Below are 71276 nucleotides of genomic sequence, written 5' to 3'. Positions count from 1 at the left end.
TGGCTGGGACTTGGTGTGACTGGTAAATTCACGGTGTTGTAGTGGGAAGGAAGGGAGACATGGAAGGCTCTTATGTTCAGGATGAAGCCCCGGGCCTGCCGGGGCTCCACTGCCTGGCTGGGCAGTGTGCCTGCCTCTATTTACCCCGTGGCCTCCGCATGGCCCAGGGTCCCCTCCCATCCCCCATTTCTGTGGGGGCTTTTGCAGCGATTCAGCAAGTCTTTAGGGCTAGCCAGGAGACTCTTGATTTTTAAGGATCAACTTCCTTAGAAGGGACAAAAACCAGAAAAGCTGTTTCAAGAAATATTCCTCCCTTCTGTGAGGGCAGAGTAGGGCCACTTCTTTTCAGAGTGTTAGATGGGACTTATGACATATAATCGGAAGAGCAGAGAAAGATCCCGTAGCCCCTAACACCTGTCCTGCCAACCCAGAAGCTCACGACCTGGCTGGACAAGCTTGCGTTTCCTTTGTCAGCAGAGTCCCCACTATCAATCCATTGACCAGATAAGTTCCTCCTCACCACGGGCCTCACAAGGGATGTGACGCGGGCCCAATGGGACCCAAAGGATGTGGGAGTTTGGGGGGAGGCCTGGGTGCAGGGCCAGCTTGGGGGTGCTGAGACCGGAGAGGCCAGGCTAGAAAGCTGTCATGCTGGGAAGGATCCTGAGGCAGCTTCACAGGACCAGCCTTCACCTGCCAGGTTCACTGTGTTTTCTGGATCTGCCACTTACATCATCTGAACCCGGTCCCCTGTCTCCCACATGGATGTTGGTTTCTATGTGTAATGCAGCATATGCCAATATTTTATGGGATCCCTGTTAATAGTGAGTAACCGTGTTTATGCTTAAACTAACTTGGGCTTGTAGTTTTTGACAGATTAAAAGTGGATAATAGATAAGGCCATTGAAAAGACAGAGACATACAAGGTCGTGAATTAACCTTATTACTTTCTTCAAAATACTGGCATTTTTTTATCAAGGCCATTTATGGGTTGGATGATAATTTAGATACTTTAGTGAAAAGGTTATAAATCATCTCATAATAACCAATTATTGTCAAAATGGCCAGTATATGGATTAGTATAAAATAACTCAAGCTGTTTCTTGTGAGGGAAATTTCAGTTGCAGACACTTACATATTATGTATAAAGGATATCTGTGCTTGATTCCAAGACACAAAGGCAGGGAAGTAGATAGGACCGCTAAGAGGTACCTGAGTGCCATTGGTTTAAAGGTGAAGTAATCTAGCAGGAAAACACTCTCATAAATATGTTCTCTCTAATTCCAAATGTAGGTGTTTCAGTTTGACAAAGTTGGAGCCCAGAAGACCCCAGGGACCCTGGAGAACCTCACAGGTTGTGAACTCATGCAGCAGATCCGGAAGGGCACTTATCCTGAGGCTATTTTGCAGGTATCTGACTCATTGGTTCATCATTTCTTTTGCATTTTATTTCTAGAATCTTCTTGTCTTAAAGTCACAATAGTAGACAGGGAAGGAACCTAGTACAACTTCCCTCATTCATAGAAAGAAAACTAAGACTCAGAGCCCTTAAATAAATATCCTATGGGCACACAGATAAATATGGGCAGGGCCAGAATAGAATCTAGACTTCAGGACTTTTAGGTCAAAAACTGTTTCTAGATTTAATCATACCGCTCTGTCATTAGTTGGGCATGTATAATTTATTCTGAAATCATGGTAGCAACTCCTAGAATACACATGCATGGATGCAGATTTCTAGGTGGAAGAAGGTAAAGAGTGACAAGCAATTGAGGAATGGGGTAGGTCAGGCCCAATGACTTCATGAGAGACCACTGACCCTTAGATATCCCTCTCAACCCCTCTATTTATCTATTTATCACCTGTCCATGTATGTATGTATGTATGTACATATCTATTCATCATCTATCTATCTCAGGTACTAATTAATATCTTTTCTCAATATTTCCTTAAACATCAGCTCTCCAGCTAACTTATCGGATCTGGACATAGATGTAATCCTATTGATGAGCAACTTCCATAATACGCTCGTGGGTTAGGTAGGGGGAGATCTCCCATAGCTTCCTTCTTAGAATGCAGCTCCATCTGCCCGTTGCCCAGGGAATTATGGGCTGGAGGAGGTGCAGAGGGCCCCATCAAGGTGGCGATCCAGCCAGGTCTCCTGTGACACCTGGAAGTCCATCTGCAGGGCTCTGTCCTCGGCTTCACCCGCTGCTGGCTGTTGCGTGACCGAGCCCTGTGTCTGTCATCATGCTTACAAACTCCGGGCTGAGGACTGGAATTCACCTACATTTTTCATGGCTTTCTAAAACCCAGATTTCCCACCGTACAGACTACCCTTTAATGGGCACTTTCAGACATATGTTAACTTTTTCTAGAATATTTCTTTGGTAACGTTTTAATATAATAAAATCCCTTAGAGACCTTGAAGTTTAGGAAATTACAAAAGAAGCCTCACTTTCTTCTAGGACATTGGTTACTTCAAGGTTAAATACAATCTGTAGGTAAGCAAAATTTGAAACAAGTAAAACATTACCTTATGAGTTTAATGCACTGTATCAAAAGTATTTCCTCAGAGATTCCTCTAAAGTGTCAGAAAATTCTACGTGTGCATTAATACAGCATTTTATTGTTGCCCTGAAAAAAATACATTTACTCACGAAGTATGTTGTTTAGCCGTCCTGTTGCATAAAGAGATCCCTCCTTTCTGTTTAAGGCACAAGCTGGAGCTGCAATCCATTCATCCTTCCGCTCTCTCAGCTCTGCGATCAATGCATCCACAGGGGAGTATTTATTGGAGAGCGTCAATAAGCTGTTTGGAGAGAAGTCTTCGAGATTCAAGGAAGTAAGTGAAACCTGCAATTGAAATGGCAGGGCCCCCAGTGTGCAATGAGGTCACCTTCAAAGCTTCTGTCTGTGATTCACAAGGAGAGTCAGAATTCCACACCAGCTCCCTGAGGCTCCAAACGCCCTGGGTCACAGCTGCTGTTGCGCATGATCCTGTGGTTGGGAGCTCCCTCCACGGCTGCAAAGGCCCCGTGTGCAGAGTGACTGCTAAAGCTGGGGGAACAGTGATTTCCAGAAACGCTACCCACGAGCCAGCTTTCACCCCCTACTCAGCGTCTATAATGCACAGTGCAGGAGGGCAAATGAGTGTGGGCAAGGGGATCAACGGAGCACTTTTAATCCACACTATTTCCTCTTTCAGCCTCCCAGCCCCCCATAGCCACCCTCCACCCCTTCCCCTACCTCAGCCCCTTAACCCCCGCACCCCAAGTCTTGACAAGAAGCCCATGATTTACAATTACACCAAGTCTTTTTCAGTATGTATTCTGTGTCACCTTTGGCCCGTTTCTTGCTTTAAAGGAATATATGCAACTCTCCAAGAAATACTACTCTACTGAACCCCAGGCCGTCGACTTCCTAGAATGTGCTGAAGAAACCAGAAAAAAGATTAATTCCTGGGTCAAGACTCAAACCAAAGGTAAAACGAAAGCAATATTTCCTGTTCTTTTCAGTTAGGAACATTTGATCTATTTTTTCAAAAAATCATTCCTGCACTTGGCCCTAACTCCCTTAAAATTCACCTCACCTTAATTCTTTTGGTTAATGTAACCTGATTCTCGTTTAGCTGAGTGGTGTTTTAAGTGAGAAAAAATAGGTCTACTATAGGAAGACATGTGTTCAGTACTTAAATAATCTGATTTTGGATATTACCTTAGGATGGAAATATGAAAGCAGGCAGACCCGTCTTCCAATGTAGGAAATACCAGTATTGAAATAATTGTGCTCTGTATCCGCTGTGGACAAAAACAAAGAAAAAAGTCATGACCCTCCACTGAGTAACTGGTGTGAGACCCTTGGCAACAGAGAAGGAGGGATCAGAAACTTATTTTACCTGTTTTTCACCATTCTGAGCCTATCTGCTGTGAGGGTGTTTTGGTCCCTGCTAAACCACTTTCTACTATTGCAGCTCATGTCCCTAAATCTTTCACGGGCTCCTGCCTCACTTTTGTTTTTTACCAGGACTCATACTTAACTAAATCATCCATTCATTGTTGTTGAATTCAGTCCTTCAGTGAACAGTGGTTAATCCACCGTATATTTTGCGCCAGGCACTGTACACGTTCTGTAAATGAAACAGAACCGGACCCTGCCACCCTAGAACTTACAGTATAGGGGAGGCGTTCAGTTCAGTCGGCGATGGCTGTCAGGTGGTCACAGGTGCTTTTATGGGGACATACAGGACACTGCATGGGAGCACGTGAGGAAGGCGCTTGCCTCTGGTGTCAGGACGGGAGGAGTCTCCCTGAAATAAGAAGTGTTTGCATCATCATTAGGAGGATGGGCTGCAGCTGGGCAGGCTAAGGGCATGGTGCCTGGGGAGAGAGTTCTAGACACAGTGCACAGATGTGCCAAGATGCAGAGGTGAGAGAGCTTGGCCCCCTGGGGCAGGGAGTGCCGATTGGCTGGACTCGAGTGTAGAGCACAGGAGAGGGGATGAGACTGCAGAGGTGACTGACCTCACACACTTGTCCTGCTGTCCCCATGTCCCCACGTCCCCACGTCCCCACACAGAAAGAGTGTCACTGCCCTCCAGCTGGCCTCTGCAGAAGATCTTACTCTTCGCTTTGACTTTTGAATTCTTAATAATCCAACAGACCGTGCTGGACGACTGCTGGCCCCTGAGCTCTCGGTTGCTACCTCCATCATTGCTTCTTATGCATTCCTTAATGTCAGAGTTTAATTTAAGGGGCAAACCGAGGTCCTAGCCTTTCCTCAAGGTATCTCCCAGCCACTCGTCTCTTCTCCACCCCTTTGGTGCTTTGTTAGCTTCATGACTCCTGTTAACGTTCACCTTATGCAGCCTTCCACTGTGACTGAACTGATTTTATTTTGTTTGCTTTGCCATCCCATATAGACTAAAATTATTTGAGGATAGGGCCAATATGTCACCCTTCTCCTGGGTCCCCACAAAAATTAGCACAGTCTTTGGCTGATAATGAAAATCCTTCATTCTCCCAAATCTCCAGGTAGAATTATAGGTTGTAAATTGCTGGCTAGCAACATATAGATGGATTTCTAGGAAGAAAAACACAGAGATTATTACGAAGGTGAATTGTCCTGGTATTTCATAGATTTATGAGCTGTTAGGACCAGAAAGGTCCTTGGAGATAATTTATCCAAATTTGCCCCTTTATGGTTGTGGACTCGTGGTCCCTGAGGGGTTAATGACTTGTTCAAGATTGCACTACCATTTAGTGGTGAAACTGGGGGTTCCTCTTCTTTGATCCTTAGTCTAATTCTGAATTCCTTATTTGGGTGTTTAAAGAGTTTGTTTGATAATGTAGGCAAAAAGTAAATGCTCCTCTAACTCCAATGTTTAAAACCTTGTTTCAAGGAATAGTTTGGTGTCTTAGTTTCTTAGCTCCCATACTGGGAAAAAGCACACGAACCAAGTTCTGTAGAACTTATAAAATATTTTTGTTTCTCTGAAAATAGTTGTTCTACTTTTGTTCTTCATTTCTATAACCGATTTCGAAATTACTGTTCTAAAATACTGACAAGCCGCTGACACAGGAATCAGGGAAAGTGAAGTTTAACAGAAGTGAAAGTAAAAACTGACTGCAGAATTCAAGAGACATGTAGAAGTTCTGCTTTTCTGAGAACAGCACAAATTCGTTTTCTCTCTAAGCATTGTCTTCAGTGGCCGTGAATCAAGCAGTTGTGTTGCCAAAATCCCTTGTCATCCTTTGGGCTGACTGCTTTACCAAATTTTGTAATAATTTGAGGGAATTGTCTGTTTTATTTATTATGATCACGTGAATTCTGTCATTTACATCACAAAGTTAAGTAAAGCCATAGCAATTTTCAATAGTAACCAGGAGTTTTAATTGCCTGGGGGATATATTGAATGGATATATGGAAGCTGGTCAGATTACACTGACCTTTATATTAGTCCTGTGTCTGTCAGTAGGATACGGAGGTGGTGGAGGTCGACACAGAATCCTGACCATTTTACCACTTTGTGACTTTGAGGAGACTGCTAACCTTTCTCAGCGGGGGATCTTTTGGTGTAAAATGACACTAGGGATACCCCAATAGAATAGTTGTCAGGATTAAGAAAAATAATGTATTTGAGCAGTTGAAAAATTATAGAGCGGGTAGTAACTGTAAATGGGCTATTTCTTAAGCCATTTTTTTGTTAACTACCACATTTGGATGTTATAATTCCTGAGACCCTTCTTTCTCTGCACTGCCACAGTACTTTGCATTCTGCTACAGGATTTCTGACACATTGTTTCACTGCTGATTTTGAATACCTCTTCCAATATTCTCAGCCCCTCCAAGGCAATTCTTCCTTTCTCCTACTGTAGGTCTAGCACGACTTAAAAAAAAAAGTTTTTGAATGAATCAGTGGGTCAGACCCATATATTGTCTGGATCAGATCTAGAGGGAGCGCAAAACTTTGAGAAAACAACACAAAAGGAGGTGAAAATCTTTCCATGTTTGATAGTCATTCTAAATTTTAAATGCATTACTTCTTCATTTTCTCTTGGACTTTGCAAACCTTCTGAGAAAGGTGGTCTGCTTTATTTATGCTTTAAATAAATTGTGAGAAGAACTCGAGCTTGAGATCATCACCTCTGCAGAATCTGACAAATGTAGATGCTGAGTTTGATGGTGACTCAAGAGATTCAAATCATAATAACATCACAGTTCTTGGTCACAAACCCTAAACATATGTCATGTTTTCTGTAGGCAAAATCCCAGACTTGTTACCTGAAGGTTCTGTAGATGGGGACACCAAGATGGTCCTGGTGAATGCTGTCTACTTCAAAGGAAAGTGGAAAACTCCATTTGCGAAGAAATTAAATGGACTTTATCCTTTCCGTGTGAACGCGGTATGAGACAACAAGATGGATTTTCCTAGCATGTATTTTAGGACCTTGGCCAAGACAGAAAAAGAAAAGTTAGAGGCCACTCATGTTCCTGCATGACTTGTTAGTCATAAATTATGCACATTGGACAGTTGGTTGACTCCTTCAAGCTACTGAGTATCGCTCAGTAATTTTCTGAGAGGCCATATGAGTGATGGTGAAGACCATGGACTTTGTAATTACATAATTCTGGATGCAGTTGTAGGTTCTACCACTAAGGTTCTACTAGTAACCATCTATGACCTTATTTATCTTCTGGGAATTCCATTTTTTAGTCAGTAAAACTTGGCTATTGTAAGGATTCAGTGAGATTTCACAGAGTTCTTGGCCCATGGCAGGTGCTGAACAAATATTTTTGTATTATTAAAATTATAATTGTTGTCCATCTTAATAATAGATGGAATCATGATAAGGCTAATAAGAGCAACTGTAAGGTATAAATAATTTATTTTGTTGATTTTTAAGAACGTATTTCTTCAACACTAAAGCAGAATCTATTTCTCTTTTATGTCTAATTGTAAATCTCCTGACATCTTAGTATCAACTTTCATATTTTACTTCTTAATAATTTTAGACTCAGCGCAAACCTGTACAAATGATGTACTTGCATAAAGAGCTGAACATTGGGTACATAGATGCCCTGAAGACTCAGATTCTGGAACTCCCGTACGCTGGAGGCGTCAGCATGTTCCTGTTGCTTCCAGATGAAATTGGTGATGTGTCCACTGGCTTGGAGTTGGTAAGCCATTCCAGCTTGGATTGTTTGAAACCTCTGGAGCTAAACTCACCTTTCATGATAAACATGTCTACAGGTCTAGAAAATGGTATGCAGCTCCTCACAGAAACATGTGAATTGGTTGAGAATAAACGTTCATGTCTCACCCTTTCAGAGCGTGAAAATATGTCACACATGCTACGTTCTTGCAAATATTTTACCAGCGTATTACATTTTTATATCACCCACAATATGGCAAAGTTACAATCATTGATTGTTAACATGAGACTTACATGTTATTTGCCTTCTTTTCTGAGTACTTACGGGCTTTTTTTTTTTTTTTTTAAATTTTGGATTTGTAGTTGGAAAGTGAAATAACCTACGATAAATTCATTAAGTGGACCAGTGAAGACGTGCTAGCTGAAGATGATGTGGAGGTGTACCTCCCCCAGTTCAAATTAGAAGAGCGCTATGAACTCAGATCCATCCTCAGGAGCATGGGCATGGAGGAAGCCTTCAGCCCGAGCCAGGCTAACTTCTCAGGAATGTCTGACACCAATGACCTGTTTCTGTCCCAAGTGTTCCATCAAGCCACCGTGGACGTGAACGAGGAGGGCACGGAAGCAGCTGCCGGCACCGGGGCAGTTCTGTCGGGGAGGACTGGCCACGGAGGTCCACAGTTTGTGGCAGACCATCCTTTCCTCTTCTTTATCGTGCACAAAATCACCAAGAACATCCTCTTTTTTGGCCGGTTTACCTCACCCGAAAATTGACAAGTTCTGTTTCTGCACAGGATTTCATAGTATGAGCTGTAAGCCTCCGTGAATTGCAATAAATGCCAAAAATTTAGAGGCTTTTCCTACACATTTCTGCTTTTTTCTGAACAACTCCTACTACATACTAATGATAAGTACAGAAATCACTAGACAGCTGTCCGCCATAACGTTGCAAGCCTATTAATCATTTGGTCTCCTAAGCGGAATGGTGCTCCAGTTAGGTCTTCTTTACTATCTGTTTATTGTATAGCATTTACTTTTACCGTATTATTTATTATTTTATAGAATGGCCTTAATTATTGTTCACTGTCAGTTTTATATAGCTGATAGTTACAGAAGCAGATGATCAGTTATTTTTCTATCTAAAAAAGGGCATTTACTTGTTTGTATAATGAGGGATGAGTGGTTGTCCTTTCCATGCCCTTTTATAATAAATACCTAGAAGAAAGCATTGAACAACAGGAAAATATGTTATGTGCATTTCTAGCATTATGTATCACATAGATGTGTCTATAACTTATAAAATTACAACTACATAAAAAAAATAAACGTGTTTGCACACAACCATTTGTTTGTTGTCATTCCATTGGGTCATTAGCTCATAAGCCTTGTCATACCTTGATTCCCAGGGATCAGGCATCATGCCTCATTTTGTGGGGACCAAGAAAAAACAGAATAACGGAGATAAGAAGATATCTGCCCCTACAGGGATCCCCAGTGTTGGGAGTGGGATGGGGTTGTGTATAAAATGGTTTAGAGTTGCCTTCTCATAGCAGGAAAAGGCATAGCAATTCAGAAAAGCTTGAGTCAAAGTCCTTTGGGGATCCTCATGGCTAAACCTCAAGGATATCAGGAATAAACACCAGGTCCAGTGGTTCAGACATAGAATCATGGTCAAGGTCATTGAGCTGAGGGTTCAGAAAGGGGAAGATGGGCTGGGTGTAAGAGTAAGAGGGGAAACACAAATGTCTTCTTTCAGGGGTGTTTGCTTCAGATAGTGCTGAAAGCTTTGAGTGGGTCAGAGACAGAGCAGAACATGACTTAAGTCCTGAGAACTGAGGTGGGTCTGGTTTGGGGAGTCCGAGCTGGCTGCAGAGTCTGGCTGCAGGGGTGTGGCTGGACTCTGAGAATGTCTCCCAGGCAGCAGCCTCCCCTTGATGGAAGGCAGGGACAGATGACCCACTGGAATACGGTGGCTAAGCAGGTAATATCAGGCCCTTGAGCCCCTACAGCTCAGTTTTAGTCCTTATGAGTTGTCTAACCATGGGCCAGGAAGGGTGCTTCTTTATGCTTCGGTTTTCAGTCTAGAAAAAGTAATGCTTTTCTCATAAGGTTGCCATGATGGTTATGTATGTATGATGTATGATGAATTCATACATCATAAACAATTCAAAGAATGCTGAGCATGTACAGAGTTTAATAAGTACTAGTGCTGGTGTTTATTATCTTTGTCAGAAATAAAACTGTCTCACTGTCAGCTGGTCAAATGTAGAATCCTGGAAAATTACAAAAAAAAATAGGTGTGTAAAGCTTGAATTGTGGTTTGTTTCCTCTACATCAGACATTCTTGAAAATTAAGTGTTCTTCTTGCATTCTCTTATGTTTAGATTCATTTTTCTATGAACTTCAATAATTTAGCAATTCGATAAGTAGCAGTGTTGGGAACAATTGAGTCTTTAGATATCCATATTTCTCACTCTCATTATTGAGTTAGAGGATGGGCATGGAATTCGAGGCTCAAAGCACTCTGCAAGACTTTAGTGGTATGATTTTATGGTCTTCTAGCACCAAAAATTGCTGATGGGAAAGTTGATGTCAGGATAATTCTTTCTCCTTGTAGTTTTCATAATTTTCTTTGTGTTCCTAATGATGTTTTTGATATTTCCTTGCATTAAGACTATTTTTTAGAAGTGTTCTGAAAAATTTGTCTTGCTCATCAGCAGATTTTTTCCATCTGGAAACTTGTATCTTGCTTCAGTTCTGGGAAACTCTCAGCCATTGCTGTGGACTGAATGTTTGTGTTCTTCTGCCCCATATGTATGTGAAAGCCCTCATTTCTTTTTTTTTTTTTTTTTAGCATTTTATTTATTTAGTTAGTTGTTTTTTATTATTATGTTATGTTAATTACCACACATCATTAGTTTTTGATGTACTGTTCCATGATTCATTGTTTGCGTATAACACCCAGTGCTCCATGCAGAACGTGCCCTCTTTAATACCCACCACCAGGCTAACCCATCCTCCCACCCCCCTCCCCTCTAGAACCCTCAGTTTTTCAGAGTCCATCGTCTCTCATGGTTCATCTCCCCCTCCGATTTCTCCCCCTTCATTCTTCCCCTCCTGCTATCTCCTTTTTTTGTTTTAACATATAATGTATTATTTGTTTCAGAGGTACAGATCTGTGATTCAACAGTCTTGCACAATTCACAGCGCTCACCATAGCACTACTGGGTATTTACCCCAAAGATACAAATGTAGGGATCCGAAGGGGTACGTGCACCCCGATATTTATAGCAGCAATGTCCACAATAGCCAAACTGTGGAAAGAGCCAAGATGTCCATCGACAGATGAATGGATAAAGAATATGTGGATACACACACACACACACACACACACACACACACACACACACACACACACAATGGAATATTATGCAGCCATCAAAAGGAATGAAATCTTGCCATTTGCAATGACGTGGATAGAACTGGAGGGTGTCATGCTGAGCAAAATAAGTCAATCAGAGAAAGACATGTATCATATGACCTCACTGATATGAGGAATTCTTAATCTCAGGAAACAAACTAAGGGTTGCTGGAGTGGTGGGGGGTGGGAGGGACGGGGTGGCTGGGTATGTGCTATGGAAAGCCCTCATTTCTAATGTGATGGTATTTGGAAATGGGGCCTTTGGGCAGTGGTTAGGGTTAGATTAAGTCATGAGCGTGGAATCTTCATGATGTAATTGGTGCCCTGAGGAGGAGATAAGGAATCAGAGCTTCCTCTCTCCACCATATGAGGACACAGAGAGTAGGCAGCCTACTGTGAACCACGAAGAAAGCCCTCACCCAAAACCCAACCAGCCTGGCACCCTGATCTCAGATTTCCAGCCTCTAGAACCGTGAAAAAAATGTTTGTTGTTTAAACCACCCAGTCTCTGGTATTCTCTTATAGCAACCCATAGGAATAGGGCAACCATTATCCGCTCATTGTCTCTTCCCACTCAATTTATACTCTTCTTCTGAATTCCTATGAGAATATTATTGATGCATCTAGAGTTCTGTCTTGGAAATTTTTGGAATACCTAATAAATTCATGTGGTCTAAACATCAATATCATAAAAGAGGCCAGAGCAAAAACTATCCCTCCCACCCCTGTTCCCCATTCATATAGTTCCTATCCCTATAGCCCTATTAGTAATGTCTGTACATATTGCCACATACACATAGGGCAGGCCATAAATGATGACAACAAACAAAACTGTGTTGATAAAATTATGTTGTTAACTTAGGATACTAATACCTCTTTTTCTTTCCCTGCCCACCCCCAAACAGGCATCAAAATAATGCACAACCATGATTTTATCAACATAGGTAGTATATCTATAAGGATTTTAATCAAGAGGTAAGTGGGAAAGGAATCTGGAGAAGGTTCAGGGGAAACCAATGGGTAAAACTTAGTTTGTGACTTTAGAGAAGATGAAACCATTTCTTGGCCGGTTTGGCAGTTTCTCCATTGATGCATTTAATGCAACATAAATAACTGGAGCGTCTCCATGCTGTGCATTGATGTAGCCCAGGTCACTTTCTGGTGAACTACTGCCAGTCAAGATGAACAGTCCCTCTATCTACAGCCTCCACGTGATACTTTCAGCTAATAACAGTCTGAAGGCACCAGTAGGTACTTCTAGCTGCTCAGCACACGGCAGGCAGGAGCAGTAGAATTTCTTACACAAGTCACATTCCCTAGTGAAATCCAGAGAAACACTCTGCTCTGGGTTCCGCACTAACCTTCAAATGTTAAACTCTGAGCCAGTTTACCAGAAGACAAGTGTGCCCCATGAAGAGAAAAATGCAAAGTGCATGAAGAACATTTCAAATCCGTTATAAGTAGAGAGGCTCCTTCTCTCCCTCAGTCTCTCTGGAATGTTCTCAATTCCATCCCTCTCCCCCCACTCCCCTCACCACCCCACCACGCACAGGCACTCAGCTGTAGAAAATAAAACAATAACTATGGTTTTTCCTGTTGAAGAAGTCTGGGGGAGTGAGGGAACATTCGTAGGAAGAAATAAAAGGAAATTTAAAAATGATGAACTGGCATCTGACTCAGCAACTGTGTCTAAAACATTGGTCCAGACCCCTTGTTCCTGGGGTGGGAGAATGGACATGGGACTGGATGGAGTGGTTTCCTGGGTTCCATACCAACCCATCAAGGGAGAAGAGCACCAACATTTGTTGGATGCCTCTAGCACACGGCACCTTAAGAGCGGCTTTAACAATTTAACAGCAAATATTTCACCCATAATATTTTCTATTTTACTGCCCATTATTATTCCACTAATTTAGAGCTTTCTATTTTTTTTTTCTTTTTAAGAAATACTACTGGGGAAAACTACTAGAATTGCTTCCGATTGGCAGACTACAGAAAAGTAAGCAAGGAAAGTGTGAGTTGTTAGAATGTGTCAGAGCTCAGGTTTCTACCTGTAGACAGACATGGAAAGTGTGGGTAATTAAGTCATTCAGGCAAAACCTTCATTGTTGATCTCTGTCTTTTGATTTGAGCTCCTGGCCAAGAGGAACATGAAAGGAAGAGTGCACGGGCTTGTAAAAGTGAATCAGAGGGTGGGGCCGAGAAAAGGGAGGTGCTAGAATTTTTAAAGATGATTCCTACAGTTAAAAGTTACTTAACTCAGCCACAATCTCTTATTAAAGGAACCGGTTGCCGATTCTGCTCCAGCAGAAGAAAATAAGGTATCGTAAACATTTTTTTGTTTAAAAATGTTTATTTATGCTTTCCTTCTTTATTGAAGTGTCTAGCTGAATAACAAATGATCAAGAGCTCCCAAAGACAGAAATAATGGGTAAAGCTTCATCTCCCCAAGAATTCTGTACAAGTCAGACAGATTTAACCCCAAGCTGGTTCAAAGTTCGTATGGGAAAGAGGGCAAAGGGGGAGAGAGAGCATTCATTTAAAAGGAGCTAGAGAAATGGTTTTACCAGGAATTGTGAAGTTGTGAATGGTATCTCCTCCAGCCACATTTCTAGATTGGCCACCTCTGTATCTGTCAACATAGGCAAAGAGAAATAGAATATTCTCTGAATAATTGAGGCCACCCCCTTCTAACCCTTCAGAAGAGCGGGCTTGGTAATATGAATTTGATCCCCATCATTAATGTGTGGAATTAATGGTTCGGCTCTCTTTCGCTGTCCCCACCCAACGTGGCCACCACTCCATGGGCTGTTAGGTTTCTTCTCTTCCATCGAGTAGCCTAAGCCCCAGCCTTCCACTATGTGCTCATTGTAAAACACCCCAAACTATTGCTTACCTCAGAAAATGGCTTTGGGTAAGTATAGAAGTGCTGAGGGGAGATGTCATCCTCTGGTAGACGCAGTGCCAAGAAGTAGGCACTATCATTAGTATGATAGTCATGGAGCCTTGGGTATCTTTTTATGGAAAACGGGGTGAGGTTCCTTCCCACTTCCTCCATCTCCGTACCATCCTCCCTCCTCTCTTCTTCCTCCTGTTCACCTTCTTTCCTCACCCAATCCCTCCATTTTACCATTAAAATCTTGAAGACAATGAGATGCAATGACAAAGGCGATTGTATTCAGAGTCCCGAGAATGTGATTGCAGTGAGCACTTTGCTCTTAGCTAGCTGTGCACATTGGGCAGCACATTTAAACTCTCTGGGCCTTAGTTTCCTAGTAGATAAAACAAGACAATTGGACTAGAGGGGACTCCAAGCTTCTTTGGGACTATGTGTGTCTATGATGTGACATTTTGATGAATGACAGTATCCTTTTATTACTTTCATAGTTCTCCAGTTTTTCCCCTAAGCCCTTGAGAGATTGAAATTTTACATATTTTACATATATATATTTGTAGTATTACGTATATATATATATACATATATATGTGTGTGTGTGTATATATATATACATATATATGTGTGTGTGTGTATATATATATACATATATATGTGTGTGTGTGTATATATATATACATATATATGTGTGTGTGTGTATATATATATACATATATATGTGTGTGTGTGTATATATATATACATATATATGTGTGTGTGTGTATATATATATACATATATATGTGTGTGTGTGTATATATATATACATATATATGTGTATATATATATATATATAAACTGACACATCTGTAACTCCTGAAAACTGCAAAGTACAATTTATTCTGAAAATGGCATAGTAGGTTTCTGATCTAGACATTTATAATCTTCTCTGAAAAAAAGCATTGTCTAACTCTTGTATGGATAAATTATTTCCTGTAAAACATCATCCTAAAATTCTGCATCCTTCAGAAGGCACTTTTCACTCTTGGATTAAATTTTACCAATGGGTTAGCATTTCTATAAATTTTTTGTAAAAAAAAAAAATGGCAGGAATTGTTCTTTTATGTTCTGGGCAATACCTCATATATTAATGATGATATTAACAAGACAATGAAGCTGAAGATAACCGGATATTAACTTTCCACAAGTAATTAGCTCTTTCATTAGATAAAACTCTTGTTTTCAGGAATTTGTTATAAGTAATTAAACTCTAGAATAACCATAAACATAGGTAGAAAGATAAAAATCTCAGGCCCTAAGATATTACTTTCTCCTCCCTTCATGGTTAGTATGGTTTTGAGGAGCCAGGCATTTTCCATATGAATGTAATTCATGAATTCTAAAGAGATAAAGTTTAATATATATAGGCAGTAAACAAGCATCATTTGAATGAATATAGCTGTAAAGAGATTAAGGAGGTTATTTCCAAGATGGCACTGGATTTATCAAGAAAAAAATCCATACTGGCAAGTTTCGAACATTTTGTGAGGGTGTAGACTTACTACAAAACTAGAGTTGTTTTTTCTTTAGTCAAATAATATTAGCCTAGGATTATCATCATCTTCAGCAATAGGCAGTAACTACAACTGAAGCAGGACTTAAAGGGGGAAGGTCTTTGACTAAGTGCAAGCCTATGGTTAGGAGGGATTTCAGCAGGATCACTGTTAATCCAATTCATAATGAAACCAAAACTTGGGGGTGCCTGGGTGGCTCAGATGGTTAAGCATCTGCCTTCAGCTCAGGTCATGATCCCGGGACCCTGGGATGGAGTCTGGCGTCAGGCTTCCTGCTCAGCAGGGAGCCTGCTTCTCCCTCTGCCTCTGCCTCTCTCTGTCTCTCATGAATAAATAAATAAAATCTTAAAAAAGAAAGAAACCAAAACTTGGCCTACACATGCCTCTCCCTTGATTCAACTATTTGACCAGAGAGAACTCCTGACCTTTCTAAAGCTCTGAGGGCCAGGTGATATCAGTATAAGATGAAGTTCTATACAAATTGGCACTAATGGGAAATTCTAGGTCTAGGAAGTTGATTTATTTTTAATCATTTAACCAGTCAGTGATTATTTGGTGATAAAAGGACATCAGATTAAAGTAGTTATTTCTTTGATAGTAGTTATTTCTTTGATTTCTTTGATAGTAGTTATTTCTTTCTTCTATTGAAGTAGTTATTTCTTAAAAGACTGAAAATGTTGGGTAATTAGAGGTGAAATTTAGAGGTTGAATATAATTTTTTTTAAATGAGTAAAACTGAGTTTTTTGTTCAAGAAGACCAGTTTCAGGGTCCCAAGTGAGTGAGAATAAGGGCAAAGAGCCTTGACTTCCCTACTTCTCTATGAGCATTTCCCACTAAACTGTGTATGGTTTTAAGTTTAAGTAATTAAAAAATGGCAGCTGGAGCCCAAACAATGAACATTGTAAAAAAGTAATAAACAAGTATTTATAAGCATCCATTTTGTGTAAAGTCCTGAACAAGGTGTTGTTGGAGATACAGAAAATTTTACTATCAAGAAACTTACCCTGGAGTTGGAAAGATATAAGCATATGAAGACAGAACTAGCAGTGGGATAAATGTAAATAGGGGGCAAAAATGATATTGTGGGACTTACTCCTCTGCACATAAGAGATCAGGAAAAGCTCCTAAAGAAAAACAGAAACTTGCACAGAATTGGATTTCAATAGAGTAAAGGAGGATCAAAGCATTCCAGGAACAAAGAATATCATAGCTAAAGGCATGAATGAATAAATAAGGTTAAAAAGTACAAAAATATGGGTGATAGATAAGTGAGAAAAAGCACAACGTTTCTTGAAAAAATGTCTAGTGATTTCTCATGTACCGTATAAACTCAGCAGTGCATTGAGAAGCACAGGGCTGACCTTGACGAGACCTGGTTCCACTGCCATGTTTATTGTGATTTTCTCAACAAGGAGCTGCCGACTGACTATCACCCAATTGTTCTCTGCTGTGCCTTATCACTAAAATTTGAGCAATTTCCTTAAACTCTCTGGACTTCAGTTTTCTAATATGTAAACTAATAATGTTGGTGTGGAATTTTCCCACAGTCTATTTGGCTGTTATGAATAGGTACACATATAAGGATGAATGGAAATATATACATTACATATATGCTATAAAATCGGATTAGATCATATAAATTTTGGTCATTTCAAGAAGGGGTGATTAAAGAAGATAGTTGTATCAGCCAAAAGTAAAATAAGTGGAAAAGATTATTAACAAGTTTCCATCTCTGCTTTATTTTTCTTAGGTTTTCCCAATGGACCCTCTAGCCAAATCAATCAACCGATTTGCCCTGGACTTCAGCAAAAAGCTGGCTGAATCGGCTGAGGGCAAAAATATTTTCTTTTCTCCCTGGGGCATCTCGACCTCGTTGGCTATGGTGTATTTCGGCACCGGAGGTACAACGGCCTCCCAGATGGCCCAGGTGAGCGGGAGAGGTCAAGCGTCTTCTGTGGCCTTTAAACAGAGGGCTCTCTTTAGCTGTTAATATCATTTGCTTCCTGAAGTCTGCATAGCTTACATTTTACAGCCATATCCTTCAAAACAAAAAATACACTTAAACATTTTTTTAGGCCGTAAAAAGACGTCTGGGAAAGAGAATCAACTGGAAAAATCGCTGCTTAAAAACCACCTAAGAGCCCATGTTCCCTAGCAAGATCAAATGGAGAGAAGATAAGGTTGTTGAGTTTGGTTCAGCACCAAAAAAAAAATTTAGTTTGATTATTAATACATTTCAAGAAGTAATGGCTCATACTTTATTTTATTTTTAAATTTTAATTCCAGTGAAGTTAACATACAGTGTTATATTAGTTTCAGGTGTACAATACAATGATTCAACACTTCTGTGATTTACTCAGAGCTCATCATGATAAGTGAGCTCTTAATCCCCTTCATCTATTTCCCCCATCCCCCCACCCACCACCCTTCTGGCTACCCTCTCTTTGTTCTCTCTAGTCAAGAGTCTGCTTTTTCCCTTGCCTCGTTTTTCTTTGTTCATTTGTTTTGCTCCTTAAATTCCATGTATGAGTGATATCGTATCGTTTTTGAATGGCTCATACTTTAAATAATAATTAGTCATCGTCTTTCCAATCTCAGAAGGATTTTCTTGAAGACACAAATAGAAAAATCAAGTGAATCCTGTTCTTTGTGCTTTGTTTGGTTGTTTCTGTGTTCAATCTCTGGTTGTCTGGATGAATGTAAAGAACCCATTGAGAGCATTAAAATAACAAAACAATAGTACTGTATGAACAATTATTGATTTGCTGTAAGCATCTTCAAAGCATTGTGCGTGTGTGTGCACACGCCCACGTGCACGCAAAAGTAGAACCATAGATAGCAAAATTATAGTTTAAAAAGCCATGTGTGTATGTGTGCATGTGTGCACACATATAAATATATGTGTGTCTGTTTTAAAATAGAAATAGAAAAGAGTAAATCCAGCCCTAAATCATGCAATAATCAAAAGGCCAAGTGATAGAATTTCCACTCAAGGTGGCGCCCTTTGGGCAAAATACAGAAAACAGCACTGCCAGTAGTTCTGAACGAAATAGGCAGAATTTATCTTCTGTCAGCTTGGGCCTAGGATGTCACCCTTATTCTTTTAGTTCACAAGATACTGTATAGTTTCAAACAACAACAAAATCCTGGTTCACCCCTAGTTAATAACTGGTTAAGTATTAAAAGGCTTAACTGTTAATATGATAGACAATCTTAGATGGATTCCAACTTGGGTCCATTTCATATAAATATATTGCTGTGTGTTCCTTGCCCTTGCCTTATTTAAATGCTATTTACATATCAATAGCAACACTATGCAATGGAGACTGAGTTGCTCATGTACCCCTGTCTGTCACTGGGTGTCAGTCAGCACGAGCTTTGGTAAACCAGACTTTATTCCTCATTGTGAGGTGGGTCCAGGCTGTGGGAGATGGGATTATCACCTCATTTTCTACTGTTGTACAATTCAGGGGAAGCAAGCATGTCCACCTCCTTCTTGTTAACTTCCAAATGAAATGCTACGGTGAACACAAAGAATGTGTCTCTAACTGTCAAGTGGGGTAGACAATGAGACGTGAAACACTTAACTAGAATAAACAACTAAAATCCCTGAATTTTATAGATAATTGGAGCAATAGTGGCTTATGCTTAAATCGTCTAAATGATGCTCTCAATTGAACACCTAGTTTTCAAAACAACCGTAGATAAAAAAAATAATACATGGAATACAAGAGATTTTTACCTCTAAGGATCTTCCCAACATCATTTCGAATGTCCTATAAAGAGTATAAGAATAAAGAGACCAGCTACTTAAACAGGAGCTTAAAAAATTTATTTAAAGGTTGCTGTCAACTTACTCCATCCATCCAGTTAACACATCATTTAAGTGAAATCAGAACCCCTCTGGTAATTAATTATATGCTCTGTAGTGAAGTGAACAACTGACTTGTATTTGCTGATGAGTATTTCAGATGGTTACGTCTTCGCAAAGTATGTTCACATATTGCCTTTTATTGAAATGACAGGTGCTTCAGTTTAGCAGAGACCAGGACATCAAATCTTGTCCTGAAAGTGAGAAGAAAAGAAAGACGGTATGTCTTATTTTGAATACACATTTGATAAGGAGAAAACACTTGCAGTATATGTATTTTAGTGGCTGATTTAAGCAAACTTTGATAGGGAATGTCTCTGAGAAAAAATATCATCAAACTATAGAAAATTTTTCAAAATACAAAAACGTGTATGCTTTTTGGAAGGGTCGTATTCTTTCCCTTTATCTCTCTCCATCTTTTTTCCCCTTCAAAACTGCCCCACCTTCAAACTTGTTCTTGCCTTTACAAACTAAATGTGAAGAAAACGATGCCCTAAGAACTTGTAAATTCTTGCGCTGCTAACATTAAAGAAAACATTTTTTGTCTACCATGCAATTGATTTCAGCTTTTGTTTGCAGTACACCAAATCATTTCATTGAGATATAGGTTGTTCATTTATAGCTAGTTCTTGTTCAGTGTTTTTATTTGACTGTTTGACTAATCCCTTTTCTTTCAAAGGAATTCAGTTTGGGTAAGGTTGAAGAAATACACTCTCACTTCCAGACACTTATCTCAGAAATCAACCATCCCAGCAAGGCTTGCATACTTAAAACAGCCAACAGGATATATGGAGAGAAAACCTACCCATTTCACACTGTAAGTGCAAACATGTCGTGTTAAGCTGATGGGAAAGAAAGAGGCATGTGAGACCAATCAGTAAACTCTTTGTACATTTCTCTAGAGATCCCGGGGACAATGTTCATGTATGGGGTCAGCATTTCTGGTAAACAATCATTTAGACCACCAATAGGTGTCTAGTAAAGGAAACCAATAATGGGTCTCAAGCCAGACCTAGTGATCAGATCTTTATGCTCAGAATGAAGGGGTCCACCTCGGCCGGTAAACAGGTACAGAAATGTGGTTTGCGTGGTCTCTGGGTTAGCATTTGTTTCACGGGGAATGGAGCAGAAGATGCAGAGTAACTCAGTAGGGTCAACCTGCAGGAGCAGGGGGCAGAGCTGGTCCTGCGAGTGCAGCTGGAGACTTGTACTCAAGAGCAAACCTGACTTTGGGATCAGACGAGTCATCTCACAGCATGACTTTAGAGACTTTAGGAAAGACCCTTAACATGGGATAATATCACCTTCTCCCCTTCTCGGATGGTTAAGACCCCACAATGCAGACCATGCTTTCGTCCTCAGTTCAGATTCAAGGGCTCCTCAGAGTGGTCCACCCTGAACCAAGCCAAGCACCGACTTTCCCGTTAGTCCATCACATCTCATGTCATAAGAGAGCAGGAGGACCCAAGTGCCCAGTGGGCAAAGAGCAAGGAAATTGGATAGGGTAGAGGGACAGCCATAGAAAAGATAACGCTATCTTATGATATCAAGCAGTGCTGTCCCTGCCCATAGCCAGTGAATTCGGGGAGTTCAGGACTTGGGCTTGGCTATGACTAAAGGCAGAAAAGCATCCAAATGAGGCCTTAAAGACATTTCTATTACTGGTAGTCTTGTGTGTTTGGGTTTGGTCCGGAAGTAGGAGGTATTTGAGTGGGGCGGGCACTTAGAGATGAGAAGGACACAGAGGTACAAAATGAGACATCTTTTAAAATGTCCACAAGCCCTGAGAAGCCCTGGCTGTGCTCGGAGAGGTTGATCAGAACTCATGAGTCAACCCAGGGAATGGTGCCTGATGAATCTTTAAGCCTTCCTTTTTCACTGGATTATAATTTCTACAGAGCTTAGACTTCCTAGTCTTCAAACCATTGCCTGGAGGCTGAATTAACTCACCACGTTTTACTGCACACAATTCCTCCAGCAAGTAATAAACCGAAGGAGTACGACAGCTGTCCTGAGGACAGCAGGTGCCCTCGCAAGCCCACTTCTGATGACTGCCACGAGGAGGGACATCAAAGGGCTGGAGGACGAGGCCAGCTTTCTTCCCTCAGACAGCCATGCTTAGCAATCAGTTTTCAGGGCAGCGTATAGCTCTCCTCAGGGGCCCTCCACAGGTTCTTGGGTGCTTAGAGTCCACAGCAGGTGTCTCCTGGACCCATAGGCCTCACTTTGGTTCCAGCTCTGCTGGAGAAAGCCAAGTGCAACTGCCAACACATCTTAGTAACTGGAGACAGTCCTGGGACTCCTAGAGTTCTCTCCCTTTTCATTCCAGCCCCATTTCACAGGCATGAATAAACATAGGAGAGAGTAGGGGTGTTTGGGTGGCTCAGTCCATTCAGTGTCTGAGTCTTGGTCTCGGGGTTGTGAGTTCAAGCCCCATGGTGGGCTCCACGCTGGGTGTAGAGCCTACTTAAAAAAATAGGGGAGGGTGTGGGAGCCCCAGAACTGTGGGAGACAGGCCTTCCTCCACACTTGGACTTCTGCACGGCTAGTTTGTGCCCAGTTAACTTTAAAGAGGGGAGTGTTTCATTTTCGACCAAAATGGGAGTATGAAAAAGACAGAAGGGGGCAACGGGGTGGGGGTTTGCAACTGTCCATTGATAGACTTGATTTCTCAGTTTTGGACACTCTACAAAAGGAGATTTTTACCTATATCTTCCAGAAATATTTAGAAGACATGAAAACATACTTCGGTGCAGAACCGCAGTCTGTTAACTTTGTGGAAGCTTCTGGACAAATCCGAAAGGAGATCAACTCTTGGGTTGAAAGTCAGACTGAGGGTAAGCTTTCACCAAGGTTCTCGGCAGAGTGTCTTCTCCAAGCATTGCTGTATTTTTTTGAATTTGCGTTGTATGTAAGTATGTGTATTTCTTAACTAGAACTATGGACACCTTCTAAATACTCAGAACATTTCTTTCTATTCATGCTGATGATTTGCAGATCCACAGCTTTCCCAATAAGTCTTATCTAAAACATATAAGTCAAGATACCCACTTTACTAAGTGGACAAGAAAATTCTTATATCCCAATAATTCTAAAGAGGAGCCCAGGGGCAAAAAAGCAGGACAGTGCAAAAGGAAAAGTTGAAATACTGCTACATTTGTGATTTCCAAAGAAAAATAGCTAGTAATTAATAACAAAATTGTGGCATTAAATGTGTTATATAATCTTAAGTAATTTTCAAAATCAGGTCAGGTATGAGAGTAGGGGGCTAAGCTGCCGTAGCAGAGAGACCTGGAATACAGTGGCTTAACGATAGGGTAGAAGTTTATTTTTTTCACGTAATAGTCAAAAGGCAGATAAGCATTCTGTTTGCTGAGGCAATCCAGAGACCCAGACTGGGGGGCCAGCTCCGCCACCCTCAAAACATGGTTTTCGTATTTAAGTCTAAGATGATTCTTGCATGTGTCATTTTAAAGTCACCAGAAAATGGGGAAGAGAAAGCCTCTTTGCATTTAAAGAGATGACCTGAAAGTTTCACACATCAATTGCACCCATATCCCAAACTCAGCTACATGGTGTGCTTTAGGCTCCAGGGACACACCTGTCGTGATCTACTTGGGACTTGCCTGGATTTTCCACCTGAAGGCCTCTCGGTCCCAGGCAAGCCAGGATAGTTGGTCACCTAGACTTGCTGTAATAATGATCTATAAGATGCAGTTTGTAGTTACGTAGCCACACACTCACCTAAAAGTTGAGTGTTCTATTTCTTTTAAAATTTTTTAATTTTAATTTTTTAATTTTTTATTTAAATTCCAATTAACATATAGTGTAATATTAGTTTCAGGTTAAAATTTAGTGATTCAACACTAAAATTTACTGATTCAACCCGGTGCTCATCACAAGTCCCCTCAATCCTCATCACTTGTTTAGCCCATCTCCCTGCTCACCTCCCCTCTGGTGACCCTCAGTGTGTTCTCTGTAGTAAAGAGTCTGTTTCTTGGTTTTCCTCTCTCTTTTTTTCCCTATGATCATTTGTTTTGTTCTTAAATTCCACATGAGTGAAATCATATGCTATTTGTCTTTCTCTGACTGACTTATTTCACTTAACATAATACCCTCTAGTTCCATCCACATCATTGCAAATGGCAAGATTTCATTCTTTTTTATGACTGAGTAATATTCCATTGTATATATACACCACATCTTTTTTATCCCTTTATCAGTCGATGGACACTTGGGCTGTTTCCATAACTTGGCTATTGTTGGTAATGCTGCTATAAACTTCAGGGTACATGTATCCCTTTGAATTCGTATTTTTGTACCTTTGGGTAAATATCTACTAGTACAATTGCTGGGTGGTAGGGTACTTCTATTTTTAACTTTTCGAGGAGCCTCCATACTGTTTTCCAGAGTGGCTGCACCAGTTTGCATTCCCACCAAGAGTGCAAGAGGGTTCCCCTTTCTCCGCATCCTCGCCAGCACCTGTTACTTCTTGTGTTGTTGATTTTAGCCATTCTAACAGTTGTGAGGTCATATCTCATTGTAGTTCTGATTTGCATTTCCCTGATGATCAGTGATGTTGAGCATCTTCTCATGTGTCTGTTGGCCATGTGGATGTCTTCTTTGGAAAAATGTCTATTCATGGCTTCTGCCCATTTCTTAAGTGGATTATTCATTTTGGGGATGTTGAGTTTTGTAAGTTTTTTATTTATTTTGGATACTAACCCTTTATCAGATATGTCATTTGCAATTATCTTCTCCCATTCCATAGGCTGCCTTTTAGTTCTGTTGATTGTTTCCTTTGCAGTGCAGAAGCTTTTTATCTTGATGAAGTCCCAATAGTTTATTTCTGCCTCTCTCTTTGCTCACACAGCACTCAGTGTGAAAGTTCACTTTGACTTGCACCGCACTGTTATTGAAGTTAACTGCTGAAGCCTCCCCTACTAGACTCAAGAGCCCAAGGGCAATGATGCTGCCTGATGTGAGTTTCAGCTTTGAATCACTAACACACAGCAGGCCTGCTAATTGTCGTTGTTCAGAACGTTAACGTTTACTGAAGTGCCCCGAGGAAGTTGGCAGCCCTGAATTCTCAGTTCCTTTTTCATTGAACTAGTGACTCAGAAGCCATGGTGAGGCAAGAGTGACCATTTTACTTAACTTACACCTGATTTGGATTCATTCAAAAGCAAGCCTGTTTTTAGAATCATAGATTAGCTAGCATTTACTGAGCACTTGTATGGTTTCAGTTGGCAGGAGGACCAAATGGGATTGTAAAGGCAAAAGTGTGTTGTAATATCCAACACAAATTCAACATGGCAGACGTGGCTGTAAGAATAGTCTGGGGCTGAACTAAATCTGAGGTCTCAAATTCCTGACCCAGTGTCTGCTGTGTTTTCTAGAAGAGAAGGGGGAGCCCTACAGATAGGGAGGAAAGAGTAGACTTCAGATTATAGTTACTATAGGGTCAAAATAAAGGATAGACACACTTGGAAAAATCCTCCATTGTCACACTACTCGTGAAATGAGAGTTCCTCCAAAATAAACTAACCCAGGGCACGGTCAGAATCTTTTATTAAGCCCCTATTGCCTGCATCCCATGACTTCATTGCTCCAGCTGGCAAGGCTGGCTCTATTTCTTAGAAGTGGAATCTTCTAAAGAGGAAGAAAGCTGTCGTTTCTGTATTTTCTCTTTACGTACTGAACACAAATATCGGCTATTTGAGGGCTATTCAACACCAAATAAGGTAAAGAATGAATCAGCTATTTAGGAACTTTGACTTTGTCAAGGCAGAGTTCTGCACATCCTTAAGGGAAGTTGCTAGAAACTCTTCAGCATGACTACGTTCCATCTGAACCACCTAAAAGAAGCTTCTTTCCTTAAGGTTCCAAATAGACCTTCTTTCAAGTAGCCATGTGGACTACTTGGACATACAGCATTCAGAGTCAAAGTCTCAGTGATAGTGTCAGTTACATGTTCCAAATTTTTTTCTGGTTTGTCTTCTTTATAGTCTATAAGCTACTTAAAAGTGGGTGTTGGGGAAGGTTATTGTCTACATGTTTGTAATCTCAAAATCTATCATGTGCTTGGCACACTGGGCACTCTAGTGTCACATTAATAACTCTGTGCTCAGCAGGACTTACCCTGAATATCTTCGAAGATTGTCCTTCCCATGACCTCAAACTACCAAGGGTGTGTGCAATGAACCAGCCAATAGGTGGCACTTTAGCTCTAAAGAGTATAGCAAAATCATGGTCGAATTTGGCTCTGTTAATTTGAAGTTGTATTCGACTACATTTTGTACATCCTTTATAAAATAATTATATTTTACATATCTTAACACAGCTGTGGGCTCAAGAGGCTGGTTTCTCTGAAAACATATGAACCCAGAGAATAATGCAACACAACTTAAATCATCTGGATCTCAACCAACTTGAGATAAGTCTGTGCAAAACTCAATCCTCGATATGTTCTCTATTTGCATATACAACTCTATCAAATGATAGAATACTTGATTAAAAATGACAAAGAGCTTTTAGAGAATAAAACTTCTGTGCAAAAATAAAGATTAAAAAAATGATGTAGACGGCCTCCCCATGGTGAATCATCAAAGAAATTGTAAATTAAGTTTAACATACTGTCTTTAATAAGATACAAAAACGCATACTAAAATGATTTAGAAAGTTCTGATGTCAGCATTTAAAATCAAATTCAAATTTAATTGTTAAAACCAAAATGTTTGTTTCATAGGTGAGGGAGGGTTGTTTTGAATAGACACGTCCAAGTCATACCTCAGATCCACTGGAATCTCTAGAAGTGCTGCCCCCAGAACTTTTTAAAAAGCTGCACAGGTGCTTCTGATGGGGTGAGGACTACTGCCGGCGGGGTGTGCGCTCGTGCAGTCAGGCTCATGGAGCCCGTTGGCTGTGCGTGCGCATGTCTTCCTAACCCCCCTTTCAGAGACTTCCATGTTGGTAGCTTGAAATCAATATGGCGAGAATATTTACACCTCAGAAATAGGCTACAAATCAGGAGTCTCCTTCTCCCCCACCCCTACCTGGAGCCAGTTTACCAGCAAACCCCTAGAAATGGAAAGCCAGGGCTCTGGATTTCATTTAATTGTTGTTTTATTATAGTTCACTTACCTACTATTGTTTTCCAAACCTACTTTTTGTTTGTAACAATAAAGGGAAATCGAGAAGTTAAATAGACCTAATTGTAGTTGTTCTTAATTATTTTTAAAAAGTTTTATTACGTGTGTTTATTACCCCACTGTGTCCTGACCCCACTGTGGCATGGGTGTCCTTGCTCAATGCAATAACCTGCAAGCGGACATATTTGCTACCCATTGTTGGCACACGGGGGTATAAAGACCATTAGAGGGACGCCTGGGTGGCTCAGTCGGTTGAGTGGCTGCCTTCGGCTCAGGTCATGATCCCAGGGTTCTGGGATCGAGTCCCGCATCGGGCTCCCTGCTCGGCGGGAGGCCTGCTCTCCCTCTCCCACTCCCGCTGCTTATGCTCCTGGTCTCGCTATCTCTGCCTCTGTCAAATAAATAAATAGAGTCTTTAAAAAAAAAAGACCATTAGACCAAATGACTCCAAACCAGTGGCTCTCAGTCCTTGTACACATGAAGCTAAGTTTACTAATTCCCAAGTCCAACCCCAGATGAATTAATTCATATCTCTCAGAGTGAGGCTCAGGCATCAGTATTTCTTAATCCTCAGGTGATTCTAATTGATAGTCAAGGCTAAGAATAATTGCTGTAAATGGAATAATTCCCTCAATCCCATTGACACTCCCCATTTCCGAACGAGCTCCATTGTCATGGCCTTTGAGGTTCCAACTCCCTGGATAACACTTGGACTTGCTCAACAGTCCTCTGGTGTGTGTGTGTGTACATGCTGTGGTTTCACCTATCAGTCTAATCCATCTGTATTTTCTCTTCAAAATGTCTTTCAATAGCATCTTTTCTTGGTTTGCATTCCTGTTTCAGAATTATTCTTTTCAACAAATATTTGTTCTAGAAAAACAATATTTTGTTTATATATTCTAAGGCTTTAAAAAGAAAACTGTACACAAAGTTATCAAATTTGCTTTTCATAGGAGAATGGGTTAGCCATTCTGAAACTATTTTATGTATATTCTAGGACTGAGCAAATAAGTAAATACATTGGAAATAATAAGGGCCAGGTTTTTCACTGACAGAGAAAGGAATTGAAAATAAGGAAAAGCAGAGGTGAGCATGAACCCCATGGTGCTGGATTGGAATAGGAGATATCAATATGACTTCCTCATCTTTAATATATAAGCAGACAGAGAATTAGATAGATATTGGAAATATTTACAGATGTGTGTATAATACATGTATTTTCTAGCTTTCTCTGCTGAGCAATGACACACCAGTAATAATGTGCATAGCTAACTTCCACATCTTGATTTCTAAAAGCCATCCTTCAAAAAAAAAAAAAAATAACCAGGGTTCCTAGAAGAAGAAATGCCAATTCTAGGGCTGGGACATGGAAAGTACCAGATAAACCTTAGGATACATTTTGGTACCAGAAAGTAGAGAAATGCTCAAAATATTTGAGAACATGTCAGAAGGACATAGGGGCCAACTTGAGGAGGTTTCCAATAACCAAATTTTGGACAATTTGAGCAGCAAAATAGATAATGATAGTAATAAATTATAACCCATAGGGTAAACAAATATCCATGAGTCTATACTGATATAAATTATTGAATACCTAAATGAAAGGAAGAGATGGGAAAGTTCTTCCTCATAGTAGAATTCCAGTTCATAAATGTAGAAGGAATAGTGGAAATTGAAAATCACCATTTGGCAAACACTACAGTCAACATTGCTTCAAGCAAGATCATCAATGAATGCTAAAATTGGTGGGCAAAAATTTGATGAGAAACAGGAACTTTATGTGGTCACCAAGTAGCTCCCCACATGATACTTATGAATTACAAAGGGAAAAGTCATCATTTCACAGTGAGAAGCCTGTGGGAATCAAATCATCAAAGTTAACATCACCCATGGTGGGAAATAGGAACATAATTTATTTCCTAGTATGATTCATTGAGAGGCACGTAACAATGCTTCTGTGGTTGTATTGGTGGCCTAGGGCTGCCATGACAAATTACCACAAGGTGGATGGTTTCAAACAATAGAAAGGTATTCTCCCACAGTTCCAGAGGCTTCGAGTCTGAAATCAAGATATGAGCAGGGCCACGCTTCCTCTAAATGCTCTAGGGAAGGCACTATTCCATGCTTCCCTCCTTGCTTCTGGTGTTGTTGGCAATCCTTGACATCCCTTGGCTTATGGACACTTCAGTCTCTGCCTCTGATGGCCCATAATCTTCTTTACATCTGTCCTATGTCTGTGTTTTCACATAGTCCTGTCCTCTCTCTGTGTCTATGTTCAAATTTTCCTCCTCTTGTAAGGACATCAGTTATTAGATTAGAGCTACCCTAATCCAGGATGACCTCATCTTAACTTGATTAGATCTGCAGAGACCCTATTTCCAAATAAGAGCACATTCACAGGGACTGGTAGTGAGGGCCTAACATACCTTTCTGGGGGGATACAATTGAGGAAATATCAGACAAATCTGAACTGAGAAATGAGGGAGCAAAGTGTCAAAGTCATGAAAGCCAAAGAAGGAATGAGGAACTATCCCAGATTCAAAGGCACTAAGATGAATTGACACTTAAACACAACTTGAGATTTTGAGATCTTGGATTGATTTCTAGTCCAGAAGAAGGACTTTATTGGAACAGTAGATGAAATTTAAATAGGACCTGTTAGTAATATTCTATTAATGCTAACTATCATTGGTGGATATAAGATATTATCACTTAGCAGTATTTCATAATTATCATTTTTATAAGTGTGGCATATTCCAGGATGTAACTCTACCATTTGTAATCTGTCCTTTTGTTCTTGTAGGAAAAATCCAAAATCTCCTACCTGATGATGCTGTGGATTTTGCAACAAGAATGGTTCTGGTGAACGCCCTTTACTTTAAAGGAATCTGGGAACATCAATTTTTAGTCCAAAACACCACAGAAAAGCCTTTCAGAATAAACAAGGTAAAAACCTTTTAATAATCAGCATGGGTTTTTACATGGCATTGTAAAGGAGGTTCTATTTGAAATTCATTCTTCTTTCTGAATATATGTTCCTGGAAAGTCTGGCTATTACCAGGGCAGGGATGGCTGAGCTAAAAGCCAGGTCCATCCCACCTGGGAATTCCTCTTTCATTGTTTCTTCTCTGAAAATAGACTATTCACATATTTTATCACTTAGTCCCCCCTACGACTATGGTAGAATAGATAAGGTAGTTATTATATTTATTTTCCAGCTGTCAAAGTGACTGGAGCCATGACTAAGTTAGAAATCTACCAGAACTGTAACCCCCAACTCTTCACTATTAGTTCTGTTCTTGTTCTACTAGATCAATACTCTTCTACCAAATTCTTATCCTTCCATAAGTAAAAGAAATACACATTTAAAATCTCATCTCTTCCATTGTTTTCTCTTTGTGTTAGGACACAACACACTTGTTTTTGTGATAGGAACCCTCTACAGTAAGAAGGGAGACTAATATAAGGTGACAGATCCCCTAGAATCTAAGGGCTGGAATGTGGCTGGGTCTTGGAACTTGAGTGGAAACAAGGATTCACATGTAGTCAAGATTCAGTCTTTATCCTTTCAACTCTGTTTCTCCCACCGTTCTTCCCTCAGGCTGAAGTCTAACTTCCTCTTCTTCCCAGTTCACACTGGCAGAACATGGCTACTCACAACACTGCCTCTGTTTTAGAGACCAGTATAATAGATCTCATTTTAAATTCCTAGGAAAGGAATTGATTAGCCAACATTTGTTAAAGCTGTTTAGTCCTGTGGTGGGTCTTCTCACATAAATAGTGCTGCCAAGGACCTACCACAGTAGGTGGGTGGTACAGTAGGATGATTACCATCCATAGTAATCGTGTGGATGTGTGCAATAGGCAGTTCTCAATCAGTGGGATAAAGATGGGGAAAGGACCAAACATATAATCGAATAGGCTAACCAGAAATGAGCTGGAGAGTTACCTGGCCTAGTATATCCACAAGGAATTTTCAGTTGCAAGTGATAAAATAGCATTCCAAAATGGGCCAGTAAAATGGGAATTATATTAGCATTCATTACATAACTAAGAGGAACTGAGATGTCCAGGGAGTCTCAAGACATAATCTCACTTCTCTGTCTCTCTCTACCCCCACTCCCACCACCTCCACTCCCTCTGGTTGTTGCCTTCATTCTCTAATACTGAAGATACAATTTCTCTATATGACCAGGGAATATCGTTGCCCCCTTGTCAGCCTTCGAGGTTCACAACCCTGGTAGATAGTCTTTGCTGCTAGCTCTAACAGAATGCTCCCAAAGGAGGACTCTGTGTTGTGCCATTCATGTGCTCATCCCTGAAAAATCACTGTATCATGAAGTATCCTGAATGAACAGCCCTAGTCATATGACCACTACATTAGCAGATGGGTAGGACTTTGTGATTAACAGCTCCCTATAGAATGGATAAGTAACATATGTCTACAACATCTGAATTGCAGGGTTTTGTTTTTGTATTACCATTGGCTTTACTATAAATAAACTTTTTTAAAGAGCATTTTTAGGTTTGCAGCAAAAATGAGAGGAAAGTAGAGTTCCCATATATCACCCCCCACATAGTTTCCCTTATTATTAACATTTTGCATTAATGTGGTGCCTTTGTTACAGTTAATGAGCCAATATTGATACATTTTTATTAGTTGAAGTCTATAGTTCACTAGGGTTCACTTTTGGTCTTGTATAGTTCTACGGGCTTTGACTAATGCATAGTCATGTATCCACCGCCATTCTGGTATCATATGGAATAGTTTAACTGCCCTAAAAAAATGCCCTGTACTCCACCCGTTCATCCCTCCTCCTAAATACCCGGGAAGCACTGATCTTTTTACTGTCTCTATTGTTTTACTTTTTCTGGAGCGTCATGTAGTTGGAATTATATAGTATGTAGACTTTTCAGACGGGCTTCTTCCATTAAGCAATAGGCAATAGATTTAAGCTTTCTCCCTGTCTTTCCCTGGCTTGATAGATCGTTTTACTTTACTGTTGAATAATATTCCATTATCTGGACGTATTGCAGTTTGTTTAGCCATTCACCTATTGAAGGACATCTTGGCTGCTTCCAATTTTTGGCAATTAGGAATAAAGGTGCTATAAATATCTATGTGCAAGATTTTGTGTGGACATAAGTTTTTAACTCATTCTGGTAAATACTCAGGAGCACACTTGCTGGATCATATGGTAATACTATGTTTAGCTTTGTAAGAACCTGCCAAACTGTCTCTGGAAGTGGCTTCCACTTTGCATTCCCATGGTCAGGGAACAATAGTTCCTGTTTCTCCACACCTTTGTCAGCAGTTGATATTGTCAGTGTTTTGGACTTTCAGCCACGCTAAAAGGTCTGTAGTGCTATCTCATTGTTCTAATTTGCAATTCCCTAATGATGTATGATTGAGCATCTCTTCATATGCTGCATGTCTTCCTTCGGCGAGGTATCATATCTTTTAACCATTTTTAAAATTGGGTTCTTTTATTATCATTGAGTTTTTAAAAGTTCTTTATATATTTTGATACCAGTCCTTTATCAGATATGTGTTTTGCAAGTATTTCTTCCTAGCCTATTGTCTTTTTATTCTCATAGTAAATGTCAGTGTTTATGATACTAAAATACTTTCTCAAATGTTTGCATGTGAAATACACCTTATTCAGTTTCTGAATCATTGACATTGGCATAGTTTGCCTAAGCTTAGATATTTTTTAAAGTGTTCAGTGGGATCCAGCTTGCTATGATTTATAGAGGTTGCCACGATAGCATTATAAAAAGAAACCTTCATATCACTTATTGATAATGTTATCCAGTAGAACACCTATTTCAGAAAGCAAGATCTGAATAACTTAGTCAGCATTTTGCAGAGAATCACCAATTTTGCCAATGTCCCAGACTACTGGGAACCAATTATGGTAAAACAAAATTAAGGATTTGGTGGAACATTTCCTCAGTGATTTTGCTACTTCCTTCCCATAGAGTACAAGCAAACCAATGCTAATGATGTCCATGAAAGAAAAACTTCAAGTTTTTCACATTGAAAAGCCACAAGCCATGGGCCTTCAACTCTACTATGAGAGCCGTGATCTCAGCCTGCTTATACTGCTGCCAGAAGATATCGATGGGCTGGATCAGGTACTGTCTGTCTGCTGCGAAGGTGGTTCTGGTGTTTACTCCTCTGGGGAGAAACATAAGACATGGTCTCCCTGTTTGTTCTTTGATTCCTATAGAGGAAGACAACCAACATACCTTGAGCCCTCAGGACTTTACCTTCACAGTATCATTTAAATTTTATAAAACTCTGTAAGTTGGGTATCACTATTCCTCAGAAAGTTTAAGTAATCTAGAGGCTCTAGCATGGGGTAGCTAAACAGCCACAGGAGCAACGGATACATATATTCTTTGCCAGTCACAGAGCTGACCTCAGTTTAGGTCTTTCTTCTCCTTCTGGTAGGGCTTACCTAATTGGAGGTTAATTTTTTAATCATTTGCATTAATCTAGCTTGAGATATACATTTTTAAACAAGACTCTGACTTCCAAAACTTGAAAAAAAAATCCATTTTAATTAAATAAAGTCTTCAGGAGAAAAAGGCTATATCAGTACTAAGTATCAGTACTACCTTCAATTATTTGCTTATCAGCTAAATTTCTATGAAGCCTGACATAACTTTGGTCACACCATGTTTTTGAGCAATTTGTATATTTAAATTGAACATTAGTTTCTCATGCAATGGGTGGCCTGGCTTTCTTTGCACTGTGTATAATTTTTCATGTGTCCCAGATTCTTTATACTTCTAAGTTTCCACAGCCCTGCTAGAATGTAGAAGAGATTTCCAAATGGTATCATAAAATTTGTGAAACTGGAAAGAATGGTAAAAGTAAGACAAATGGTGGACACTAAACCATTAGCGTCACACCCTTGTAAGATAAGCCTTTCTTCCTAAAAGTGCAGGTTCCTGACCTGAATATGTTGTCAGATTACTAATGTACACCATCTACAAGTATGTCATTGACAGCAATACTTGGGTCTAGAAAACTCTCAAAGTAGCAAAAGCATGCGTCTTGAAACAAACATTTATTTAAAAAAAATCAAGCACATTTTTTCTCATATATACTTATGCATATGGGTGTATACATCCACATATATTTATTATTTAGATAATTTAAAATATAAACAGGAGAAAAACATTCTCAAAAACTATACTAAAAAATAGGCATTACTCTTAAGATTTGGAGATTTCCCTTTCTTTACTTTTCCTTCGCTTTTTTCTTGGCATGGCTTATAGTTACTAATTTCATATTGTTGTGATTATATAGACATTTTATTTTATCTCAGATTTTGTTTTCAAAGAGCTGTGTCCCATGTTAATATAACAGATACTTTTTGGACCCCGGCACATAATTTATTCTAAAGTTTATGCTTTTGTGTAGACAGCACCTAAATGCATATTTATGTTGCCTCATTTCCGTGTGTAGTTGATGTTTTGCACGCTGGCATAGAACTATGCCATTTTGAATCAAGGTCTAATTCTCCTGTATCCTGGCAACTACTCAGGTCCACAACAAAGATTCTGTAGGGCAACAGTGTGAGGAATCTCATTACACAAAGAATTTCCAAATGTGTGTGCTTTGTTACCCTGGGTAATGGGAGTGATGGTAATTCATGTATGTAATATCTTGAGGTCTCACCCAACCACTATTTCTCACTCCACTCTGGAATTACTGACTCTCTCCTCCTCGTTCCACACCCGCAGCTGGAAAAGGCCATCACCTATGAGAAGCTGAGTGAGTGGACCAGCGCGGACATGATGGAATTGTATCAGGTGCAGGTGCAGCTCCCCAAGTTCAGGCTGGAAGAGACTTACGATCTCAAGTCAACCCTGAGCAATATGGGGATGAGCGATGCCTTTAACGAGAGCAGAGCTGATTTCTCAGGAATGTCTATGGAGAGAAATTTATTTCTGTCCAATGTTTTCCACAAGTCTTTTGTAGAAATAAACGAACAAGGCACAGAGGCTGCGGCTGGCACTGGGAGTGAGGTGAGCTTTCGAACTCAACTCCCCTCCATTGAATTTAATGCAAACCACCCATTCCTCTTCTTCATCAGGTACAACAAAACTGGGAGCATTCTCTTTTATGGGAGATTCTGCTCCCCCTAGACCATGTATCTCTCTCATCAAACAAGACCATCTTCCGGTGTGAAAAGTGCACCAAAAGATGGAAAAACACAATTATAATAAAAACCAATTTGTAGCTTGTATCTTTTTCACACTTGAATGTTAGCAAATAAACCTTGAAATAATGCATTCTAGTGACTTTATCATATCTACCTAGCTAGAGAGAATGGCAAATTTTATTTTTATCACTTAACATTTTGTCTTAATGTGACTTTTATTTACATTTCAGAAGTACTATGTTATTCAACTGAATGCCTTACAATTGTTGAACTACTTGGTCACTGTATTATCATTGTCACTTATATTTCACATGCCGCACTGAGTAAAGAAAAATCTTTACAAAGGTGATGTATGGATTCTTAGTTTGAACAAATGTATAAAGGTAATGTTAGATGTTAGCGCTGGGGAAAAGGTGTTAGGAGTATACAGAATTCCCTGGATTATCTTTGCAACTTTTCTGTGAATCTAAAACTTTTCAAAAATAAACATTTTATTAAAAATAATTCTTGTGTAAAAGTGTAGTCATACTAATACCACTGCTTTTAAAAATCTTATCAAGTAGAAGAACAAATTTCTTTTTTTTAAAATATTTTATTTATTTATTTGAGAGAGAGCACAAGCAAACATGAGCGGGGGACGGGAAAAGGGAGAGGGAGAAGCAGACTCCCCACTGAGCAGGGAGCACCAAGACTATGGACACTGGGCTCCATCACAAGACCCTGAGATTATGACCTGAGCCAAAGGCAGATGCTTAATTGCTTGAGTGACCCAAGTGCCCCTGTTATTCTAATTTCAGAGATTGATTATATACTCTAGGTTATTTTTTGATATTCATCTAATAAAAGGAAAGACTAGATCTGACATGAACAGTGTATAAGTGAGTATAAGAAAATGTGTTTTCTGTATTGAATCTTGGCTCAGTATTGTAGGATTAAAAAAAAAAATGCCTTAGCTCCAAAGATAGGAAATTGTAATATATATGACATTTTATCATATCTATGTCTTAGCTCCAAAGATAGAAATTGTAATATATGTAACATTTTATCACATCTCTATGAAACATTTTGCCTCCATTCATAATATCTCACACTAGCTAGCAGTGAAACAAATCCTTTGTGTCTGTGTTCTAGTAAATTATAAGTCCTTAAATATTATAAAAGAAGACCACTGTAATACTCTTAGAGACTGACAAACAGAAGCGTTAAACACAATACTTTTCAAACAAACAAGAAAGGAAAAAGGATGATACTAGAAACTTCAGATGAGTAAGAATGAGATTAGTAAGAGAAGTCTTACAATCACTGTTCTATTTTGTGTATTTTTTTTAACAGGCTTGAGTCTTAGGAGAGTCTAATTCACTAGACGTGTAAGTCTTGATTTATTGGACTTATGGAAATTCAAATGTTTGCAAAGGTGTGTTTGTGAACTTTGTAAGTTTGCCCTTAAAGGTGTTTAAAGCTTTTAAAAAATCTGACAGGTTGTGTAATCAATGCCTAAACATTTAAGAAAAAAAATAACTTATTTGCTGTTTAAGCAGTGTGCTTTAACGTTCTAGAAAAAAATTATTTTTACTCGATTGACAAATAATAAACTGCCTGTTAACTAAGGTATACCAGTAGGTGTAACAGTAGTCGTTCCCTGCTTGTGAAATTACACTGTGGGAAGGAAAATCCCACAAACTTTAAAGAACCTTGCCTTTACCAGCAGGGTGGCAGACTAGGAGAGGAAAAATGGGATTGATGGGTTTCTCATATGGGAGGGCTCACGCGAAAGAATATTGAAAGGTTTGCCTGATCCGTAGAACACTCGGGGGCACGTTTGCCATCAGTACACAGGAAACTGAAGAAATGGGGAAGAAGGCAGTAGGAACATAAGGAAAAACAGTAGTATAAGAAAAAACGAATGCATTCATATAGTACACTTGTTAACTCAGTAACGAATATTATTTAGTTGTAATCAAGTTAACACCTAGGGCAAGTGCGATAGTGTGAGTGGTGTGAGAAGACCGAATCCTCAGCCCCTAAATTAGGAAGGCAATAGATAATGTCTAAAATTGTTAGGTCAAAAATGTTAATATAGCCATGTTATTTGGAAATCTGGAGGCAGATACGAGGAGAAAGAGTGACTGCTTCTGGGGAGGTGGAAGGAGTGGATAGGAACCCGTTCTTTTCAAGTATCTCCTCGAGCATTATCTGATTTTTCAGCTAAGTGTGTGCACATTAATTTCATAAAAGGAAAAATTTTAAAAACCCTCAGAAAAAACATAAATAACATAAACATTACCTGTCCTTCAGAAACTCGTGATGTACAGAATTTATTTCCTTCGAATCTATCTATAGATTATGCTCACATGTAACTTTATTCCTAATTTACACTTAATAGCCCATGCTCCCGTGGCAATATTGCCTTGTTCTACTAATATTTACATTAGTTTCCTATCATGGGTGTGATAGAATCTGACCTGTTCTCTGTTGTTGGGCATTTGTTGATTTTCTCTGTGCACACGAAATAAAAGATGAGGTGGTCATCATTCCACATAATATTTAATCCATGTTTGTGTTTTACTCTCAGTGAAATTCCTTGAAATGTAATGTTTGATTTCATGGCAATTTCTTTTCTTATTTCTTATTCCACCCATCTTCCTTTTCTTTTCTTTTCTTTTCTTTCTTCTCTTCTCTTCTCTCCTCTCCTCTCCTCTCCTCCCCTCCCCTCCCCTCCCCTCTCCTCTTCTCTCTTTTCTTTTCTTTTCAACACAGTTCTGGAAGTAAGTGGCACCCAATTTACAGCATTGCTTATGGAGAATAAGAAGTCATGCCCATCTTACCTTACCAGCATCGGAGACCCATAGTTTTTATACTTGCAAATTTTATGTTTTAAAATGATAACTTTAATGTGCTCTCCACCACTTCTTTCTTTTGGGGAGGCCATGGTGTAGCATAGGGATTAAAACAGCGAACTTCAGGGTCACACAGACCTGGTTTCCAATCCTCTGTTGCTTATAGCAGTGCAACGTTGGGGACCAGAAACTTAAAGAACTAAGGTTCAATGCTTTTCCTAGATATTTGCAGCACCCACTTCACACAGTTGTCCAGATTAAATGAAGTCTTGCAAGAGAAGCTCTGGTATGGGATCTAGCACATAGTATATACTCAAAAAATATTTATTATTTTTCTTTGAGGTTAACACTTTTTCATATAATGATTAGCCATTGCTTTTCTTTTAATTTCCGTTTTTAAACTGTTAATTTTAAAATGTGAGTATAGTTGACACACTCTGTTACATTAGTTTCAGGTGTACAATAGCCATTGCTTTTCTTTGTTGCAAATTTGCTAATGCCCTTTGCACATGTTTCTACTGCGGTCGGTTTTTTAAATCAACTTTTCTCGAGCTATTTAAGTGACATTTAAAGATTTTTTTCAAATATTTTCTTGTCATTCATCTTTTAATTTTATGGTACCTTTTTGACATATGGAAATCAAATATGTTTACTCAAATGTACTGAACTTTTGTGATTGTTTTCAGATGACTCATTGTGAATATGTTAGGATGTCTGACTGGTAAAATGTTAATTTTGTGAATAGTTAGAAAAGATGTCAGAGCAGAGGAGTACTGCTCCCCACAGAGCTCACCTATTTCCCTCCCAGGATTCCTCTATTGCATTTACAGACTTTCGGACTAATTGGGCCTTTTAACTTACCTCTTGTTCTCATTCAGATTCCTCCGTACCTACTCTGCTCTTCCTAAAGTAAGGGCTTTTCTTTTTTTTTTTTTAATTTTTATTTTATTATGTTATGTTAATCACCATACATTACATCATTAGTTTTTGATGTAGTGTTCCATGATTCATTGTTTGTGTGTAACACCCAGTGCTCCATGCAGTTCGTGACCTCCTTAATACCCATCACCGGGCTAACCCATCCCCCCACCCCCCTCCTCTCTAGAACCCTCAGTTTGTTTCTCAGAGTCCATAGTCTCTCATGGTTCGTCTCCCCCTCTGATTTCCTCCCCTTCATTTTCCCCCTCCTGCTATCTTCTTTTTTAACATATAATGTATTATTTGTTTCAGAGGTACAGATCTGTGATTCAACAGTCTTGCACAATTCACAGCGCTCACCATAGCACATACCCTCCCCAATGTCCATCACCCAGCCACCCCATCCCTCCCACCCCCCACCATTCCAGCAACCCTCCGTTTGTTTCCTGAGATTAAGAATTCCTCATATCAGTGAGATCATATGATACATGTCTTTCTCTGATTGACTTATTTCGCTTAGCATAATACCCTCTAGTTCCATCCACGTCGTTGCAAATGGCAAGATTTCGTTTTTGTTTTTGTTTTTGATGGCTGCATAATATTCCATTTTATATATACACCACATCTTCTTTATCTATACATCTGTTGATGGACATCTTGGCTCTTTCCATAGTTTGGCTATTGTGGACATTGCAGCTATAAACATTGGGGTACACGTACCCCTTTGGATCCCTACATTTGCATCTTTGGAGTAAATACCCAGTAGTACAATTGCTGGGTCGTATGGTAGCTCTATTTTCAGCTTTTTGAGGAACCTCCATGCTGTTTTCCAGAGTGGCTGCACCAGCTTGCATTCCCACCAACAGTGTAGGAGGGTTCCCCTTTCTCTGCATCCCCACCAACATCTGTCGTTTCCTGACTTGTTAATTTTAGCCATTCTGACTGGTGTGAGGTGGTAACTCATTGAGGTTTTGATTTGGATTTCCCTGATGCCAAGCGGTGTTGAGCACTTTTTCATGTGTCTGTTGGCCATTTGGATGTCTTCTTTGGAAAAATGGCTGTTCATGTCTTCTGCCCATTTCTTGATTGGATTATTTGTTCTTTGGGTGTTGAGTTTGAGAAGTTTTTTTATAGATTTTGGATACTAGCCCTTTATCTCATATGTCATTTGCAAATATCTTCTCCCATTCTGTCGGTTGCCTTTTGGTTTTATCGGCTGTTTCCTTTGCTGTGCAAAAGCTTTTTATCTTGATGAAGTCCCAAGAGTTCATTTTTGCCCTTGCTTCCCTTGCCTTTGGCGATGTTTCTAGGAAGAAGTTGCTGCGGCTGAATGAAACTGGACCATTTCCTTATACCACACACAAAAATAAACTCAAAATGGATGAAAGACCTAAATGTGAGACAGGAATCCATCAAAATCCTAGAGGAGAACATAGGCAGCAACCTCTTCGACCTCAGCTGCAGCAACTTCTTCCTAGAAAGTAAGGGCTTTCGAGCAGCGGTGACAACACAGGGGACCTGTGTGAGGTTAATGATCAGTTAATTAATATTAGTTAATTAATTAATATTAGTTAATTATTATTCTTAATTATTATTTTCTTTTAAAAAAGACCAGTGTTCCAAATGTGCTGACCTTTTCTGTGATGCTAAGTGGCTGATATTGGTAGCACCCCTAGCAAGTATTTTTTTTTAAATGCCCAGTTGACTGATTGCCTTCAGGTAAAGGTGCGTTTTTTATCTATGAATGTGAAATCAACTGATTTTGAAGGGTTGTAAAGTGATCATTTGAGAACACCCATTGGCAGGTTTTTCCATCTTCATATGATTTTATTACTAGAAAAAGATGTTAAAACTCTCACATTTGGGCACTTAAAAAACTTGCAAATATAATTTTCCTAAACTTCACAAAAATCTTCCAAAAAGAAAAGATTTGGTGGGTTTCTAACTGTTCAAGCTGAAAGTACACACTGAAAAATCTGGGTTTGCAAAAGCCAATGATTTTCAAGAGGATAAATAGATTTTGAATATTTAGATTTCAACCAGAAATCTTTGTACATTTAGTATGTGAATGAAAATCAAGTGTCAGGGTTTAGTCAGTAGAACCAATGATGATGACTTTATTCTATTTTATTTATTTTTTTTATTTTTTATTTTTTTTAAAGATTTATTTATTTGACAGAGAGAGACAGAGAGAGAGGGAACACAAGCAGGGGGAGTGGGAGAGGGAGAAGCAGGCTTCCTGCATAGCAGGGAGCCCGATGCCCGGCTGGATCCCAGGACCCTGAGATCATGACCTGAGCTGAAGGCATTCGCTTAACGACTGAGCCACCCAGGCGCACCACTTTATTCTATTTTAATCAACCCATTTCCTGGGAAGCATTTCCTTGTGACAGCTATCAATCCAAGTTCAGAAATAAACCGAGCTTAAAAACGGGTCTTTAAATTACTGTATTTCAAAGCATTAAATTAAGGTTAAAGCAAACATATTCCATCACGTTGATCTCATTAACTTTTGAAATAATTGAGTGCAAAAAATGTGTATTTCTAATCAATTTTTTTTCTCATTCTTGGAAATTTTTATGTTTTTATAGCGTTTATCATATATTAGTATTTAGCATATTAGCACCTCTAAATATGAATATTGATACCAGAGATCGTGCTCAACAATCGTTTGGATGGGTGTCCCACCCAAACAGCTTGGAAGCCACTAGCTTTAAGAACCTTGAACCTCTGCTCTTGCTTTTACTTAATTTCCAAAGCGAAGTCCCAATTTTGAAACGGCCCTTGCACACACACACACCCCCCAAACAAGAACACTGCGCGCACTAGCCCAGGAAAACAAACCAGTCGCCTGCGGGGGGCATTCCGCCGACACCCTCAGAGGTCCGCGGCCCCAGCCTCCCCCACGAAGCCACGCGCACGCAGGCCGGGTCAGGAGGACTGCGGGGGAGGCTCGGGCTCCTCCCGCGGACACACGGGTGCCGAGCGATCCCCGACGGCTCTGAGTCAGCCGCCGGAAGCCTCGGCCGGGATCGCAGCTGCGGGGAAGCAGGCAGCAAGCTGGAGGAACAGCCGCCGCCGCCGCCGCCGCCGCAGGAGCAGGAATCTCCCGGGTACCGGGGCTGGGAAGCGCGCGGGGCGCCAGCTACGCGGGGCGGGCATCCCCAGCCGGGAGCGCGGCGGCGCGCGGGACACGGGCGGGGAGGGAGGCCGGCAGGAGGCGGACGCAGCGCGCCGACAGGGAGGAAGAGAGGCCGGCGGGGGGGAGGCTGTTGGCTGGGGCGTGATCGGAGCGGACAGCGGCGGGGCAGCGGTGGGGGCTCTAAGGCGGGGGTGGGCGGGGTCAGCCGAGGCAGCCCCGCAGGAGCGCGGCGCGCAGACTCGCCCTGGGGCCGAGGGGCTTCCCCCGAGTGGGAGGGACACGGCGGCCCGCCGACACCACCGCGCCGCGATCTGCGAGCCGGAGGGGGAGGCCGGTCACCCAAGCCCGGGCTGCTGTTGCCGGAGACTGCCGGGCGGAAGCTCTGGGGAGGGTGCGTGGGAGCAGCCGCGGGTGCGGCAGGGAGACCGGGGCGCCCGGAGCAGCCTCGCCTGCAATTTCCAGGGCGCCTTGGGCAAGTTCCGGGGAGGTGCTGGGTCAGCGCCCCCTCGCGCGGGGAGGCCCGTAGGCTCCGAGGCCCCTCCCTCTGCCTCCTCCTTCCCTCCCAGCCTTCACCTTCCTTCCTGTATCCTGTTTTTCTTCCATATTCTTTGCTTTTCTTTCTTTATTCTTTCTTTCACATCTTTCACTTGCTCTTCATTGGCTGCTTTTCCTGAGCTTGAGAAAATGCTTCCTTGCCTGTTTCCACCTCGTCCGCAGCCACAGTAATTAATTTAATGGACTCCCCACTTCCCAGATTCTCTTCAGCTCCTGCTCCCGCCCCTTGGCCAGGCTGTTTCGGGGCGCGGCGGGGGTGCTGCTGCTTGCCGCCGTCGGTGCTCCCCGCCGGTCCTCCTTCTCCAGCCTCGGGCTGCCCTGGGGCCCTGCCCTTGTCTTCTTCCTCTTCCTACCTGCAAATGCCCGGAATTCTTAAAAACTAGGTGAGTTTCTCTTCTTACGCCTCTCTGTACCTTGTAATCATCCCGTTTGCCTAGGATCTCGCGCAGTCTGGGTGCTAAGGGCCCCCAATCTCTTGCTCTGGGACTTGTGCCCGACTCAGTAACCTGCCTGTATTTCCAAACATCGCTTGGCTGCCTTGTTACAGGGACCCAGGGACCATACCATAGTCTGCACATCTCAAATGGAGTGTATCGCTTCCTCATTCCATCGGGCTCCTCATAGAAACTTCCAATGGGTCACACCCGCCCCAAGCATCAGTGAGCTAGGAGTCTGTTAAGAGGTAAACTGAGGCATATTAAAAAGTTCAGTTCATCGGAGCACAGATGAATTCGAATGGGGCAGCATCCAGTCTAGCAGGCAGAAAGGAGCTCCGAGGAGCTGTACAGAAGCAAAGACTCAAGCCCTAAGCCGAAGGGAGTGGTAACAAGGAAGCCATACTGGCCAGAGGGTTGGTTGTTGCAAAGTTACTTCCCTTTGGTGGATGGCAGGGGTCTGGCAGGCGGTTGACCTCACTAGGGCTGGTCAGGCCGTTCCTGATTGACTGGTTTAAGATTCCATTTCGGGGAGAGCCGAAACTGTCATTCAGTTAAGGCTCTGCATCTGGGGCTGAGCATAAGCAACTCCATCTGGGGCCTGGTGTCCTGTTTTTAACCAGCCTCCGCGTCCTCCCTGACTCTCCTTGCTCCCTGTCCCTCCTGTGATGGGTCACCCCGCCGCCCGGCAATGCCACCTTGCACTCGGTTCCTGCTTCCTCCCTGTCTGGCAGCCGCCGAGCTATGGCGGCCAGCAGGCTCCCCGGCCTTTTTCCAGGCTCCGTGGAGAGCCACTGCGTTTCCTAAAACCCAGCGTGCTCCTATAGAACATTTTGTTTAAAAACCATAGCTGCCTTTCCGGACCATAGCTCAAGTTCAGACTTCTTGTCCAAGTGCACCCGTGTCACCCAACCACAGAGACCCAGCCCCTCCGCCCCACACAGACCTGTGCCACCTGCCAGGGTAGGTCTCTCTCCTGCCAGTCCCACCACTGCCCCGGGGCACTCACTTCCCCTTTCACCGCCTCACACACACTCCTGCCCAATGCGTGAAAGCCAGCTCGCCCCTCACCTTCTGAGCTTCTAAAGAGAATTTATTCCGTTTCTCTGGGGGCTTCCTTAGCACTTTGTAAATTATCCGGTTACAGAGGGTGGGGCAGGCTTGAAACCCACACACTTGTGTTTGTGTCTCCTTCGGGTGGGAGTGCCCCGTCAGGAATTATGGCCTTTATTGTTCATTTGCTTCTCTAACCCATATAAGGAAAGTTCTATAATAAATGCTCTTTGTATAAGTTCACTTCTGGAGGTGTCCGTGGGAAGGCGGAGTGGAGCGGGGAGATCACAGGCATTCGGGGGCCCCAGGAGGAGAGCAGTGTCTCATCCTTGGAAGCACAAGGCTTCTGCTTCAAGACTCTGCTGCTCTTACTATGAGACCCGAGGACAGGCTTTCATTGTCCTGACCTCATTCACCAGTAAAAGAAAAACTAGCGTAATGCCAATTCATTTTATAGGCTGGAAATCAAACCTTTCCACATTGTTGTGTTTTTATGACACAGTGGAATGGTGCACTGGTACCCAGACGTATTGTTTCGTATTATATTGAAATTCAGTCCTTTTATTTTTATTTATTTTATTTTTTAAAGATTTTATTTATTTGAGATAGAGCAAGCCAGACAAAGCCAGAGAGAGCACAAGCAGGGGGGAGGCGGAGGGAGAGGGAGAAGCAGACTCCCTGCTGAGCAGGGAAACTGACGCACGGCCAGGACTGTGGGATCTGAGCCGAAGGCAGGCGCTTAACTGACTGAGCCACCCAGGTGCCCCGAAATTCATTTCTTTTTAGATTGATTGGGCAAGTTCCACTTTGTTTCAAGTACAACCCTCTCAAAAGCTTAATGTACACATGAGATTGGGGCACCAAGAAGAAGTGGGGGAAAGAGAGTCATTCGGTTATCCTGTTCAGCTCCTTTGCCTTCACGGGTGTGACTTGGGACACACCCCCGAGGTGCCGGAGTGGTGAGTGTGTGCTAGGGTGTCCTTGCTAGGGGGCAGACGCTGGGGGGAAATGCCATGACCAGCACCTGCCCATGTGGAAGTGAACTGAAGGAAGAGGAAAGGTGGAAGAAACCAGAAGTAGGCATTTGACATTAAGAGCAGTTAAAATGTAAAGTTGGAATTGATGTGATATTTCAGTACACTCCTTTGCCTGTTCAGGCAGGACAACACAGACACACACAGACACACACACCCCACTCACACTGAACAGCCTAAACTTAGGCTCAGGTAGGATCAAATCCCGATGTGTGTGTGTCCCTCACCTCCAGGTTAGTGAATTCTCTCCTCCTCTGGGTCTCTTTGGTGCCACCTTGTGGTAGGCCGAGTGCCGTGCAGTTTGCGTCTCCCCCTGGCTCCTAGTTGTTTGTTTTCTGAAAAGTCCTCCAATGCAAGGCAAGGAAATGTGGGGGGAAATGTGGGGCCGGAGGTGGCCTGCAGACGGGCTGGATGCTGCTCTCTCTCGTGGGACTTGTCCACTGCAGATGCATCGGCTGTCCCACACCTGCAGCCCTTGGGTTCAAGCCCTGCAGCGGAAGGCTCTGGAGAGGCTTCTCTGGGTGAGGACAGTGAGAAACTTTCCTTTTTGTCCTCTAAGAAATAACCCATCAAGTATAGCATCCTGCTGTGCAAGCTTTGTCACCATTGTATTCTCTTGGTTAATGTGTGTTTGTTTATTTATTTATTTTTAAAAGATGTACCCATTTATTTATTTGAGAGAGAGAGAGAGAGCATGAGCAGGGGATGGGGCAGAAGGAGAGGGAGAGAGAGAATCTAGAAGCAGACTCACTTCTGAGCAGAGCCTGACACGACCACGTGGGGCTCAATCCCAGGACCCCGAGATCATGATCTGGGCTGAAACCAAGAGTCTGCTGCTTAACCTTCCGAGCCCTCACGTGCCCCTTGGTTGATGTTTTAAATCATTTCTTTTAAACCTGAATTTGCACTGGTTGTAGCTGTTGGAGAATCTGTATTTAGAGTGCAGCCTTTATACTTGTTTGACATCACACTTTTTTTTTTCTTCCTAAATCAGAGACATCTTATGTCTTCTGTTGAAAAAAATATCTCAGGAAGGAGCTTTCAAGGAACCAGTCAACCGTTGGAGAGGCTCTGGTTGAAATAGTTGTCTCCCTGTCCTCTTCCCACCCACTGAGCTCCTCTTTCCTCTCCTGCCCCTGAGAAATCCAGGAGCCTCCCCCCCCCCCGCCCCCGCCAGGCTAATGAGCTACAGTTGCAAGAAGGCTGCAGGAGGTACTGCTAGTCTTCCCCGAAACTGAGAGAAGAAGTATCACGTGATGATCCACTGGTTGATAAAAATGAACATAATGCATGATGACCCTTATTCTAGGCGAAGATTCCAGTATTTTTGGTATTGCTTATTTGCTGATTTTCCAAACTGGAATCTGTTTTTCTTGTGTAGCTTTAAAATTTTTGAGTTAAAAATATATTTGCAAATAGAGAAAAAAAAAAAAAAAGGATAGCTTGCAGGGTCATGGGATTATGGGTGACTATTTGTCCTTTTATTTTCTAGAATGTTTTCAACTGGAGCAGCAAAGAGACTCAGGGAAACCAGTGTCTTAGTTCCCTGTTGCTGCTGTAGCATGTTACTGCAAATTGAGTGCCCGAACACAGTAAAAATGTATTCTCTTATGGTTCTGGAGGTCAGAAGTCCAAAGTAGGTGTGCACAGTTGCATGTTTTTCTGGAGGCTTTAGGGCAGAATCTGTTTCCTTGCCTTTTGCAGCTCCCAGAGGCTGTCTGCATTCCTTGGTCCATGGCCTTGCATCATTTTGACCTTTCCTTCTCTTGTCACATCTCCTTCTCTGACTCTGAGCCTCCTGCCTTCCTCTTATAAGGACCCAGTGATTACACTGAGCCCACCTGGATACTGCAGGAAATCTCCCCATCTCAAGATCCTTAATTCAGTCAGTCACATCTGCAAGGTCCCTGATGCCGTGCAAGATAACGGAGGTTTGGGAGATTCAACGTGGGTGTCTGGGGGGGAGCAGTTATTCTTGTGAGCACCCCCGGCGTCCACTGACCGGTGCTAATGGCCAGATGACGTGACAGTGGGCGTGGCTAATGTGCCTCCGTGTTGTGCTTTCCATACAGACCTTCCCTGATGGAGGATCTCCATGAAGCAAATGGCAGGTTTGCCATCAACTTATTAAAAATGTTGGGTGGAGAGGACAGCTCCCGAAATGTGTTCTTCTCCCCTCTGAGCGTCTCTTCTGCCCTGGCCATGGTCTTCATGGGGGCCAAAGGAAACACCGCCACCCAGATGTCCCAGGTGTGCATGCCAGCATTCTGTCCCACAAGAAGTCCCCAAATTTCACCTTTGTTACATTTTAAGTTTTGGCTAACGTTATATATCAAATTGAAATGCAGCTGTTTGAATGGACTTGCTGTTAAATGGGTTCTTTCTAGTGTATGATTATGCACTAGAAGAAAGCAGCACAAATGTGGACTTCGGTCTCTGGAATTATTGAGAGGGAATGTATGATCTGATTGATCTGAAACGGGTTCTGTGGGACCTGGGCTACAAATGAAGTAGTGGCAAATACTTTAGGGGAGTTGTCTTTAACCTCTTTGTTATCTTAAGTTTCTTTGACAGTCTTGTGAGTGTCCCAGGACATTGCCAATGCACATGACCTCCCCATCAATAGCAGGGGCCCGTGGGAGCCCTCTGGAAGTGCCTCTGGCGGTGGTTTCTTCCAGCTTGCTGGAGGAGGGAGGCTTTGGACTGGGGCCATTGGGAGACAGAGGAACAACCTTAATTTCCGCTCTGACTTGACATGGAAGTCCCAGTCTGGTCTGCAGAACTTCTATGAAATTGCTGCTGAAGTATTTTCGGTTGACTTCTGCTCATTCTCGTATTCCCTAGGTTGTGTTAGATTCATTCCAGCTACCTCTTTGCTCTGTTCTGTCTCTCTCCTGAGTTCTCATACCCACCTTTCTAAGTGGGTTTACACCTGGGGGCGACATTGGCCACTGTCCCCACAGCTTGGTTGTCTGAGAGGTGCTACTGACATCTAGTGGGCAGAGGCCAGAAATGCTGCAAAATGTCTTAGAAGGCGCAGACTAGCCCCAGCCGCAAAGTGGCCCCAAATGTCAACAGTGTCCCGTGGAAAGGCGCTGTGGGAGGGTTAAACCAAAAGCCTTTCAAGATGGGATCCTTTGTGATTTTCAGCACAGGGGTCGTTGGAGATAACTCTTTGTGGGAGCAAGATGGCAATGTTACAAGTCCGTGTCCTTGTCTGTTACCAGGCGCTTTGTTTGAACAGAGGCGGAGATATTCACCAAGGTTTCCGGTCACTTCTCACGGAGGTTAACAAATCTGGCACTCAGTACTTGCTCAGAACTGCCAACAGACTCTTTGGAGAGAAGACGTGTGATTTCCTTCCTGTAAGTGGAACTCGCGCATGGATGTTAAAAAAATGGCAAATAAGGTTGAAACTGCAGAAGAACAGAGATAAAGTATAATTCTGTTGCCTTAAAAATGTGCTTAGAGTTGTACTTCTGTAATTATGATTTTGAATTTTATGATTGCCTCTGAATTATGTCCTTTTTAAAGCTGGTTTTTTTTTTTTTTTTTTAAGATTTTATTTATTTGAGACAGAGAGAGAGAGCACACAAGTGGGGAGGAGGGCCAGAGGGAGAGGGAGAAGCAGATTCCCCGCCAAGCAGGGAGCCCGATATGGGGCTCGATCCCAGGACCCTGAGATCATGACCTGAGCCCAAGACAGACGCTTAACTGACTGAGCCACCCAGGCGCCCGTAAAGTTGTTTTTGATAGATCCCTCCCAGATATCAATCTCAGTATGTCCTTCTTCCTACACCCAGACCTGCCTCTCCCCCTTGATCCGCTGTGCCTCAGTGACCACATCGTCCCATGTGCGTACACGGCTGTCCCCAGGCTCACCTCTGTTTGTTGGGCGGTTCCTGCAGAGCCCGTCTCTCAGGGCCTCTTAAATTTGTCCCCTCTTCTGAATCACCACCACCACTGCCTGGGTCCACACTCTCACCGGATCTTCTGCACCATTATTTTAATTCTTTCCTGATGGATCTCTCCACGTCCAGCCGGGTTCTTCCACACTACTGACAGAATAGTCTCTTGAAAATTAAACTTGGGCCATAAAACTGAGGTTTTAAATCTGTGCACTTCCTATGTACTGAAGCATATAATTCTCAAGGTCCCCAGTCCAGTAAAAGCCTGCCATCACGCAACGAGTGAGGGCCGAGAAAGTATGTTGCACACCATGCAGAGTGTCGCTACCTCAGATTAATGAAGGGATCTGGGCAAACCCGGCCATCTTCCTGGCTGGCAGTTCCAAGGATTTTTCTGTGAGATTCAGATACATCCCTGTCCTGGCTGCTGTTGGGTGTGACCCCATGGAGGTCGCCTGCTCTGGGCTTGAGTATCACTGGAGATAATTCTGGGTCTTCTAGGATGAGCACCAATGATCCCAGGAATCTTCTGCTTAACTGATGTTCATTTTTGAACATCAGCCTGATCTTTGAGGTTTGTCACTGGGGGGGTATTGGGGACACAAGGAGCCACCTTCCCATTTTCTCAGTTGCTCGGCTCCTCTTTCTGTCTACATTTTCTCTCTCCTGTAGAAGCTAAAATATTTGAGAACAGGAGATGGGCGGAGGATGGGAGCCAATTGCCAGGCACATTATGTCTGACACCAAGTTTTTGTGAGGTGAGTTGTCTTTGGGTTTTCATGTATTGGGTAAGGCACTTCCTGACTTGGCCCCAACTGATTCCACTGTTTTCCCTGATCCCCCCCCAGGACAGCGCCCCCAGGCCTGTCACATTCCACTCCTGGGGGGCCCTGTAGGATTTCTGGATCATCTGGTTCCACTAGGGAGCCTCTCACGCATTCACAAAGCTCAGACACTGTGGTCGGCGGTGGTGATACAAAAACGGGTCCAAGCCGGAGTCCCCGGCAGACAGACAGACAGAAAATCAAACAGGAAATCAGCGCGGAGCGGAAGTGTTTGAGGGGGAGGTCCGGGGCGTTCTGCGCATGCCCGCCAGCCACCGGCCGCGTTCCGGAAGCCGTGAGCTCTCGGGTCCCTGCGCGGCTTCTCGCGGAAGTGTTTGACCGGGAGGCCCGGGGCGTTCTGCGCATGCCCGCCAGCCACCGGCCGCGTTCCGGAAGCCGTGAGCTCTCGGGTCCCTGCGCGGCTTCTCGCGGCTTCTCCCGCAGCCCGTGAGCCGCCTCGGGCCGGTGTCGGCGTCAGCCCCGGGCTGCGGGCGCCGCGGGGTTTGTCCGTCGCGCGGATGCGTCTGCAAGTGCAGGATGCCCCGTGCGGCCGAGAGTTGGCGCTGGGAATAGGTCCAGAGGGAAAATAAGTGTTTCCCACCGGTGCGAACTTGGGGGCACACTCGGTGTCTTGTGTTCGCAGGCCTTTAGGGAGTCCTGCCAGAGGTTCTACGAGGCCGAGCTGGAAGAGCTGTCCTTCGCTGAAGACACGGAGGAATGCCGGAGACACATAAATGACTGGGTGACGGACAGGACGGAGGGTGAGGCGTGTTCACTGCCTGGACTCGGCACGTGGCCGGGGGACAGCCGGGGCACAGCCGAGATCGCGGGGGCGTGGCCTCCAGGCTGTCCCCTCGGGCCCGTAGCCAGTGGCCTGTTGGTGTGTGTTTGCTGCATTTCTAGGCCAGCAGCGCAAGTCGCTTCTTTCTCTCGGGTTTATGAGGTCACCGAGTGGTATTTCTAAAAACTTCATAAACCCAGTGTAAGGATCTCAGACCCACTCCCCTCCGGACTGTGCTGGAAAATCCCCGAGAAAGGCTTGCCGTTTGGGGGCCCATCAGTCTTCTATCTGAGGGGAGGGGGTCGGGGTGGGGGAGCCCTCGTCATTCAGTTTAGGCTGCGGGCGGCTGAGACACTGGGCGACAGTTCCCCTCATCTCCCGGTGTAAGTGGTGGTGAGGACAGCTGGTTTTACCTGCAGGCCTCTCCTTCCTTCGTCCGGGGGCTGAGGCTGAGTTTGCATTCAGAGCGTGATCCTTGTCCCAGACCCTGGAAATGCGGTTCCCGCGGAGCCTGCGGCCTCCCCTGTCCAGACCACGCTCTGTCTCACCAGGGATATTGCCGCCAGTGCTTGACTAGAGTACAGAGAAGGGCGTGCTTTCAAGCACTCGAAGTACCTAACACAATTGAGAGACTTCCAGAAGTGTGTGTGTGTGGGGGGGGGCAGGGAGGGAGTTAAAGGACTGACTTCTCCTGTGCCCACCTAGCGCGCTTTAGGGTGCACCTGCTCTGTGCCCGGCAGCGGCAGGGCCCACGGTTATACTGAAAGCCAATAAAATAATGGCAGTTGGCAGGACAGAGCCTTTCACGTTTTCCTACGTTGTATGTGCAGTGGTCTCTCGTTCTCCAGTCGATCCAGCAGTACTGGGTCACTCAGGGAAGCCAGAAGCTTCTCTCTACATCACCCTCCCTACATCACTCACTCCCTCTTCATCAGATTGACTGCCAGCATGTTTCCCCCAAATATGAGAGCCGTAGGGAATATTGGGGATCACCTTGTCCCCAGTCTCATTGGAGAACTCAGTCTGGGTCCCTGTATTGTACCCCTGAATTCCTTCCCCCATCCTCTGCCTTCAGGAGGACTGCCTCACCCGCTTCCAGGTGCGTATTCCTTCATCCTTAGAAGCTTCTCCTCACCTAAATGAGATCTGGAGGTTGGCGTGGAGCAATGATTCTCCGCCAGGATCAGCCCCTAGGTGACATTGGCCAGTGGCTGAAGACATTTTGGTTGTCCCAACTGGGGAGACGCTGCTGGTGGGACATCCTACAACGCACAGGACGCTCCCCACAGCAAAGAATGATCTGGCGGAAAGTGCCAGCAGCAGCATGGTTGAAAAATCATGGCACCAAGGTTGGGCAGTTTACAGTGAGAAGCAAGACTCTTGTCTCAGTTCAGCCACTTGGAACCTATGTGACCTTGGCGAAATGTCAGCCAAATGCTCTGACCTAAATTTCTACATCTATAAATTGAGGGCAGAATGAGAGTTGACCTGCCCGCTTCCAGACTGCTGTGTAGGGACGAGCAGGGTGTAGATGCCACAGGGTGTGAGTGCTCGGCGTTACATCCCATCACCCTGTTCCTCAGGCCTCTGGGAAGACAGGGTTCCAGCCTGGTTCAACCACGCCGGGCTTCAGATGTCAGGAGTGTTGTTGTTGTAAAAGAATGTTTATTCCTCTCCCCTCTTCCCCAGATGGCTATAAACTTCTCTGATATGCTTGGCAGGTAAGATTTCAGAGATCCTGGGTGCTGGGACAGTTGATCCGCTGACTAAGCTGGTTCTCGTGAATGCCATCTATTTCAAAGGAAAGTGGAACGAGCAGTTTGACAGAAAGTACACAAGGGGGATGCCCTTCAAAATCAGCCAGGTAGGGAAATATTTTTCGGGGGTACTGCTAACTTTCTTAAGAAAGTAATGTGCTGGGAAAGATTGTGAATGAATGGAAAAAATAATGTATTTCATACTATATTTCTCAATGAATTTCACACCCCTTCTATATCTTTTATTGGAGAGGGGAAGAGAGAAGCTAAAATCATTTTTATATTGATAGTTTTGTGTTTGCATCCTGGGTCAAACTGATTCTTCTCTCTTTGGCCATATTATTTGGATTGAAAGAAAATTTCTTCTAACCCTTGGAATTCTGTTTGTGTTGACACACTGTGTTTACCCAGACACGTTCTTACAATGTCAGTGACAACTACGCCTGTAGATTGCCTTATAACTCCTAGCCATATAGTTCTGAACACAAGAAAAAAAAGGGTTAGCAGATGTTCAGGCTAACTTTGTCTTTATTTTTGGATCTTTTAAAATAATTGTATATAAGGTGTGTGAGATGATGATTTGATGTAATTCACATAGAGAAATAATCGCTTTGGTCGAGCCAGTTAGCATACACTTTTCTCACGTGGTTATCATGTTACTTTTGTGATGAGAGCACCTGAAATCTACTCTCTTAGCAAATTTCCAGTATTCACTACAGTATTCGTAACTGTGGTCATCATGCTGGGTGTCAGATCTCTAGACCTAAAGCCTAACTTTAACAACACTTTTGTCCCTTCACTTATGGGTATGATGATGGTTGGCATCAGTCATCAGTAGCAATTAGCTTGAAATTTGGCTTCCGTCAACTTGATGATAGCATATCACACACAGATTTATTTATTTATTTATTTATTTATTTATTTAAAAGATTTTATTTATTTGACACAGAGAGAGTGACAGCGAGAGAGGGAACACAAGCAGGGGGAATGGAAGAGGAAGAAGCAGGCTCCCCACTGAGCAGGGAGCCCGATGTGGGGCTCGATCCCAGGACCCTGAGATCATGACCTGAGCCGAAGGCAGACGCTTAACCACTGAGCCACCCAGGCGCCCCTTGCACACAGATTTAAAAGTCTAGAATACATCTGATGCAAGCTTTAGAAATGGTGGACATTACAAATCTTGTCAAGGTCCTCTCTCCAAGAAAACCAAAGCCATGAAGCCAGTTATATAATTGAGCAACTTTTCAGAATAAAAATATAAGTCTCTATGGCCTATCCATCTTTTCTAACCGCATCCTTCAGCCTCCAAACCTGAATATTAGTTAATTCTCCCCTTAACTTGGATAAATAATCTTTAATTATAAGGTCCCTGGGAGTGCTCTTCTCTAATGCATCTTCTCAGAAGTGAAAAACACAACTTCTTCCAAAAATAATGTAGGGTTTTATGTCTACGTTCGTCAGTTTTATTCTCTCCCACCTGGTAATAGTTGATCTGCTGGGACAAGAGCAGGTGGTATTCAATAGTAATATGTAGGGGCGCCTGGGTGGCTCAGTCGTTAAGCGTCTGCTTTCGGCTCAGGTCATGATCCCAGGGTCCTGGGATCGAGCCCTGCATCGGGCTCCCTGCTCCGCGGGAAGCCTGCTTCTCCCTCTCCCACTCCCCCTGCTGTGTTCCCTCGCTCGCTGTCTCTCTCTCCCTTTGTGTCATATAATAAAATCTTAAAAAAAAAAATACTAATATGTAATAATGAGGTTTGGCATCTATCAGCATAATGCGCAGAAATAGCAATTCTCTTCCATGGACCTAGAGGTTCTGCAGATGAGATTTATCTCCTTTTTCCTAAGCCCTGCTCATTTTTCAGTGATCTGCTTTTAATTCCGTATTTTTCATTAGGAGAAAAAGACCGTGCAGATGATGTTTAAGCTCGCTAGATTTAACCTGGGGTATGTGGATGAGGTGCACGCTCAGGTGCTGGAGCTGCCGTACGTGGGGCAGGAGCTGAGCATGGTCATCGTGCTTCCAGATGACAACGCCGATCTCGCCTTGGTAAGCCCTGGCCAGTGCGTCTGAGCGTCTGTGGAGACGGCCTGAGCGCATTTCTGTGTGTCCGTCTGTCAGGTAGCACGTGAGGAATTTCCAGTTGAGGGTTGTTAGGAGTCCTGGGCGAACAGCATCTCCTGTCTGGAGTGACCTTGTGTTTGCTTTTCTGCTGAGCATGTATCCAGGAGTGGATTTGGTGGTGAGGACCCATTCTCAGGAAGCTAAGAGGCGAGGCTTCCAAAATTATCAGAACACTCTGCTTTATTCTGAAAGAGGGGCTAGTCGAGTCCCAGGAATTATTGAACAAAAAAGTACTAGGCAAGGAGAGTACTTGCCATATTGAGAAACAGTAACATGCGTAGGAATCGCTGGGTGGCTTGTTAAAAGGCAGTTTTTGATTCAGGGGGCGATGGCCTGAGAGTTTGCATTTCTGATGAGGTTCCAGCTGATGCAGATGCTGCTAGTCAGGGACCACACTTTGGGTAGCAGGAGTCTCAAGGACAGGTGACGAATTTTTCTTGGACGGGAGGAGAGGGCCTTCTTCCCAGGACAGAAAAGGAACAAAGTTCAGGGGGGGAGAAAGTAAATTTGTAAGGAGGTCAGGACGAGTAGTGGGCTTGTTATCCGGCTGTCTGGGGGTGGGGAACAACCTCTTTTCTGGCGTCTGGCTGAGTTCAGGCGACTGAGGGTTTAACAGTGGACTCCTGCCAGAGATAGAGTCCAGCTCCAGTACACCAGGGTGCAGGACGCTGACGCCGAGGGTGGGGCTGCCCGGTGTCCCTGGTTTCTCCGTGGAACCGGAAAGCTATTGGCATGAGTCAAAGGTGAGCTCTGTCATGGCTACTCAAGAAGAAGATGAGGAGAGTCTGGGAATTCGAGCTGATGTCCACACAGCCGTCACCGGAGAGGAACATTCGCCTGGGCTCCAGGTGGTGAAGAAAAGAGGGAGAAGCAGTGGAAGCTTCTTCCCTTTTTTCACTGTGGACGCACAGACCGAGTGATGGGTCTTGGAGGCTTTGAGGCGAACGCCAGGGCAGGCAGAAGATGAACAAGAATGCCAGAAGCCACAGTGTTGTCGAATTCTCCATTTCTGTGCTCCTCTCCCTGGAAGCCACGTCTTCCTTCCTGTTTGGAGGATCCCTGATTTTCCTGCTCTCGCCCATCAGAATTCTGAGCCATGCTCTCTTTTTTGTCAAACAGTCTGTGATTCATACTAATGTGCATCACATGGATACAATCACTTGGTTATGAGAACTTTCCAAACTAAAAAACATTTGAAATGAGTTTGGTACAGATAGTTTAAAAAAAAAAAAAAAAGCATCTCCCCTCTCTAAGTGTTTTTTAGCTATTTTTCCTCTTATATCCATAAAACAGGGGAAAAGATGAGAATTTGAGGGAAAATGTTGGTGTGGTACAGGAAATCTCTGTAGATTTTCTTGGACAGTGTCATGGAGGGGAGGGGGGCTGAGTGGGCAGGGGAGCACCAGGCTGTTGTCCATTTTAAGATTCGACTCCTCCTTATTTCAGGTGGAAAAAGCCCTAACATACGAGAAGTTCAGGGCCTGGACAAATCCAGAAAAGATGACTAAGGATAAAGTTCAAGTTTTCCTTCCCCGATTGAAGCTGGAGGAGAGTTACGACTTGGAGTCTTTTCTTCGAAGTTTAGGTATGACTGATGCGTTTGAGGAAGCCAAGGCAGACTTTTCTGGAATGTCGGCGAAGAAGAACGTGCCCGTGTCCAAGGTGGCGCACAAGTGCTTTGTAGAAGTGAACGAAGAGGGCACGGAGGCGGCGGGGGCCACAGCCGTGGTCAGGAACGCTCGGAGCAGCAGACCCGAACCAAGGTTTTGTGCAGACCACCCTTTCCTTTTCTTCATCACACACCACAACACCAAGAGCATCTTGTTCTGTGGCAGGTTCTGCTCCCCATAAGGAGGTGCACTTGCTGTAAACACACTCCTTTTGCTTCTGCCCACCTGCCTTAATGCAGATTCCTGTGACCAAACTGGTGGGATGGTTTGAATGCCCAAATAACGCGTGTGCGCCTGGGAAGTCTGTGTGAATGTCCTGAGCGAATATTCCACGGCCACTGAGAGACGCATCACACGTGCGCAGTTTGGGGTGAGCAGGCTGTGCTTGTTCGGGGGCTTCGGTCAGCTCCTCTTTCTCATCGACTCTGCCCTCACCTCCTATCAGAGCACGGCCTGCTCCTCAGCGTCTGTTCTCACTGTTTGTGGGCGTCTTGCGGAGCATGTCCGGGATTCACACAGTAGCCCTCCCTACGCGTTCCCATCCTGCAGTGACCTCCGGGCTCTGCCCACTTCCCCTGCCGGGTTCCCGGGGACAGGCCAGAGCCCAGCCCCACTGCACACACAGCCAGAGGCGAACACCACGGAGTAAAGCCTGCGGCCACCCAGGCTCATAGCCGAGATGAAGTGCCTCTGGCCCGGCAGGATCACGCAGACCGCCCTGCGGGTCCCACGTCTCACACAGGCCCCCAGGAACACGACTCCTTCACATCCTCTCGCCATAAACCTTCAGGCCTGCGCTAGGAGGCCGAGCTCTGAACGTGCCACGTAGTCTCCTCCATTCCCTTTTCATCGGAAGCTGCCCCCGCCCCCCACCCCGGGACCTTCATGTGAAGCAGCCGTCAGGACAGCGTCCCTCTACTTAACCACATACGCCCACGTGTGGCTCCAGCACGTTGTGCTTACGCACGGCCCTCCCTGCAGTATTTTTTTGACTTAAAAAAGGATTTGTATTGTGGTAGCAACTTGGAAACTATTGAAAAGTACTAGAGAACACTGAAGTCACCCACAATTTTACCACTATGAAATCACTATTTTTTTTTAAAGATTTTATCTATATGACAGCACAAGCAGGGGGAGAAGCAGGCTCCCCACTGAGCAGGGAGCCCGATGCAGGACTCGATCCCAGGACCCCGAGATCATGACCTGAGCCTAAGGCAGATGCTTAACAACTGAGCCACCCAGGCGCCCCTGAAATCCCTGTCAATGATGTATATCCTTCCCAATTCTATGTATGCAAATACAAACATATTTTAGCACAAGTTAATCATAGACTTCTGTAGCTATTTCTACCCTTACTTGCCATAAACTCTCCTCAAGATAATTATCTATGTCATCAATTTGATGTGTCAAATTGTATGGCTCTCTATATTTTCTATTATTAGATCTACTTTTAGACAATTTAGGTAATTAAAATTATATACTATACTCTTATGAATGTACTAAATATTTGCTCACATCCTTCATATTTTAGAAGAAATACTCCTAATAATTGTACTGTCAAGATAAAAGTTGGGCACATTTTGAGACTTCTTCCAAATTGGTCTCCAGAAAGTCGTCCTGGTTTATAACCTCCCCCCACCAAAATACATGACCATTTACATTACCGCTAACTGCTGCTGGCCATATTTTTTTTTTTTTTAAATGAGTGGTTATTCCTGACTCTGTTTTGGATTCACAGTTCACAGTTACTTGAACCATTCATATTCAAGTTCTTACTTAAAATTCATCAAGCTAGAATATGTTTTCTGTTAGGCCACATTCATGTCAGGGACCCTACTTTCCAAAGAAGGCTTGGCCAAAAGTGAATCCACAGGACTAGAAAGCCTGCATCTTTTAGCTTTAATCTCATATCCACCTCTTATTTAAAAAAAATCTACACCTTTATTGAGGTATAATTTATACAGAATCAACTTTACGTATTTAACATGCACCGTTTGGTAAGTTTTGACACATGTATACCCATGAAACCAAACCAAGGAACCAGTGGGCAGGTGCCAGGCCGTGGGGGGTCGGTCAGACAGCCTCTGCGGTCTGCACACTGACCATGAGCTAAGGACACCTGTCAGCCTTTACTCAGACCTCTTGGCTTTCCAAATAAAGGAGACTGGGGGTCAGGCTGAGATCTCTCTGTCCCCACAGGGGACCAGAAGCAGTATGTCAAGGTCAGGGTTCAGTGATCTCAAAATCTCTGGGCCGGGGGTAGCTCAGGAATTCTCTAGTGAAGTAGAAATGTTCTGTACAGCTGAAACCCGGCCCAGATGGGGGTCTCAAAACTGCAAAGGTCCTAGGAGGGCCCCTCTGCATCCCAGGCCATAACACCCGAGGAACTAATACGAAAGTGATTATGATAACAGGACCCACTTCATAGAGTTGTTGAGAGGACTGAATGGGTACATAAAGAGGTTGGAACAATGCCTGGTGTAGCAGTACCCAGCATGTAATTGGTTAACTATCATTATTAGACAAGACTCAATTGCATTTTCATGCATTTAAAAAGCAATAGCTAGAAAAGGTAGTTAATTTTGAATTAAAAAATATAATGTTCTCAGCAACAATAACTTGAGATAAGCAAGCCTGTTGTGTTGAAGATTAAGAAATGCTATTGAAAGTCATTAAACATGGCCAAAGGAAAGGGAGATATTTCATATCATGAATACAGAGACCTGGAGTTGAAAAGTCATCAGTTTTCCCTTACCTGTCCTATAGATGTAATGTAATTCCAATCCAAATTCCAGCAATGTTTTCTGTGGAACTTGACAAGTATATTCATTTAAAAATTTATAGGAATAAGCAAAGGGCCAGAAATACCCAGCACACTTCTAAAGAAAAAGATCATGTTGCAGAGTTCTGCTCTACCAGATATTGAAGCTTATTATAAAGTTTTAATAATATAGTGTGGTGTTTACACAGGGATAGACCAACAGATTAATGGTACCAAAGAGAGCCCAGAAGCATACTCATTCATATATTAAAATGGGAAATGGGACAGAACTGGCATTAGAGGTCATTAGGGAAATGATAACCTAATATAGTATGCTGAGACAACTTCCTTATAGAAAAGGAAACAGAGTTAATTACCGAGAGATTAAATACCAAAATATGAAAACCAAATTTTATAAGTTTTACAAGAAAATATAGCAGAATATTTTGTGACTTTAGGGAAGGGAAAGATATCTTAATATATAAAAAGCAAAACAAGGCAAACAATTGACAAAATCAACTACATTAAAATACATGTACTTTAAAATACATTTAAAATACACCATAAAAATTATAAAAATATAAGCTCAAGCCAGGAGATGAGGATTTAACACATTTAACCATTAAAAGATAAATATCCAAAACAAAGTATTTTCATCAAAGAGTCTGTAAGAAAATGGCAAGCCAATGGAAAAATGGGTGAAGACTTGAAGAGCTACTTCACAAAGAAGAAAACAGAAAAGGTCAATAAATATATGAAAAGATGCTCAATATCATTAATGAAAGAAAGCAAATTAAAGTAGAAATAAGAGCTCAGAGGGAAGTGCAACCATGGATGAAGGGCAGAGCAATGTTGTTGGCTTTGGAAGATGGAGGAAAAGGGCCTGAGCCAAGGAATGTGAATGGAGAAGCTAAAGAAGGCAGGGAAATGGATTCTGCCCTAGAGTCTCGAGAGAGGAGCATGGCCCCGTGGGCACCCTGATTCTAGTCCACTGAGACCTGCCTTGGACTTCTGACCAGCAGAGCTCTGACATCATGAACTCATGCTTAGAGCTTATAATAATTTGTTTCAGCATCGACAAGAAACTAATAAAGTATTCAGCACAGATGCTTTTCTTCTGCAAATGATAGAAACACATTTCTGTCTAACTTAAGAAAAAAGCAATTTATTATCTCGTCTCAAGCTTAAAAAAGTACCTGAGGAATAACTAGGACCGTAGACTCAAGTGTCTTAGGTTCACTCTCCATTTCCAGCTTTGTTGTTTCTCTGAGTGTTAGCTTCCTTCTCTTTCCCCACAGAACTTGAGGTGGATCTCCACCCCTCTACCCATCAATCATTGTCTTGGATTGACCCTTTTGTCACTTAGTTATCATAGAACAAACAACAAGGACAAAGGAGCTAGGACATACTGACATCCTAGCTCCTTGCGAAACTGTACGGATGAACGAAAGGAACTTATAATACGAAGCTTGGAAGAGCATCAGGTGTCTGTTTTCTATCAACCTGCTTTGGCCTTAATTGAGCAGTGATAAGTCTTAGTTCTTGGCTTCCTTCCATCAAAGACAAACACAACTAGAAAAAATTAATTTAAAATAACATTGATCTGGTTATTTAAAAGCATTTGGACCAACAAAATTATCATAAGCAAAGCTCACCTACTCTGTTGGTTTTCTCTTGTTGCCTTGACGGGTTACCCGTGACTCAGAGGCTTGAGCAACGTGATTTGTTGTCTCCCAATTCACGGTTCAGTAGGTCAGTAGACTTGGCTCTGCCCAGTCTTACAAGGTCAAAGTCAGAGCGCCAGCAGGGCTGCCTCCCTCCTTTGAGGTGGCTCTGAGGTAGACTCCATTTCGGGGACATTCAAGTTACCGGCAGCATTGAGCTCTACATGGTTGTAGGTACAAAGTTCCTATTTCCTTATTAGCGGTCACTGGGGTCTTTCTCCTTCTTCCATTTTCCAAGCCAGCGATAGAAGTCCAGTCCATCTTATGCTTTCGTAGGGCAGGAAAACTTGACCTCCACCCATCTTAGGTTTTCACTGAGACTCTTTAACAAAAAGACAGATTAGCAAGAGAAAAGCAGCTCACTAATGCATGCATTTGTATATACTATGACCAGATATCCCACTCCTGCTTCGCTACTAGAGAAACGAAATGTTCAAAAGACATGTGAAATAATGCTCATAGCAATATTGTTTCTCATGGCAAGAAAAAACGTTGAAAAAACCCCTAGGAAAAATGCTGAATTATTAAAATGAATAAATTATGTTGTATTCATACAATGGAATCAGGGTCATCACCTTGCTTAGCTCTGGGGCACTATTCACATTGTTAGCACCTTTCATATAGATTGTAATGTACTGGTGTCTTCCGGAGGTTGTACAAATTTGTATGGAATACCATATATTGGGAAAAATGAATTAATCACAGCTATCAGCATAAAATATAATGCAGAGCAAAAATAAAAAGTGTCAATTGCATTTGCACAAAGTTAAACAGTAAGCAAACTGATCATGATGCTGTTAAGATATATATACATCTACAAGTATATACAAAGCTATAAAAAATACAGGAATTTTTAATGCAAAATACAGGATACTATTAAATTCAGGGCAGGGAAAGAATGTGATCAGTTAGGTCAACAGGAAGCTTCAAAGTTATTCATGATACTCAGTTTCTTAAGCCAAATAGTGGATATTAGATGTTTATTAAATTTACTATTAACCTTTAAATATATCCATTGGTATCTCTGTTGTGTTGTATGCATGATACATTTCACAGTAAAAAGAAATTTAACCAAAGAATGGAGAAATCATGGTATAATATAGTGTGATAAAAATGCAGTTAGCTAAGAAAATAGGACTAACTGTTAAGTTTAATAATCAAACTAAATGTAACTTCCCTATTAAAAGACAAAAATCTTTCAGATTGAACATAAAGAACAGTATTTTGCAAAATGTGGTTTTCAATAATCATCTCTCAAATAAAGTGACGTAAAATGAGCAAAGATATATCAGGCAAATTTAAACAAAAGGACAGTAGGTGTCGAGCTATCAATCTCAGAAAAACTAGACTTTAAGGAAATGAATGGAAAGGAAGAAATGCTGTCATTTGATACAGAAAAGGATACAATTCATAGTGAAGATAAATTTAAACTTCAACGTGCCTCTTTCAATACTGGACAAATGAACACAGAAAAACAAATAATAAAAACTAGACGGAAAAGCTCAATAGTACACTGTACTTCACACGAAGAGCCAGTTTTGTACATCTTTACATTTCCGAAAGTAAGGTGTGTCTGGATGTCATTGTCATTCTGTACCTGTTTTTAGTCGTAGTTTTTATTTTTTTCACATCAAGTTATTGGTGCTATATGTGTTGCGTATAGTTGCCATTAATTTTTGAAGATTATGTTACTACTTGGCACGAAAAAATTACTGTGAATGCCAAAAATTATTAAAGTGGAACTGTGATGTGAAATTTGATTTTAGAGAAGTGATTCCTTATGTTTGGTGGAATGAGTAAAAATCCCCTATTCTGTTGCAAAGCAGTGACCACGATTTATAAAACCTAAGGAAGGGCAAGTAGAAGAAGCTGTGCTATAGGATTACCCATCAGCTGCTGACATCGAAGCTTGCAGAAAGGGTGTCAGCAGCTCGGAAGAGAACCCTAAAGACACTAGCTAGTGCTCTGTCTGCTCACGGTGGGTGGGGTTTGGTAATGGCCACATACCAAAGTGTCTGATGGCGCAATAAACAACACCGTGACAAAAAACCACGAACATCTATGCTTTTAAGCCCCATAACTATTTAAAGAGTCAAATTCTGAACAGGCTTCAAGGTTATTTTGTAATTTATTTTGCAAATATCTGATTTTATGTTTGAACAAGAAATAATAAAATACACATCTAAATACACCTAAAAGAACTCTCAACATTGTGGTAAAATAAAAATTCAAGTGAAATAAGTTATTGTATCCTAATGCGATTGGCACAGCCTTTATTTCCTTAGCAATACATGAAATAATAATGCATTTTAGAGCTGAGATCATCTTGGAATTGATGAATTGTGGTACAATTGATGTGATTATTTCTTCCTTTCCTATCTTCCTGTCTAGAGGACATCAACATCTAGTGTTGAACTCTCTGAATTGATCATGGACAGCTCAACTTTTCTGTTTTCCATTCTTAAAACCAGAGAGATTTCCTGAATATTTTATCCTAGTCCCTCTATTGATTTTTTTGGGTAATTATGTTTTAAATTTCACAAACGTTCTAGCCTTTTGATAACTTCTTTTTCATATGAGTCTGTGTGTGTGTGCGCATGCGAGTCTGCGTGATGAATTCTTGAATTAGCGAACAATACTAATTGGAATTTGTAATGTTCTTGTCTAAATTGTTTCCTCCAGATCAACTCTTCTGAGAGTTGATCAGCACTGTTCTTTCTATATTAAACCAAGGATATTCTTCAAAGCTCATTGTAAAGTTTGTCCATTCCTATCCAGCAATGTATAATTTTGATTATTGGCAACTCACTTCAGTCATCTCTACTGTTCTATGTGTCTAGGTAAATCTATTTCCTCAGTAGCCCTCCCTTTAAAAAGTGTGTTTAGTTGAGAGGCCTCATGTTTGTGGAAAAGTGTCCCAACTTGCATCTGTCCCAGAGAGCATATAGGCAGAGAAGCCTGGCCTGGCTGCCCCGTTTCCCACCGACTCCACTCTCCTGCCTCCTACCTTAACTCTCAAAGTTCAGAATCAGACGAGTTCTCTTGGACTCTAGGGTCCGTATTAAAATCTCTCTCGGGCCAGATTTTCAACATTTCTTTACAAAGAAGTTCACACTATTCTGTATGTCCCAGAGAGCAGTTCTAGATTGCCCATCACTTCGTAGCAGGAAGGTGGGGGACAGCTGCAGCCGCTGGAGCTCCGTCTCCCTCGGCCGCCTCTCCCTCAGTATCCGCTGACTCACATACCGAGCCTGTCTGGGCCAGTCTGTATGTGGCTCATGAGCACAATGCAGAGTGGATCAAAGACAGCGAGGCCCGTTCGAGGTCCCAGCATCTGGTGACCTTGACCTTCAGCCCGGATCGGGGCCACCTCAATAACTGGGCAAAGATGGCTTTGCAGAGTGAAGACTCCAGAGATTGGCTCCATGGATGGAGAGGAAACACTGCCAACAGTTCAGAAGTTACTAACGAATTATATGACCTTGAGCAAGTTATTTCGAGTCCTCTGTGTTCAGTCTCCTCCTTTGTAACGAGAAAGGGTTTGCCCAGACGATCCCTAAGTACCTTCCACCTCTAATGTTGTCTAATAAGCACGCAGCCCAAGACTACTCGGGGCCATACACTTTACTTTCTTCATTGAGATTTTTCATTACTTTGTAAGCTTTTGTTATTTCAAAGATGACTCTCGTTGTTAGAAATCTAAGTTGGCTCTAGTGTGCTTGTTATATCGACACATTTTTCATTTCACTTAAAGACCCTGATGACAGTTTTCTAGAGAGAGCATGGCAAAATAAAACCATGTTTTCTGTTCTAACATTTGTTTCATCTTCATCTTTTGTCAGCGGAAATATTGCTATTTGTCATTTCAACATTTTCCAGTGACACTTCTTTCCTCATTTGGGGACTTTGAAGTTTCTCTCAACAGGATGAAGGCCTTTGCTGACAGTTCTCCAAGGCTGCTCCTAACAGAGAAAGGGGTTCCGGCAAGCCTGCTCATGTGCTAATCAAGGTCTCTGGGCAGTCTCCCACTCTTTCTGATAAATAGAGACGCATTCAATTAGAGGACCAGGGCTTGGAGGAGAAAAACTGCCTGGGGCTTAGTCTCCTGTTGCTTTAGTGTTGCTGTTTGGAAGTAAGCTTATTTATATTCGACAGACCCTAAATGCATCTTCCCCAGGAGAGGCTTGGGGGTCCTGGGCCTGGAGGCAGAAGGGACAGCCGACCTGGTTATCTCTTCCTGACAAGCACAGCTGGTGAGCAAAGCAGGCCATTAGAGTCCTTCAGCATCAGGACGCCTTGCTGATCCAATGGGTCACAAAGTGTTCCAGAAGGTGCATAGAGAAAGCTTTCTAGCTGCTTCCACTTAGGTCATCTCCCCCCAGATGCTGAACTGGGGCAACTGTGTTTTCTGAGTAACAGGTTTGAAATCAGGTTTTTTTCCTGGTTTGAACTCAGGAGTGTTCTGGTTGAAATCAGGTTTGTTCGGTTTGAAATCAAGTTTGTTCTAGAACACCCAGAACCGCCGATACTTCTGCTTTCAAGGGGAGATTGAAGTAAGGATAATTTTCTTACCTTTCGGTAGAGAGCAGAGAGCAAGGGGTAAACAAATTTTGTTATTGGTAAGGGTGACAAGTGATTAAGAAGTGATTTATTAGAAAGTCACAGAGAGGTCGCCTGGGTGGCTCAGTCTGTTAAGCATCTGCCTTCGGCTCAGGTCATGATCCCAGGGTCCTGGGATCGAGTCCTGCATCGGGCTCCCTGCTTGGCGAGGAGTCTGCTTCTCCCTCTCCCTCTGCCCCTTCCCCTGCATGTGCTCTTCCTCAGTCTGTCTCTCTCAAATAAATAAATAAAATTTTTATTAAAAAAAAGAAAGAAAAAAAGTCACAGAGATTCAGCATTTGAATAGGGAGGGATTTTAGGACTAATCTAAATGCTACCTCTGTTCTATGGAATCTAAGACCCAGAAAGTTTGTATGCCTTGCCCATCACACTGCCTTACACATTATAGCAGTTTATTAAACAGTTTTGGCTTAAGTGTCCGGTAGCACAAATCCAGGTCATGACAGCCCTCAGTTATGGGGTGTGGAGGGAGCACAGGAAGTGTGAGAGCCCGGGAAGAGTCTCTGATGTTTACCACTCCTCCTTTCCCATGGCTCGTTCTGAGCCTTGCTCTAGATCGTGAGACTTTCACCTTTAGAAATAGTAACAGAGAGCTGTTTTTGCACCTCTTTGTCTGTTTATAGAACAGACACAACAGGAGAAACCTGACCAGCATCCCTGATTTCCACCTCTCCGCTCCCCCCACATTCAATCAATCCAACACCCTGCACTGCACCCGCCGTCCTCCCAGCCCTTCCCTAGTTCCTCTGCTCCAGGCTCATCCCCTCCTTCCCCAATGGAATCCTTAAACTGTTATTAGGGTCATAATTTTAAAAAAAGTAAACACTTCCATACCATTCCCCACTTTTCAGGGCCTTCATGATAAAATCCAATCTTGTTCAAGTGACATGGCCTTTTATGATCTGTCCTCTCACGACTTTGTTATTCGCATTGCTTCCCATTCTCTCTCACGTGTACGTGAACCCCGTGATCTGATTTATATTCTGTGCTGCATCATATCCTCGCATCTGTGGATGTTGGCCAAACAGGGTGTTTCCTCTCTGCTTCTGGCCATGATATACTCGCCCACTGGAGCACTTTGCAACCTGGAGGGCCTGGCAGGGGGTCCCCAGGTAAAGGTGAGACCAGAGGAGCCTGGCTCTCTGAACGTGATAACGAGTCCTTCTATAACCAGGCTCCCCTCATACCAATGAGTTTAGGTCTCCCCATTTTAGAGATGGGAGGAAAACTTACTAATGAGAGATTTTAAATAATGGGCTGCAAATCCTATACCTAATAAGCAGCAAAGAAGGATCTGACGTTACTCAATTAACCTTCCCATCATAGCGCTCATCACGAGGGGCAGCAGCTAACCCTGCAGAATACACAGCACCCGCCTCCTCCTGATTTCCAAGAAGACAAGCTGCATTAATTACGCTCATTTCTATACTGATCACGGTGGCCCCTATGGAATTTTCTTTTTGACTCTGAGTCTGGGCTGGAGACAAAATTTTCAATATAGAAGCACTGGTGGTAATTATAATTGAAAAAACTCCATCCATTTAGAGCCAGATTACAGATTATGCTGGTCACAACAACCATATTGCCAGGTAATTTCTCTCAGATGTTTAAAAAAGTCTAAAAACATTTCCAACATGGTACCACTTGGTGTCGCTATGAGTCTGTATGTAGTTGACTGACCAGCGATTTCCTTTTCATGAATTGTAGACAAATGACAACTTGTTTATTTTGAAGAAGAACTTCCGGGCTAAACTGGAATAGACCTATCAGAATTCAACTAAAATTCTGGATTTTCAATTTTATTTTTCAAAACTTAATGTTATGCAACTTTGGGTTTATTTCAGTGGACATACTCCAACAAACAAATCTCGTATTAAAAATAAAAAGCCTCATCTTGGTGCACTGAACAGAAATAACAGAACCAGAAGGAAGCCCTTAAAATATTGTCAAGGGCAAATCAATGCAAAGTGAATGGAATTTTTAGAATTGATTTCTCACAATTAGTAATCTGATTATTAGTGCCACTCTGGTTTTATTGTGCTGGGGATGCTGGAGGCACTTGGGGCCATTGAAATGGGTAAGACAAATAATATTGATCGAATATTTGTGGCGTGAAGACATTGTGTTAAATGATTTATAAAATCGATAAAGTGTATAAAGTCTAATCATCTTCATCACTGCGACCATTTAAATGCTTTACTTTTATGTAACGCTTTGCAGCGTGCAAGACACTTTATCTTAACGACTCCCATGAGGCAGAGGGCAAATGTCAAAAATTACTCAGGGAAACCATTAGAAATAAAGGAAAGATGGGGAAGCATCTGTGAGTTACCTATAAAAGTATATCAGCGTTTATTAGACACATCTTGATATTGGACTGCATGTTTTCCATAGTACTTGCGGAGGTCATTAGCTTTCTTCATGGCTTAAAAGAACATTAAAAACAAATAAAGTCAAAGAACAAATGAACGGCTATAGGATTAATCGTCATTCAGGGTCATCCCCTGGCTGGGAGAAGAATCAAGGCCAGCCAAGTTGTGTGTGTCCACTGCATTCTGATGACCATCAAATCTTTGTTACACAGATTGTACCCTGAGGTCTAGACCCATATAGTAAGCTGCTTGTTGGAAATGGTTTCTCGGATGTCTGCAGACATCCAAACTGCCCTGATTTCAAAGTAGAGACATTTTCCATCCCTGCATCCGCTGCACCCCACCCAGCACCTCCTGATTTCCCTCGTGTGATTCCAGTCTCACCAGATGGCACCGCCTTCCCACCCCTTTCTCCATGCCAGAAACCCGGAAGTCACCCTAGACCCCCTCTTTCTCTTGCCTCCCACATCCAGTCACTCACGCCTTCTTGTCTATTTGTCCCGTGAATACTGATGTCTCATAATCTCTCTTCATCTCTCCATACCCATGGCTGAAGGTCTAGTTCAAGTTCTCATCATCTCTCTCAGAAAAGGGCTACTTCCCCAGCTTCTCTTCTCCCCTCTCCTCCACACTGCTGCCAGAACCAGTCAAGAAAAGCAAATCAAGTCACCCCCCAACCCCAGCCTCCAAATTTTCGAATAGCTAACCCTTCACTACAGGATGAAATCCTCTTTTTCATGTCATGTAAGATCTGCTCCCTATGTATTAGCACAGCACCTGTTAAGGCTTGAGCCGCAGCAACACTGAACTCCCCAGCAAGTGTTCAATCAATTTCGGTTGAATTAATAAAGAAATAAGTGACAGCATGATTGGATGGCTAATGGACTTGCACCTTAACCTGCCAATTGTCACATCACTATTAAAACTTTCTTTTTGGGGTCGTGAAGTTTTTATTGGGTTCAAAAATCCTCAAAACGAATGATCAAATGAATATGTGAATGCATGTGAAAAGATCTGGGAGTATCAAGATGTAATTTTTTAGTTTATCCATGAATTTCTGGTTAGCGAGCTAAGTAGCTTCACTGCGCAGATGAGTCCTGTGTTTAGAGTCTGGGGTGTGGCCAGAGGATGCTCCAGGTACCCTTGACTTTCTTCCCAAGGCGGCTTGGGGCCGTTGCTGGGAGGAACTCTGCTCCTGTAATTCTGACTGCTGACTAACCTTGGGTAAGTTATTCTACTTCAGTTCCTCCTAAGCAACGTTAAAATAGCAACATTAACCTACCCCCCACAGGCATGTTAATAAGTACATTTTCCCCCAAAGTGCAATGTATGAATTTTCATTCGTCATAGGGCTACAATAATAGTTAATCGTCCCTAGTTCTCCTTGTTATTTACTGCTCACTCAAGCAAAAGGCGTTACTGAAGGGACTGAGTGGGGGGAAGTTACAAAATATGCTGATGTACCAAATAAGTTGCCAAGAGAATAAAAAAAATGTAATCAAGACTGCCGAAGAGCTTCTGATTTCCATCCCAACGAATCATTAGAGATTCTGTTGCAAACTCATTTTCTTATCTCTTATCTCTAAGTCAGCTCCTCTGCCAAGGGCTTAAGGACTCAATTTATCATCTCCCTTAACAGGTACCTTGGCTGCCAGTGTGCCTTGGCTCTGGATCTACCCAACTGATTTACAGCAAAATTGATCCTGACTCAGAATATTTGTGCTCTGGGTTTTAAACGCAAATGCCTAAGTGCTAAAGTAATAGACAAGCAACAGACAACCCTTATCCTATGTATATGTAACTTTTATTCCATCTCCTCTTCTGAAAGAGGAAAATTGCCTTTAGAATCAACCAAGTGTATCATACCACAAAATATCCTTCCCTTCTTTCTCCTTCTATCAGGACATGCAAAGAAAAAAATAAGGCAAAGGAAACTTTCAGAAGGAAGAGTCTCTAGAACATCAAAAATCAAAGCAGTTTACCAAGGTTTATATCTCAGTTGACTGACTCAGTCTTTCCAATAGACTTATTGGTCAGTTGACAGGACAACAACACTGAAACAAATCAGTAATTGTATTGAGCTTCTCAATAGAGATGAATCATCATGGCATTAGAAATATTAGAAAGTCCAGAAATAGGCCATTAAAGAGGCTCCCACATTCCTCCTTTTAAAAGTATAAACCAACTAACCATAGCGTGTATCTAGTCCAGATATAGACTAGACTGGACACATGCCTCACAAGCATCTAGTCTGGAATTTTCCTTTTCAGCTCACTAATATCTCCCTTATAATATGGGTCCCTCCCTTGATGTTTTATTTCTCAGTCAGATAAACAGCCACCTCAAGCATATTTTTGCTCTTTTCCTCTGTTGCAAATTGATTGAAAACCCTCAGGATACAGAATCATTAATGTGTGAACCTTTAATGTTGGGATAATACAAGTAGTGATTTTGCAAATGAGAAAACTGAGACTTGGAAGGGTTTGCCCAGGATGCATAGTTAGCACCACAAACTGCTATGAGAGTCGTTCAAGAAAAATGAAATCAAATTGGAAGGCGCAAGTTCAACATTTGGAAATAGTATTCATTCCAGCTTCAGTTCAACATAAAATACTGGCCTATTTCATTTATGTGTTGAACCATATGAATGAATGTTTTTGTAGGTTGAAGATACTGTAGTGTGATATGTATATTCTGCCCTGAGGTGCGATTATCAGAGAGCATGAGTTCTTCATTGTAGTTGAACATTACAAAGATTAGGTATCAGATATCGCTTATTTATTTATCACCTGTTCATTCAACCCACCTTAGAGACATTTCTGACTTGTCTTCCTACTCCATGTTTAATCCGTCACAACCTGTCAATTTTAGCTCCTTGATATTTCTGCAATGCCTTCTCCTTCTTTCCATTCCTAACATTTTTTTTCCTTAGATCAAGGGCTGGCAAACATTTTTGGTCAGTGACTGATGGTAAATATTTTTGGCTTTGGGGGATAAACAGTCTCTGTCTTGACCACTCAGCTCTGCCACTCCCATGCTGAGGGAGACATAAACAATACGTAAAGGGATGTGGCTGTGTTCCAGTAAAACCTTGCGAACACTTTGCTACAATATTTCATCTGCATTACTGCAATCATTCTAATCTAAGTCCTTAATCCAGTCCTTAGTAATGCTAATCTGATCATGCCATAGCACCGAGGACAGCTTAAAACCCTTAACAGCTGCTGTCAGCCGCTGGGAAAAGTCCAGATTCTGTTGTATGTTGTATGATCTGTTGTATGTTGTATAAGACCGTTCAAGATTTGGTTTCCATAAGCCTTTCTCGTGTCATCCCGCCTTACCTATAGGGATACACTATTCCATTGATCTCAACTGGACTGTGCACAGCTCCAGAAATCTTCAATGAAGGTCTCCTCTGGGTCTTTGATGTGTTGTTTATTCTGTCTAGGTTGTGCTCCTTCATCAAAACCTTCTCTCACTTCTCTGAACTTCATACATCCTCTAGTTCTCATCTTGGATGTCACTCCCTTCAGGAAGTCTTCCTTGACCCAAGACTGAAATAAGTGTGTCTTCCATGTACACCCATTAAAGACAAAAATTATATCCATTGTCATATTGTGCTGTAATATCACTCTCTCCCTTGGAATATCAATTAGAGGGCAAAGAAGTGTTTATTACAGGAGCACAGGATTGGGAGGCACAAAAATGTTTGTTACATGGGTGCATGTATATGTTAATACTTTGGGGAAGGGTATAAATATGATCTAGCCAGAATGTGAGGATAGTAACTAATGCATATTGCATGTAAAAATTTATGAATGACTTTACTACGTAAATTACTTATGTAATTAATCTTCTCACTCACCTTGGTTAAGAAGGTCTTTCAAAGAATCATCTTTATTTTACAATTGAAAAACAGAAAGGACTCACTGAAATGAAAAGATTTGTCCAAGATTAGAGGATAAGTGAACAACATATGCATGTTTGTTTTGTTTTGTTTTGTTTTTTGTAGAGAAAGCCTTCTACTTTTCATGGT

General features: G+C 42.3%; 3 protein-coding genes across 11 annotated transcripts in view; all 3 read left to right on the top strand.

The window, feature by feature from the left end:
* SERPINB2 (serpin family B member 2) overlaps positions 1–8996 on the top strand; it is a 14654-nt gene extending 5658 nt beyond the window's left edge. Inside the window, exons 3-8 of the mRNA XM_036067636.2 lie at positions 1294–1410; positions 2717–2845; positions 3367–3484; positions 6763–6905; positions 7516–7680; positions 8019–8996. Of these exons, the coding sequence (XP_035923529.1) occupies positions 1294–1410; positions 2717–2845; positions 3367–3484; positions 6763–6905; positions 7516–7680; positions 8019–8429 (1083 nt within the window). The 3' untranslated portion in view covers positions 8430–8996. The remainder of the gene's footprint in view (positions 1–1293; positions 1411–2716; positions 2846–3366; positions 3485–6762; positions 6906–7515; positions 7681–8018) is intronic.
* Positions 8997–13254: 4258 nt separating this feature from the next.
* SERPINB10 (serpin family B member 10) lies at positions 13255–35232 on the top strand. The gene is made up of 8 exons (XM_036067644.2): positions 13255–13397; positions 17277–17453; positions 19552–19617; positions 20077–20214; positions 22117–22234; positions 29352–29494; positions 32531–32686; positions 34307–35232. Exons 2-8 carry the CDS (start codon positions 17286–17288, stop codon positions 34709–34711), a joined length of 1194 nt encoding a protein of 397 aa, XP_035923537.2. The 5' UTR covers positions 13255–13397; positions 17277–17285; the 3' UTR covers positions 34712–35232.
* A 6113-nt stretch (positions 35233–41345) lies between these two features.
* Positions 41346–57087, top strand: SERPINB8 (serpin family B member 8). Of its 9 annotated transcripts, XM_036067642.2 has the most exons (8): positions 41346–41596; positions 42380–42563; positions 46774–46951; positions 47929–48066; positions 50077–50194; positions 51936–52078; positions 53866–54018; positions 55540–57087. In XM_036067642.2, the coding sequence occupies exons 3-8, from the start codon at positions 46784–46786 to the stop codon at positions 55942–55944; spliced, it is 1125 nt and encodes a 374-aa protein (XP_035923535.2). In that variant the 5' UTR covers positions 41346–41596; positions 42380–42563; positions 46774–46783; the 3' UTR covers positions 55945–57087. The 9 variants fall into 9 exon arrangements, with proteins under 9 accessions (XP_035923535.2, XP_077916318.1, XP_035923534.2 ...); XM_078060192.1 differs by lacking the exons at positions 42380–42563; positions 46774–46951 and adding an exon at positions 49282–49367 and having other exon boundaries at positions 41457–41596; XM_036067641.2 differs by lacking the exon at positions 42380–42563 and having other exon boundaries at positions 41461–41596.
* The last annotated feature ends 14189 nt before the right edge of the window (positions 57088–71276 follow it).

Source organism: Halichoerus grypus, chromosome 13, assembly GCF_964656455.1.
Source record: "Halichoerus grypus chromosome 13, mHalGry1.hap1.1, whole genome shotgun sequence".
NCBI lineage: Eukaryota > Metazoa > Chordata > Mammalia > Carnivora > Phocidae > Halichoerus > Halichoerus grypus.
This window is presented reverse-complemented; position numbering and strand designations above follow the sequence as displayed.

Bases quoted from the DNA above. Each gene is read 5' to 3' on its own strand.
- SERPINB10 (XM_036067644.2), top strand. From the start codon at position 17,286: ATGGACCCTCTAGCCAAATCAATCAACCGATTTGCCCTGGACTTCAGC. The intron at 19,618-20,076 runs GTATGTCTTATT...TTTCTTTCAAAG, and splicing joins GTGAGAAGAAAAGAAAGACG to GAATTCAGTTTGGGTAAGGT. The intron at 32,687-34,306 runs GTACTGTCTGTC...CCACACCCGCAG, and splicing joins ATATCGATGGGCTGGATCAG to CTGGAAAAGGCCATCACCTA.
- SERPINB8 (XM_036067642.2), top strand. From the start codon at position 46,784: ATGGAGGATCTCCATGAAGCAAATGGCAGGTTTGCCATCAACTTATTA. The intron at 48,067-50,076 runs GTAAGTGGAACT...TTGTGTTCGCAG, and splicing joins AGACGTGTGATTTCCTTCCT to GCCTTTAGGGAGTCCTGCCA. The intron at 54,019-55,539 runs GTAAGCCCTGGC...TCCTTATTTCAG, and splicing joins ACAACGCCGATCTCGCCTTG to GTGGAAAAAGCCCTAACATA.